Source organism: Lissotriton helveticus, chromosome 10, assembly GCF_964261635.1.
Source record: "Lissotriton helveticus chromosome 10, aLisHel1.1, whole genome shotgun sequence".
NCBI lineage: Eukaryota > Metazoa > Chordata > Amphibia > Caudata > Salamandridae > Lissotriton > Lissotriton helveticus.
In genome coordinates, this window is record NC_136071.1 from 755,525,812 (window position 1) to 755,597,900 (window position 72,089).

The following is a 72,089-nucleotide window of genomic DNA, read 5'->3' on the forward strand; positions in this document are numbered from 1 at the left end:
CACGAGTGATGTAAGGGGATGGACCAGGACCCGAGCACACAGCTGGAGGAGCCTCATGCCTTCATGTCAGAAATCTGTGCCAGTGCATACATACAGCCTGCAGATCCCAAGCTGAGTTCACAGGCTTCACGGCACACGCTTTTGCTGCACTTGCGAACTAATGTTCTGCTATGTGTATTCTTTCGGAAATCGCCTATCGGTGTAACAAATAGTGTTTTGCTGCCTTTGTTGTGGTTAAAAGCCTCTCGGTGCCTGGGATTCGCATGTGTATTCATTACTAGAATTCCTTATGCACACACAGTGAACATGTGTTGCAAAATGGTGGCCCTGCCAAGGCTCTATGTTTCGGCTACCTGTGCTACATCCCTGTAATTCCTGGAATGTTGATGGGTCTTGGAACAAAATGCAGCTGCTAATGTCCCTGGTATCACATGGTTATGCTGTGCTGCGCTTGGATGTTGCTAAACTCCACTGCATAGCAGCGATCTTGTTATATGCTTGTTTGTCTTTCTATTTCAAAATACATCTCTCCTGTACAGCTGCATTACTGTTTACTTTAAGGTCACGCAGCGGTGCACTAGGAAAGGGGGAGCCGCTCGGCCCCCACGCACGCATAGCTGGGCCCGGCCCCCCCATTGCCCCTTCTAGATTGGCTGGTGCCACCCTTGACCCGGAAGCGGTCTAAGTCCTTCCGGGTCAAGGGGCGGGACCAAAAAGGGGGGTTTAAGAGCCTGGGGAGCGCGGGAAGCATCCTCTTTGTGGCCGCGCTTCCCAGGCTCGCTCCTCGCCCCACTGCGGGGCTGTTAATTTTCCCCACCCTCCATCCCTGGTAGCAGAATTCTATTTGGACGTTGGTAGGTATCAACGGTGATGCTTTAGAACATGGTAGTTATAGATGTGATTTTCTTCATTAGGCCTTTTTCCCGTGTGCAGGCAATGTTAATTTGAATGTGCTTGTTATGGTCTGATGCGGATTCACTTGTTTTCTCCTTAGGCCTTTTTTCCCTTCATAGGTTTCTTAGTTGTCGTATTCATTGCATTGGTCAGGCGGTAAGGTCATAATCGGTGAGCAGCGATTTAAGGTCCTTAGGGGGCGGCACCATTATCGAATGGGGTTGCCCAGGGGGAGCGGTCACTGGTCTCTCCTAGAACTTCAGGGGCAGGATATCCGCTTGCTTGGAAGGGTGCGGGGGAGGGAGTCACGCTTTAATTGGGCTGGTAGCCACCCCGCACATACACTGTGAAGTCAGTAAATGGCGCGAGTGTAAGAGCCCTCCTTTTTGGTTAAATGGAGTTCACGGAGCGTACGAGGGTAACCAGAAGAGGGACGAACTCTCCCGGTAACAGGGCCCAAGTCGCGCATGCGCACTCAGGCGTGAGGGCGTAGCTGGAAAAGGATCTGACACCGGTTAACGACCTTGCCATAGGCCCAGAAATATTAAAATGCAAAATTGATATGTAGGATGTTAGATTCGGTTAGGAAACACGCTGTATTAGACATTTGTTAAGGTTAGCCCTTCATACCTGTCTACCTTGCTGTAAATCTAATGTCTGAATTTTGCATTTTATAATTGTGTAAATAATGTTTATTTTAATCATTTCAATTGTTTTCATATTTTAAGAAATACGGCCGGGGGTCGTGAGACCCCCTGCCTTCCAAAGAATTCTCTTGCATGACTGATTACTACGTTGATTGTCATTTCTTGACATGATGAAGGGGGGGTGGTCGGTAGTCCCAGACCAAGATGGTATGGCAGTCTCTTGGTGACCCACACCAGGGTTCAGGCTTGTGACGCTGTGCTGCAGCACGCCACAGAGAGCTGCAGTGTGATTTCACCCACCAACTAAGTGAGGTCAGAGCTTGCAGTAGAACTATACATTTTGTAACTCGTGCTGGAATGAGACGTGTGTTGCTGCTGCTGCTGTTACCCTGATCTGGTAGCCAACAAAGCTAATTTCTTGGTTCCCCAGCTCAGACCTCTGAAGGGGTAATAATGTCAATCCCAAATTTAGGCCTACATCCTTCTGATCGGGTAAGATAGTCTAGTAACTAATGTTTTCAAGCCTGCCGGCTTTTTGAACATGTCTTTGAGAAAGGAACAGTAGTCTTTGTGTTATCCATTCTGCCTCTTCCAGTGCATGAGGTTTGTACTTCTGCCCCATTATATTTGGGATGTGGCATAAGCAGTGTATTCTGGACAAATGCAGCTTCGCTCTGTGGTTCCTGGCTGTGCTGCTCCCTTTGATTTGTGGGTATTTTGGTACATCTGAGACACTTCAAGAATGGGGCAGTTGGGAATAATGTTCCAATGTGAGCTTGGTGCTAGCTGTGTACCGGACTCCATGCTACCTTGGCGGCAACAATTCTGTCGTCACTGGCCCTTTGCTCTGATGCACCTGTGGTCCCCCAAACATCGATACTCCGCATGGTGCGTGGCTCACGGTGCATGGATGTTTGTAAACAACCATTTTCCTAATGCAGGTTGTGCAGCGGCCCTTTACTGCCCCTTCCACAAGCCACATTAGGAAAATGGAAATCTACAACCGCCTCATTGGCAGTCACATCCATATTCATTGGATGGAACTGCCGACTACTAGTCGTCAGTTTCAATTCCGGCATGATGGTGGTTGGACGCTCATCAACTGGCATCGTAATTAGGGCCAATGTCTTTTATTGATGTGTTTTGGTTTGGAGTGTAGTGGATGTATGTGGTGAGAAGTGGAATTATGTGGGTTACATTTGAATTGTTAGTTGTGGGTTTGTGTGGGGTGGAATTGTGTGGTGTGTAGTGGAATTGTGTGACATGGTAAATAGATAGGGGTGAGAGCTGCACAGAATGGATAGAAAGGAAGATAGAGAGAGATAGGTAGTTTGTGCATGAAGTGGTGAAGGAACTCTTGATAGAAGAGCAGAACGAGTGTGTGAGAAAGAGAGAAAGAAGGGGAGAGCAGGCAACAGACTCAATAAAGAGAAAGTGCCTGTGTTCAGAATAGATCTTAAGAAGAGGAGGAGAGCAAGGGTTTGAGGGATGGAAATGTTGAAAGGGCATGGGAAATAAATTGTGCTTGAAGACCTTAAGTGAACTAATATGAGGTGGGTGGGAAGAGTGCGTGAGAGAGCAAAAAAGAGGTGTGTGAGAGAGTACAATAGAGAGAGCGAGAGAGAGAGAGAGAGAGAGAGAGGGACGAGTAGGACGGGCACCCAGAGGTTAGAGGGGGCCAAAGGGGGACTTTTACACAGCATGAGGTGATACAGTATATAGAGGAGACAGGGAGTGTCGACAACAATTCATACTTCAAGCCTTCTACATCCAAAACCTGCCCAGCAAACTAAAACTTTTTGATTGTCAGCAGTGCCATTCCCCAAGCCTGATGTTAAAGGCCTCTATTACCGTGTCTTTCTAGAAAGGTACGCCTTCCCTGATCTCTCGTGAGTGTTCTCGAACAGTAGCCATCATGGGGACGGTGCTATAAATGCCATGCCCAAGCCCCTGAAGCCTTGCTTGGCTTTATCTTCCTCTAAAAGAAGTAATGACATTGAAATCATGCTACCTACCTTCAATTCCCTCTCAGCCTGGACTTCAGAGTAAGCCTCCTTATGCAGCAGGCGTTTACCCAGAGGCACATAAGTATAGGAAGCTCCAAGAAAAGACAGGGAAACAAATATTCACCTTACGAAGGCGGTACGACTAACAGCGTAGTGGCATAACCGCGCTGAAAGCAAAGTAACACAGAAAGACTGAACTGTTAAAGCATGTTGTGCATAAACAACAGGTAATTGGAATTTGTAGATATTGTGGAATTGTTACAGTAAACGAAGCATACTCAGGTTGACGCAGATTCAAGTTGACTTCTCTCAAGTGAGAGATTCAGGACAAGTGGTATAACCCTATGAAGGGTAGTGCACATTTAGTCGTAGGATTCACCGTAGAAAGGCAATCATATTTGTGTATGGTTAGAAAATTGGATCGAATATACAAAAGGAGATGGAATATTGGTTTTTCCAGAACATGGCACATTCAATGGTAGAATCCTTTATAATTTAAGAAATGGAATGAATGAATTAGAACCCAGACCTAGATTAACTCAATATGAAGCACTAGAGGAATGGGAAATGGAGGTATTTGACCGAGACAGAACTAGGAGTATAAGGGGACATAGAGGATTCTGTCCTAAGACACTACATAATAAGCGTGAAGATCAGATGAAACAATGGAGACAGGCAATGATCACAGAAGGATTGGATCCTGTATTAATGTCAGATGAGCAATCAGGAAGCAAATGTACAAGGAAAAGTAAAGATATGACAGATTGTGGTAAGTCTGAAGATGAGTTTATGGAAGATATTTTAACAGAGAATCCTCCGCCATATCAGGAAAGATCCAATAGAAGTATACCAAGTGCACCAACTTTAAACACCTCTTTGGTGCCGCAAGTATTGCATGATTCATTAAATGAAAGAATTTTACAAGAAAAGGAAACGGAAACCATAAATAAGAATAAGGAAAAATTAATAGAGAAAATAACCTAATTGAGTATAAATCCAGAAGCATTACTGATACCAGTGACTATAGGCCCTGTTGTCCTATTGTATGGGGTTAAAAGTAACTATTCAAATTCAGCAGTTGTGACTACTCATGAAAAGGAGCTGAGAAAAGAAAATATAATAATTGAAGATCAAGCTAGTGAATGTGAGTCAGTAATATCATTTATGGACTTACCAATCAGAGAACAGGTAAATGAGACTCCAGAAAGAGTAACCGCAAGTTGTGCAAGAGAAATAAGAGTAGACACCTCCACAGGAACTACAAGTACTACCCTAGTGTCACCAGAAGAATTAGAAAGATGGGCACAGGAAGTAGATAAAAGAGTGCAAGCACCAAAGATTTTGGATATTTATAGATTAAAAATAGAATTAGAAGAAATGAAAGCTGGGAATGTGGGAATAAACAGATTAAATACATATTATGAGGAAGAGTTATAATTTATATGCAGAAGCATAACAAGAAATTTAAAAATATTTCATGAAAAATTAACAGAATTTGCTTCAGAAATGGGAATTGAAATAGGGAAATCGAAGGTACTGTAAAAACCCTACAGAGCAGAGTTCACTGACAAAGATTTAGAAAACATGAACATGTCAGGAAGGAAATTGCAGATTAAAGAATTCATGACAATTTTGCAAAAATGGGGGGAATTAGACAGGTGGAAGGCAAGGCGGACTAAAAAGAAGGAGGAAGCTCAAGCAAACAAAACCGCATCAGAATATGTATTAGGAGAAACTAAAAAGACAGAAAGATTGTGCCCTATGAGAGAAGTACCCAGGGAGAGTATGAACATGTTCCATGGACAAGGCAAGATATTTTATCATTTACCAATTATTTTCCAAAATTAAGAGAGAAGCCTGTTGAATGGTACAGACAAGCTGAAAGGTTTGTGAAAGTTTCAAAGGTTTTGTTGAAAGATCTGGATGGTCTGTTTGACATAGTGGTACCTACTGATTTATGGACAGTGTGTAAAATTACAGTAGATAGTAACTAGTGATGAATATCCAAGCGATGAGAAAACAGGTGCACCTTCAGAAGAGGTAATGTAGAAGTAGAATCAAGTCATTACTTTTTTGAAAGGGAAAATACCACCAAAGGAAACTGATTTGATAAAAATAGATAAAACAACACAGGAGATAAATGAGACTATTCATGCATAATATGAGCATCTTTTGCAAGTATTCAAGCAGTATAGTGGATTTGAAAATATTGGTGATAAAAGTATGGGACATTTTGTATATTGATTTGTATCCGGATTAAGACCAGAGATTTGTCAGATGATTCAAATGCACATGCTATGCTGGCAAATGAAGCCTATAGACCAGGTCTTGAAGTATGCAAAATATTGTGGAGACAATAGACTGAAAAAGTTAGAAGAAAAAGTAATGTGGGTACAAGTAAAACTGGCAGAACAACAAGAATTAAAAATAAATAATGAACAAAATAGAGGATCAGGACAGAAGGAAATTAATTGGGGAAAACCAAGAGGGAAAATGAGTCGAGAAGAAGCAAAGAAAAAGTTTCCTTGTCAAGGGTGCGGAAAATTGGGGCATTGGAAAAACATGTGTAAAAATATACAATTAAAAATGTAAATCCACAGACGTAGAATGAGGTAATATTGAGTAAACCGCAATTGGTTGTAAACCCTCAGAATCAGTTACCACTTGCCCCTATGCCAAATTTTGTGAACAGAGCACAGTACAGTGTGGCGCCGGATTTCAAGGAGAAAGTGGTAAGCCAAATTCTGTACCTTCTCAATTTCTTTTGCAGAATAGTAGTTCATCGGAGGATGAATTATGACGATGCCTGAGGAGGGGGAAAGAGGAATGTGTACTCGGCGCATCCTTGCCGGTAAATTAGTTAGGTCCATATATTGATGGAAAAGTAGAAGTAAAATATATTACCTTTTTTTGGACACTGGTGCTACCCGGTCTACTGTGAGAACAGCAGACATCCCAAACCCGCCACTCTCAGGTGAAGCCATCCAAGTAGTTGGAGTTTCCAACAGACAAATCAGAACCCCAGTTACAGAACCAATGGAAGTGTGTATAGAGAATTTTAAAGAAATGCATAAGTTCGTAGTTTGTGATTCCAGTCCTGTAAATTTGTTAGGAAGGTATTTACTATGTAAAATGTACTGTACTATATATTGTACACCGAGTGGTGTTACAATCCAAACCCTTGATGAAGATAGTATCTATAAATGGATGTTATCAAAACAAGGAACCGAGGTAGATGAGATGTACTCCATGATGATAAAAGATGATCTAATAGACAAGTTAAAATTAACAGTGAATCCAAAAGTATGAGATTTCACTAGAAAAGAAGTAGGATTGATGGCAGATATGGTCCCAGTAAAGGTGACTGTAAAGGAAGGTGCCACTTATCCAAATACAAGACAATATAAAATGAGTCCGGAAATAAAATCAGGTGTCATAGCAGAAATAGAACAAATGATCAAAGAAGGCATTTTAAAAGAAATAATGAACAGCCCTTATATTTTACCCATAATTGGCATTAAGAAACCTAACGGGAAATATAGGATAGTGCAAGACCTTAGAAAAATAAATAAAATAGTGGTACCTTGTTGTCCTGTAGTGCCAAATCCAGCAGTGATTTTGTGCCAGATACCATGCAATGCAGGATGGTTCACAGTAATTGATTTGTGTCATGCATTTTTCTGTATTCCATTCCGTTCAGATAGTCAATACCTCTTTTTATTTAAATTTGAAAATCAAATTTATGTATGGAATCGTGTTCCTCAAGGGTACACTGAAAGTCCCTACATTTTTTATCGGATTCTGAAAAAGTGCCTTGAAACATTGGTAATGCCCAGGAGTTCAGTTTTGTTCCAGCATATAGACGATTTGTTAGTGGCCTCAAAAACACGAGAAGATTGTGTTCTAGATTCTATTGAATTGTTAAACCATCTGGCATATGGAGGGCACAAGGTGTCACCAGAAAAACTACAGTTTTTCAAAACAAGGTAAAATATTTGAGACATCAATTGGAAAGAGGAGCCAGAAGGGTGACACCTGAAAGAATAAAGTTAATAAAACAGATGCAGTTACCCCAGACTCAAAAAGAGATTGGAATGTTTCTTGGTGTTGTAGGACATTGTAGGCAGTGGATTGCAGGGTTTGCCGTACTGGCTAAAACACTGATACAAATGACAAGAAAACAAGCAAAAGATCCTGGAGAATGGGATGATGAAAGCATGGAAGCTTTTGTAAAATTAAGACACTGTCTATGTGAAGCCCCTGCTTTGGGAATGCCAGATTACACAAAATAATTTTCATTATTTTGTTATGAACAAGATAATTGTGCCTTGTCAATTTTGATCCAAAGACATGGTTTGATGAGACATCCAGTAGCATATTTTTCTGCCTCTTTGGACCTGGTAGCCGCTGCATTTCCTGGTTGTTTGAAAGCAGTAGCTGATGCTTGCACAAGTCTGGAACAGAGTGAACCGATTGTGATGGGACATCCTGTTAAGGTATATGTCCCTCATTCAGTTGAAATTCTTTTGACTAGAACTCAAACCCAGTATTTCACACCAAGTCGAATGACAAAATATGAGAGAATTATTTTGGGAGCAGAAAATGTGACTGTAACCAGGTGCACAGTCTTACATCCAGCTACCCTATTACCTGATGTGTACAGAGAAGAACTGAGGGATGAAGCTGATCGTGGTTGCTTAGATGTAACAGAATATTGTACAAAACCTCATGTAGATATTCAAGAAGAACCATTGATCAATTGTGAAAATGAATTGTTTGTAGATGGCTCGTGCCTAAGGCATGAGGAAGGCGGATTCAGTGCTGCTTATGCTATTTGTACATTGGCTGGAATAGTCTAAGCATCCTATTTACCAGGATTCAGGTCTGCACAAGTAGCCAAATTGATTGCTTTAATTAAAGCCTGCAAAATTTGGGAAAATTGGAGAGTAACCATTTAAACTGATAGTCAGTATGGTTACGGGGTTGTGCATGACTTTGGCCAACTTTGGATGCAAAGGGATTTCATGACTTCTTCAGGAACCCCTATCAAAAATGGACAATATGTGAGAGAGCTTTTAGAAGCCCTACAGTTGCCAAAGGAAGTAGCTGTGGTCAAATGTGCTGCCTATCAGTCAGGAAATGACTATATGACGGCTGGTAATCGTCATGCTGACTAAGTTGCTCAATATTGTGCTAAAACAAAAATGGCAGTGAACAAGAAAATTTAAACTACAGGAATACGATGCCAACTCATGCTTATTTCAGCATTAGAAACTTGGGATGAAGTGAGAGATTTACAAGATGAGGTAGGAGTAAGCGAGAAGGAAGAGTGGATCAAAATAGGATGCCAAAGAAGAGAATGAGATGGTGTCTGGATTTATCCAGATTGCAGACAAGTCATGCTAGATTGTTTACTTTCACAATTAGCAAGAATGTATCATGGAGACACACGGATAGATAGGGATGCTATGATCAGACTTTTCAGGCAGGAAAATTCGAAGTTTAGAACTGTTGCAGAGAGCCTTTGCCAGAAATTTTTAATTTGTCAACAAAATATCCCAGGTAGGAAAAAAGTGGTCAGTTGGGGAAGAATTTGAAAAGCAGAAGGACCATTTGTGAGGTTGCAAGTTGATTTCATTCAGTTACACCCATGTAGGGGACTAAAATACATACTAGTCATAGTGTGTCAGTTCTCACAATGGGTGGAAGCATAGCCAACAAGGATAAATGACAGTATAACAGTTGCCAAATTATTATTGAGAGAAATTATTCTGCATTTTGATTTTCCAGTAACAGTGGAATCAGACAGAGAATCTCACTTTAATAATGAAATCATTCGATTGATCTGTGAAGCATTCAAGATTGAACAAAAGTTGCACTGTGCCTATCACCCAGAGGCTTCTGAGGTAGTGGAACAATTGAATGGCACAATAAAATCAAGATTGGCGAAGGTGTGCGCATCCACTTCATTGTATTGGCCAGATGCATTGCCTCTTGTTCTGCTGGGACTCAGAAACATTCCTGACAAGTACCAGGTTGAGTCCCCATGAAGTACTCATGAAGAGAACAATGAGATTAGCTTTCATACCTGGACACAGATTGTTAAACATAACTGATAATCTGGTATTGGATTATTGTAAAAGATTGGCTGACCTAGTGCAATCTGTCTCTCACCAGGTTGTAGAAGACGCAGAGACCAGGCAGCCGGATCAAACACATGATCTAAATCTGGGTGGCTGGGTGGTAGTGAAGAATCACACCCGAGAAACATGTCTCACACCCAGGTAGAGTACCCCAAGACAGGTCATATTGGTTACAACAACCACAGTGAAATGTGCAGGATTGCCTAACTGGATACATGCCAGCCATACAAAGAAAGTAACAGCTCCTGATGAAGGAAGTCCACAACAAGAAATTGAGGTTGAAGGTGCAGAAGGTTGTGCAGCTGAAGAGCCTAGAATACCAAACTCTGAAGTAGCTGATCAAGAGCAACCAAGCACTAGTCAGGGGGATTGGGTACCAGCAATTGACTTACCTGATACAGAGATAAGAACAAGGAGCAGAACAAAACCAGAGAAGCTAGAAGGTATTGAGGATCAGACAGATATAGAAGAGCAAGTTCAGGAAACAGAACATGAAATTGAAAACTCTGAGCAAAAACAAATAAGAATAGAAAAATACACGCAGTCTAATTTTAGACACAATTCTGAAGAAGAAAAATATAAACCAAATCAATAAAGAATAGGGAAACAAGACCAGGGAGAAGAGCAGGTTAGTAGGGAATCAGTATAAGGGTCAGTTAGATAATGCAGAACATGTTCAGGTGACGAGTAGTACTTCAAAAGGTCCTGAATTCGGGCAACTAGAGAGGGTAAGGAAAAGTGTCCTTCTTGTCGGCATCCATTTTGTGTCATGATTCCATTGTTTTTGCATTGCCATTTCGTGTCAAACACCTCTGCACGACCCTCCTGGTCATTTCTGCTGATGTCTGTTGAAATTCTAGCTGTCACGACCACCCTGTCCTTCCTGCTCCTTGTGGTTGAACCAATTTCGAAAAAGGGGAACCAAGAATTGGCCTTACCACCCTCGGACTGAACTCCTGCACATATCCATCCTGTTTCGCAAGACTTGGTCACGCCACCGTCCCAGAAATTGTTTCTTTCACATATCCTGTTGTTCAAGATCTGTCTGTTCTCTCACGTACATATCCTGTTTCGCAAGACCTGTCCGTAATCTTTGTACCATCTGTTGCAGCCCCCGTCCTGCCTGAACAAAGAATGGTGCAACTGCATTTTTGACTCGGGGCGCCAGGCCCCCACCCAAACTGGTTTCTTAAGGTGGGAAATGTGTATATAAGGCCTGTAAGCTGCAGAGTGAAGCAGCAGTCTCCTCTGTCTTGTTTTTAACGAGCTTGGGACTCTGTTCCATAGCCCGGGCTATTCTAATAAAACTTGGTTCCTCCTGCAGACAAAGTCTCCTGTGTCTCCTTTTACTAAATAAGGAGGGTATGGAAGACTTGGCCGGTTCCCCAGCCGCCGAGACCCAGTAAGTGGGTATAAACGTTTCTTCAAATGGAGCCCGAATAGAGACTCCACAAGCACGAAGGTCAGGCCCAGTGGATGTGAAGAGGTGCACGGAGAGACTCCAATGGAAGGTACCCTACCCGAGGGATTCTTGCAGTCCGGTAGCCGAACGACTCGCCCGCTGTTCCTCCCCACCTGGTCTGGGCCACGAGACCGCGTCCTCGTTGGAGTCCCCTAACAAAGTGATTTCTGGAGCAGGATACAGCCCTACGTCTGAAGAAGAGAACTACCCCTGTCATGTAAGGGTGGGCTGATCACCCACCGAGTCTGTATGCTGTTTTTGACTTTTGCAAAAGCCAAGCCAGCGAGGTGAGTTTTTAACCCCGCTGTTGTCTGTTATCTATTTAAAAGCATGCCGGTCAGTAGTAAGTTTAAGAAATTATGTTGTTGTATGTGTGCGCCGGACTCCCAGCTAGAGGCAGCCTGTCCGCTTCCTCTAGAGGGGACCGCTGGTCACACCATGTATACTAAACATGGTCCTTCTGCTATAATGTTTTCCCCTTTTTGGACCAAATACACTAAACAAAGTAACTCAGAATTACAATGGCTGCCTTATGGGTCTTTTGACCCAGAAGTTCTGGCAAATCTAGAGGAACAGCTATTAAAACAGAAGATTCGTCCCTCGATGTTTGAGTCTGTCAGGTTGTGGAGGAAGGAAATTGAGCAGAGAGCAAAGAGGGAAAAGGCACTAGAAAGGAAGCGGGAGCGGATGTCAATGGCTGACCATGCTAGGGAGCACTTACAGGACCGAATGGAAAAAACTGTAGAGATAGCCGATAGGAAACATAGGGTGCGGGTGCAGAAGTGCTACCTGGCCCAGGCAGAGAAAGGAAAAGGCTTTATGGAAGGGGGAGAAGAGGGCGATTCCCTGCTCGATACCATGTTGGAATGTTCTCCTGCTTATACCCCCATGTACCCTGCGCTGACACCCCGTGCCCCGCATGCAGCTGCACCAGCCCTGCTGCACACTCCTGCTCCCACTGCCCCTCCTACTGTTCCCCCGTCACACTGACCCCCCCTATTTTGACGCCTACGACACCAACTGCCCACACCACCCCTGTCCTCACAACGGGAATGACAACGAGTCCCCATCCGCCCAATCCCTTCAGCTTTACCCCGGCCCGCCCCTTCCCTTCTTCCCCATGGTCTACGGTTAGGCAGGATTTATATAGATTATTGAATTCCCCCCGACTGGCTTCTTTGCGCTCTGCAGTCAGCTTTTCGTCCCTTTGAGAAGATGACCTGCAAAAGCAACAGTGTGAATGTTGGACAAATAGTGGGAATATTTATCCATTTAAAGAAATATGGTCCACCTTTTCCCAGTGGACGATTATGGAACAGACCACCTGGGCTGAATGCATGTGTAGCTTGGTTATGCAGAGATTCGAGAATTCATTTATGCGGTGTGCAGGGAGAGGGGATGTTTGGCGCTATGTCTGCTTTGATAGCTTACCGTGATATGACCGCCTTCCCCAAACCCCCTCTACAGACAGCTATGCCAATTAGAGAGCGGCCCCTTTCTTTGTTAACGCACTCACTGATGCCCAAAATAATGGCCAAGGGGCTGTCGAAGCACAATGGTGCAGGATATGGGTTCATATCCCTTGGAAAAGGTCAGAGGTAATGCAGTTAAAAAGGGCAGTTACCAGATACTCAAAAAAATCCGGCTACCTTTTACAAAGAATTAGGCCAGATAATATATTCTGGTACACTTATTCTTGAAGTCATCGACTTGCTCTTTGGTACGGTCCTTCCTACTGAAATTTGGGATAAAAATCGACATACTGACCATGAAATAGAGCTGAGAGGTAAATGGGCTAATCTGGAAGCTATGGAAGATGCAAGGGCAGGGGGGACTAAGCCAGAAGCTGCCATCCTGACTTTGCCCGGTAAAAAAATCACGCTTATGAAAACATTTTTGCCAGAAACAGTCATTAACTGGGATAAGATAGATGTCTGTAGGCAGCGAAAAGATGAAAGTGTGGCTGACTTCTTTACCCGTTTTGAAACAGAATACAAGGGACATAGTGGCTTGGAACCCCAGGTTCCAGGCTGTAGCCCAGTATTTGTCAATAAGTTTGTAAGCAACTTGCTTCTTGAGATTTCCTCCAGGCTCAAGAAAGTTGAGAGTACTTGGTCTGCCCAGACTATGACTGGTATCTTGGCTATGGCCCAGTATCATGAGAATAGGGAGAATGAAGATAGAGAGAAGGAAAGTAAGAAGACTAGGGATCTTAAGACTAAGGTACTTCTGTAGCAATGCCCATGGGAATTTCAGACCACAGCCCCAACCCCCTCCGAGGGCTCGCCAGTCTACCCCCCCAGGCCCTCAACGCACGGTAACCCTCCTAACAGATCAGTGTGCTTATTGTAAGGGGTACGGCCATTGGATAGATGAGTATACCGTATTAGTTGAAAACATCCGAACAGGGAAGACTCGGCCTCGCGCTCCTAGGGAGGGGATGCTGACTAGGGACCATGGCCCGCCCCATCCGCAGGACCAAGAACGTAGGTCCAGGGATGACGCTCCTATCTGACAACGCTCGGCCAATAGGTTTGATGGATACGAAGCAACACGCACTTATTACAATGATGATTATGACGAAGTTGATGAGACAGGGTTCTATCAAGCATAGGACAGCCAGGTAGGGGGTATTACTAGAGTGCAAGTTCCAGTGGATCAAAGGGGCCCGAATGTTAAAATGCCAGTTGTGGGGAATGATAAGAATTTTCTTTTAGATACTGGGGCCACCAGGTCTTCTATTGCACGTCTGTCAGTCCCGGAGGCACCCCTTTCTGGCAAAATGAATGTCTCTGTGGGTTTTGCAGGAACACCCGTGACCAGCCCTGTCTCTGTACCCCTCCCTCTTGATATTGGCCCAGCACATGTTGAAGATAGAGAGAAGGAAAGTAAGAAGACTTGGGATCTTAAGACTAAGGCACTTCTGCAGCAGGCTTATCCTCCCTGAGGTCCCGATGCCCGCGGAAACTTTAGACCGCAATCCCAACCCCCTCTAAGGGCTCGCCAGTCCACACCCTCCAGTCCTCAAGGTACGAAAGCCCTCCAAACCGATCAGTGTGCTTATTGTAAGGGGTACGGCAATTGGATAGATGAGTGTCCTGTATTAGCAGAAAACATAAGAACAGGGAGGACTCGGCCTCGCGCTCCCAGGGAGGGGAGGCCGACTCGGGATCATGACCCGCCCCATCCACAGGATAAAGAACGTAGGCCCAGGGATGACACCCCCATCCGGCAGCGCCCGACCAACAGATTTGATTTGAACGAAGCAACAAGCACTTATTATAATGATGATTATGACGAAGTGGATGAGACAGGATTCTACCAAGCATAGGACAGCCAGGAAAGAGGTCTTACCAGAGGGCAAATTCCAGTGGATCAAAAGGGCCCATATGTTAAAATGCCAGTTGTGGGGAATGATAAGAATTTTCTTTTAGATACTGGGGCCACCAGGTCTTCTATTGCACTTCTGTCAGTCCCGGAGGCACCCCTTTCTGGCTAAAGGAATGTCTCTGAGAGTTTTGCAGGAACACCTGTGACCAGCCCTGTCTCTAAACCCCTCCCTCTCGATATTGGCCCAGGACATGTTGATGCTCTCTTGGTCCTTACTACAGGTTGCAGTAAAACCTTATTAGGCATGGATTTACTGAAAGCTCTGTATGCGACCATATCATGTAGTCCCCAAGGTGCATCCCTAACAATTTCCCCAACCGCAGGCTTCTATATGTATCTGTCCGGTCCTCTCCCACCAGAGTTGCAGTCTTTACCTTCCTCCCTCTGGGCATCATCAGACACTGATGTGGGGTGTCTCAACATACCCCCTCATGTGGTACGCATTCAGCCAGGCGCACTTCTCCCCCACCTTCGACAGTGCCGACTACCCGCGGAAGGAGAAGCGGCCCTTTTAACAATAATATCTGGATTGATGGACAAGGGCGTAGTGGAGGAGACACGTGGTAATATATGTAACAGTCCCATTATTCCAGTTCTTAAAAAGACCAATGAAGATGCTCTCCCCCCTAAAATATACAGATTTGTGATTGACCTGAGAGCCCTTAACAAAATAACGATCTCCCAATACCCTGTTGTCCCCGACATTACAGCCCTCTTGAAGATGGTCCCTTCTGACGCCACACACTTTTCAGTCATAGACCTGAAGAATGCCTTTTTCAGCATTCCTATACATCCTGACAGCAGACTTTTTTTGGTTTCCCCCTTCGTGGGCGGAGATTTAGATTTTGCCGTGCCCCTCAAGGCTTCACTGAGAGCCCCAGTATCTATAGTCAAGCTCTCAAAAGTCAACTAGATTCCTTGGAACTCCCTGATAATTCCACACTGCTGCAGTATGTTGATGACCTCCTCATTACTGCAAATTCCACCACGACATGTAAAGATGATAGTCTCTTTGTTACGCCACCTTGCCCTCCATAACCACATGGTCTCTTTAAAAAAGCTTCAGTTTTGTCAAGAGAAGGCGACCTATTCAGGTCATCTCCTCCCGAAGAACGAAAGGCAGCTCACCACCGATCGTGTAGCTGTTATCAATGCTATGGCGGCCCCACAGACACAAGAGCAGGTGCAAGCCTTTATAGGTCTAACCTCATACCTCAGACAGTGGATTTCCAATCTTTCGGCCATGGTCAAACCTCTTCTTGTCCTCACCACTAAAGACGTATCAGACAGTTCCTTTCCATGGACTAGAGAGCATACGCAGGCCTTCCAGGATTTAAAAAGAGCTCTGTGTACTGCTCCAGTCCTCGGTACTCCTGATTATAACCAACATTTTTTTCTTTTTGTACATGAGATAGACGGCTGTGCATGCCCTGTCTTTATCCAGATATTTGGAGGTCACCATCGGCCATGTGCCTGTTTTTCAGCCACCTTAGATCCTGTTGCGAGGGCTCTCCCAGGATGCTTACGGGCGACAGCTGTGGCCGCACTCATGGTCCGTCTGAGTGCGGGCATCGTCATGAACTCCCTCTTGACTCCAATCCTGTGAATACCGTCCTTAATAACACCAAGACACAGTACCTCACTAGCGCACGACTCACAGGATATGAATTGACACTCTTTTCCAGCCACTTTAACATTAAGAGATGCACTGTACTGAATCCCGCCACATTACTCCCACTGGATACTCAGGATGCCTGTTTAGATCCACATGACTGTATAATGAGGACAGAAGAGGTTGACAAAGGGCCGGGTTGACTTACAGGATACCCCAATAGCAGACCCAGAAGGTACACTGTATGTGGACGGATCATGTCTCAGAGGGCCAGATGGTAACACATCAGCCGCCTACGCCCTCACGACATTAGAGCAAGTAGTAGAAACAGCTCAGATTCCGCAGTGCTCTGCTCAGGCTACAGAATTAGTGGCCCTTACTAGAGCCTGTGAGTTAAGCAAAGGAATAACGGTTAATATCTACACTGACAGCCAGTACGCCTTTGGAGTGGCTCACATCTTTGGGAGACTCTGGAAAGAAAGGAATTTCCTTACTTCACATGGGACAAAAATTCAACATGGCCCCCTAATTCACCGGTTATTAGACTCCCTGACATTTCCCAGAAAGGTAGCTATTATAAAATGTAAAGCGCATAAGAAAGTGACGGATGATGTTGGGAAAGGCAATGCCCTGGCTGGCCAGACAGCCAGACAGACAGCCCTTAAGAAAAAGGAAGGAATGTATGTGGGAGGTCCCGCCAGGTGGGTGGCAGAGGGGGGCATAATTGAGGATATTGTACAGTTTGTGATCAATATTCAGTCCCATGCTACCCTTGAGGAGCTGAGGATGTGGACGGAGCATTTAGCGGTAAAGGAAATAGATGGTTGTTGGGCCCGTATCACTATGGAGAGACAATGGATGTTGCCCGACAGTCATGTGCTACCGGTAGTAATGATGGCCCATGGCCCTGCTCACATTAGTGCGAAAGGGATATGCATGTTGCTGGAACCCACCTGCTATAAGTCAAAGATACCAGCATATGCTGAGAGGATGGTCAAAACATGCATGATTTGCCTTCTGTACAACCCAGAAAAAGGCACAGTAACCCCTGGAGGAGGAGTCTCTCCTCCTACCTTTCCTTTCGAAGCCCTCCAGATGGATCATATCCAGATGGACAGATGTAACAGTTTAAAATATGTTCTGGTGGTGGTCTGTACCTTCAGCCGATGGGTGGAGGCCTACCCTGTCAAACAATGTACCTCTATCACTACCGCCAAAATACTATTGAAAGAATACATCCCACGATTCAGTTTGCCCCATTTGGTCTGGAGTGACAATGGAATACACTTTACGGTTCTAATAATGGAGTATGTCTGTTCAGCACTGGGCATAAAACAAATATTTCATGCAGCTAACCACCCCCAATCAGCAGGTCTAGTGGAAGTGTACAATGGCATCCTAAAGGCTAAAATGGGCAACATTGTAGCCGAGACAGGTGTCACTTGGCTTGATGCTCTGCCCCTGGCCCTGCTGTCTGTCAGGACAACGGCACATACCAGGATAAGCCTATCTCCCCATGAGATTGTGTTCAGGAGGCCTGCCAATGTGTGGGGTGTTCCACGTCCCCAGAAACTGTCTGATGTTGAATACCCTGTGTTGACTGATTATCTGTACAGTTTGACTAACACCTTTTGTACTCTTTACCACCAGGTGCAGGAGGCCATACCTGATAAAAGCGAGGGCCCAGGACACGTTATCCAACCTGGCGACTGGGTCCTGATTCGAAACTTTCAACATACTAAGAGCCTCGAGCCCCGCTGGACACAGCCCCGTCAGGTGTTACTGGCCACCTACACCGCTGTGAAAGTTGAGGGATGGAAGAACTGGAACCATGCCACGCACTGTAGAGGAGTGCCTCTGCCTCTCCCCTATGATCAGTGGGTGAGAGAAGGACAAGGAGACTCAGAGAGAGAAATAGTCCGGACGTGTGTTCCCTTCAATGACGCAAGATTACATTCCACATCTACGGAAGCAGAGAGTGACAGTATACTGAAGGGAAAGAGAAAACACTCCCCTCACTCTGCTCAGCATCAAGAACAATTATTCCACGACCATACTGTTCCTACTTCTACCCGATATAACTTGCATTCCAGAAGGAAGGCTTGCCCTTGACTTTGCTCAGGTGCCTTCATGCTGTAGGGCTTTGATCTCCCGGCTAAGAACTAAGCATGGGCGGATTTTGCGTATCGGCAATCCGCGGATTTGTGGATTTGCGTATTTGCGTATTTGCGTATTTCGAAAATACGCAAAACCGCGGATCCTAGCGTTTTTTTTTTTTTTTGTGTGTTCGCACGGGTTTCTGCACATTCGCAAGGGTTTTATTGTACAAAACGCTCGCGAACGGGCAGAAACCCGTGCGAACACAAATGCATAGGCCTCTATCCAGCATCACAGCTGATTTTCGACGGTAGATTTGGGAAGAAGGCACATCTGCCCAGCCTTGACAACGCTCACGATTGTTTTTGGGCTGATGAATGAGTCACTGAATTTAAGCTTCAACTAGGGCACATGCTTTATTGATATCTGTAAGTGCTTCCTGTTGAGGTTTAATTTTTGTGACAGGACAACCGTGCCAGAATGAACCCTGCCCTTCATATTTATTCAAGAAGACGCCACCGTTTTGTGCCATACCTCTACTCAACTGGAGGACTTTCTACTGGATAATCAGTAAGTGCTACCTCGTTGGGTAAATGTATAGTGCTTTTACTACACTACAGCTGCCTAAAGTGCCAGAGAGTTGTCTACAGCGACCAGGTGTGCGCCGAAGGGCGCAGGGGTCCCTTGAGTGAGCTGTCCATCATAGTGGGTAAATGGCGGGAAGACGGTGCCCACCGCAAGTGTGTGGGCGGGGCCAAACGGGCGGGCTCCCATGCGAGTGCACATGCCTCTTGTGTGTATAAAAGGTCCGAGACCGATCAGACCAGCAGATGAAGATACAGAACCTCCTGGTCACAGGAACAGCACGGGGATTGCGCTCGTGAAAGGCAAGGATGCAAAGGCCTCTATCCAGCATCTCAGCTGATTTTCGATGGTAGATTTGGGAAGAAGGCACATCTGCCCAGCCTCCACGACGCTCACGATTGTTTCTGGGCTGATGAATGAGTCACTGCATTTGAGCTTCAACTAGTTCCAGCGACCATGTGTGTGTTACTATGCAATCGCGCCGAAGGGCGCAGGGGTCACTGTCTATTTTACAATGGCGCCAGCAAGCTGCCAGCGCCGTTGTAAAATAGTTACAAAGTTAGCTTGCACAGGAAGCATTTAGATAAAATAAAGCAGGTGCTGCTTTATTTTATCTAAGTGCTTCCTGTGCAAGCTAACTTTGTAACTATTTTACAACGGCGCTGGCAGCTTGCTGGCGCCATTGTATACACGAGTTTGAACCCGTTACGTCCCGTGGATTTTTCTTTTCGGATTTTGTGGGAAATCCGCAAAATACGCGGATTGCGGATTTCCCAAAAATCCGCAAATCCGCGGGCGTAGCGGATTTTACGCCCACGCTTACTAAGAACGGTGGTTGTATGTCAGACTAAGGTACGCAATAGGGCTCTTGGCACCTGCATCCAGTGAAGCAACTACCAATCACAAACAGCCGCTAGTGGTCCCTGGCTTAGTACAATGGCAGCCCTCCAATACACCCAAATCCAGAAACGATATGTCAGTCTCCTACATAGCAAGTGCTTTGTGGCCCCCGTGGTGACGCTGTTTGTCTCAATCACCTTGTCAATCATCTTTTAGATGTTACTGATCTACTATCCTGTTACCCCACCATCTCCTACCCCGACTCCTGTAGAGCATCAGTATTTCACTTTAGCCGCCCACGAATTGCCCCGCCATGCAGAATTTTTCAATAACACCTTTGTCCAGATGTTACATCATTATCAGCTGATCATAAATACTTCCAACTGTTGGGTATATGGACTGGTGCCGCATGCTATGACACAACCTGTTCCATTCTTTCCTTATCCTTTCTCCATCTCTGGGTCCTGGCTTGCATGGTGGATCTTGATGCAGGAGGCCTATACTGTCAATGGTACTGCCAATTCTGCCCTTGGAACATTTCGAGATGACTTCTAGTGAAACAGGTCTGGCAATACCAATACCCCTTTTTGCCCGACCAGTTCATGCACATTGCTATTACCACCGGATAAACTCGGTGAGAGTATTTAACTCAACTTCTCAACAAACATTTACCAAATTTCGTGCCAGAAGGCTACTACCTGATGTACGAAACACTCTGAATGTTATAAATGTGTGGGACCGTTGTCTGCATCCATGGCTTAGGAACTAAGAAAGTTGATACTAGTATCTGTGACATCACAAAAACATTGAACTCTACGTCTCCTCCAAAGTTAGTGGCGTCCCCCAACACTTACTTTATCTGTGGCACAGCAGCCTAGAATTGGCTCCCCCGTAACTGGTCTGGTACCTGCTATCTTGCCTTCCTCCTTCCACTGACGTATTCTACCCATGGAGATTACCACCTGTCAATGAAGGGCGCTCTGCGCCGCTCATGTAGGGGTGTCATATCGGCTGAGGATAGAGTAGGCCAGGAAGCCGGGGACTTCTTTAAGGGTTTCCTCCCATTCTGGGGCCCTATGACAAACAGTCGAGCTATACGAGGACTGACCAGGGTCCTTGAGGCCACCATCACAGAAACAGCTGGTGCCCTCTCTAACATCACTGTAGAGCTACAGGCAAATCGCCTTGTAACACTTCAAAATCGTATGGGCCTTGACATCATGCTAGCTGATCGTGGTGGTATGTGTAAATTGATTGGCTCCAGCTGCTGTGTGTGCATTCCTGATCACGCACCCACAGTATATGATGCCATCCAACGTCTGCATCACCTTTCCTCTGAAATTCATCTGGATGGAGGCAACTGGCCCCTCACAGGCTGGACCTGGGGCCTCCTTTCCCAATGGGGATGGAGGGTCCTCATCTTCCTTGCCTTGGGAGTGGCTGCCCTAGTCTCCTGATGTTTGTGTATTCAGTGCCTGCCAATGCTATGTGCAGTGTGTGTTCAGGCCCTCAAGCCTCCACCCTCTAACATTCATGACACCAATATGAAGATGACGCTCCAACAAGAAACAGACACTCTTCTGAATATCGACGTCTACCAGAGTATTTGCCACTCAATGGCAAAAGGAGGGTCTGAGGAAAATGGCCTTCTTGTCGGAATCCATTTTGTGTCATGACTCCATTGTTTTTGCATTGCCATTTTGTGTCAAACACTTCTGCACGACCCTCCTAGTAATTTCTGCTGATATCTGTTGAAATTCTAGCTGTCATGACCACCCTGTCCTTCCTGCTCCTTGTGGTTGAGCCAATTTCGAAAAAGGGGAACCAAGAATTGGCCTCACCACCCTCGGACTGAACTCCTGCGCACATCCATCCTGTTTCACAAGACTTGGTCAAACACCGTCCCAGAACTAGTTTCTTTCACATATCCTGTTGTTCAAGATCTGTCTGTTCTCTCACGTACATATCCTGTTTTGCAAGACCTGTCCGGAATCTTTGTACCATCTGTTGCAGCCCCGGTCCTACCTGAACAAAGAATGGTGTAACTTCATTTGACTCGGGGCGCCAGGCCCCCACCAAAACTTTTTTGTTAAGGTGGATAATGTGTATATATAAGGCCTTAAGCTGCAGAGTGAAGCAGCAGCCTCCTCTTTCTTGTTTCTAATGAGCTTGGGACTCTGTTCTATAGCCCGGGCTAGTCGAATAAAACTTGGTTCCTCCTGCAGACGAAGGCTCTTGTGTCTCCTTTTACTTAATAAGGAGGGCATGGAAGACTTGGGCCCCCCCACCACCAAGACCCAGTAAGTGGATATAAAGGGTTCTTCAAGGGATTCAGAAGACGAAGAAAATCAAGTTGTGCCACAACAAAATACAAAAGAATACTTGAAAGTAACGAAGAAAGTGAAAATAAAGTGCAATCTAAAAGAGTCAGAATAGGTGATATTTGGCCCAGATATGTGAAAAGATTGAAGTATCATCTTAAGACCATTGATGAAGAACTTTATCAAGTGAATGAAGTCACAAGTCAATCGGAACAGAATAGTGGGAAACTAAAGCAAAGGAGGTTAGGATGAAGAATATTGAATAATAAGTTCAAAGGACCTGAATGATCTTACATTATTCTTGAAGATCTTGAAAATGTTGATTTAAATGAAGAAAGTGATGAACAAATAATTTCAGATCAAATTAACGAAGGAGAGGCGAGACCTCCTTGAAAAAACAAAATATTAAAATTGTGAATTTTCTGCAAGAAAGAAGAGAAATCTTCTTAAATTATGGCTAAATATAGAGTTACTTAAAAACCAAAACGAAACTGTTTACAGAATTGTTGTAGAATATCTATATGTAGTATTCTATTAGTGATTATAGTATGGTTAGGATTAACAATAGCGATACCATATTTGATGAGTATTGAAAGAAAGGAAAGCTAGCTAACATAAAAGGAAATAGAGAAAAATTAGACGCATCAGATGAGTTAGAGATACATCACACAGTAACAGATAATAACACAGACCAAAATGTCTTTACAAAATGATTATTTGAATGTAGACACTATGGAGATTAATAATCTTTAAGTATGCATGAAATTACCAGCTTCAGTAGCAGAAGGAGTCACTTTTCACCATTTACTGTTAACCTATGACATATGATGCAGTGTATTAACCCCTTTCATGCTGATGACGGCCACCGGCCGTCATGCATCACATAGGGCGTGTGCTGATGACGGCTGGGGGCCGTCATGAACCCGCCCACTCTTCAAAACGGCTGCACAGGTGCAGAATCGCGGCCGCGCCCAAGGGGTTAACAAGTCTGTTCTATAATACAGGAAAATTACAGTATTATTATTCAAATTTAGATGTGATATTTTCAGAAGTTCCTGTTAGAAAGAATATGAATCCAGTACTTGGTAGTCTAGCAGCACAGTACATGCATGAATTTTTTCTAGCTCAACACGCAATAGATATAGCAGAAGCTCTTAAACATAATTTAACATTTTTACTAAAAGAAGAAAAAATGATATTTTTGAATTTAGTTGAAGAAAGGAGACAAGATTTCCAGAAGAAGGCCAATGAAAAGAAACCCAAAATTCCATTGTGGGTGGAGAAAGACATTTTTTATACACCTGGCAAGGCTCAGGCTGCAATGGCACTAGACTTCGAAAAGAAAAGGAAGATTTGTCCCTAAAGGTTAAAAACTGCCTATACAATGTATTTATTGGTTGCTGTGAATGTAACCATAATTTCTTGATTATTGAAGGATGGGGACTAAAAGGAGGGACAGATGCAGTACTTCCTGGAATTTATTATATATGTGGGAACAAAGATTATTTTAAGTTACCTGAAAGGGGGTATGAGAGTTGCTATTTTGGAATAGTATTTCCTAAAGTTTATAGTGTAAAAAGAAACACTGGAAGCAATGAAGACAATAATGAACTAATACGTAGTAAAAGAGCTAGTTTTGCAGAAATTGTAGGAGATATATTTAGTGCATTAATACCTTCAGTGGGAGTAATTCTGAATTTACGAAGAATTTGTCTTGTCCACAGTAGTTGATCGCTTATCGACTGATACTGCTGGAGGGTTTCTAATGATTAATACTGAAATGGTTGCTATCAGGTCTATGGTTTTGCAGAATCGACTTGCCCTGGGAAACATCTTTTACAATGAAACTTTTACAACGCAGTGCTGTTACAACGCAGGTTTTACAACGAAAACCATCACAACGCATTGCGCTGGGGGGCGCTCTAGGATAGGGAATAGATTTAATTTACTATCCAACACCTTCCCTAGTTTCCACGGGGACTGGAGTTGGAATAGTAAATTAAACTATTCACTATCCAGCACCCCAAAGCGCTATGCGTTGTAAAGGTTTGCGTTGTAAAAACTGCGTTGTAACAGCATGCGTGGTAAAAGCATGAGTTGTAATGTCATAGATCCACTTGCCCTTGATATATTATTAGCAAAAGAGGGTGGAGTCTGTAAAATGTTGAACGTGCAACATTGTTGCACTGTTATACCTGAGAAAAGTATAGAAATTGGGAAATATATTAGGAATATTACTAATTTAGAGGAGTTAAAACTACTGGAAGTTGACAGTGTATGGAAAAGACTAACGAATAGTTTAACTTCGATAGGGTCTTGGTTTGCTAGTTTTGGTAAATGATTTGGAGCTCAGATAATACTACCTATACTTGGAATAACTTTGATATGTCTTATATTAATGATTTGGTGCAAATGCATTAAAAGGAGAAGAACATATGAGATAAACAGGGAAAGAAAAGAGAGTATGAAGAAATTAGGCTTGAAGAATTAAAAGCTGAATTATATGAGAAGAAGAAGAACATGGATTGAAAAGAAGAAATAGAAATGGACAAATTAGAAAAGGGAATGGAAATATGCTAAAGTTGGCATTTGATTTGGGTGTGGGTAGTTGAGGGGATTGATGGAGCAAGGATTTGCATGTAAGCAACTTGCTGGATGAATCCTCTCATAAAATCATCATAAAGTACTAATAAATGTTTGTAATATTAATTTACACGAAATTTGTACACATAGGGAAGCTTGCCTATGTGCCTACTAACAAGTAACCAGAGACTAAAATGGCCGCTAAAAAGCGTTGGAATTGAATTGCGCATGCGCCAATTGCATGACATTATAACGCTTGGAGGGAAAGCTTTGCTTCTGTGCAGTAACACCAAACATGTCCGCTTTAGAAATCACATGCTAAGCATCTGCTCTGCTCGAAACTAAACTGTGTTTATACTAAGTACTAATGCATAAATAATTATTTTTATTAAATGGGATTACAGTAGAGATAAGTGGTTCTCTGTTAGTTCATAATTGGGCCTAAATTCAGAAACAAGGCTCAATATCATGTGGTCCATGGACACAGTCGCATTAGAAACAGCTTTGGAGTCGTGATCTCAAGGCTTGGAACACGATCAAGGATGACCTTTTCTCATAGCCAGAAATATGATGGAACATCCTCAAGACTCAATGAACAAATTTATAAATGTTATAGAATGTTTAAAAAGTAATATGAAAATGGGTGGGAATAAAGCTTGGGTGAAACAAATTAAATGGGCGGGAACATAAAACAATGCTCTTAAGAAAAAAGTAATAAACTAGTATGGTGTGATGATCATCCCCTTGGCTAGTCCAATCAAAAACTCACAATTTACACAGTTTGAAACATTTGGGGGTGGAACATGCAAGCAAAAGGTATGATTGGGATAGTTAGCTAAATGAAGTAGCTTGATCACTGCCAGAACAGTGAGAGATAGAGATGCTGTCTGAATGCAGATTAAAATATCTGAAAGCAGACTTAGAATTTCCACAATTATAATTAGGAATGAGACTTGCGGAAGAAACTCGAGGAGGTGAGGGAACTAAGAACGAGATTTGCGGAGGAAACCTGAGGAGGGAAACTAGCATCAGAGAGGGGTTTGACGCTGGTGTTAAATCCAGAAGAGGTAACCTGTCCTGTCTTGAATCATGTCCTGAACCTGTTACCTGTTATTTTCGAGGGGCCCAAACTCTTGGCCAGAGGGGTCTGATCTTGCACCATCCTAGATAAATATAATCTGTGTATTTTGTCAATGTGCCTTTTCTCTCTATCCTCTTTTTCCTGAGGTACTCGGCATTAAAAATATATAATTTAAATAAGGTAACCGAATCTTACCTCTTCAGAATGATGGAGCTAAAACTGTATTTGAATTTGATTCACTAAAAATACATCACATAAAACTTTAATTTGAAACTGAGTCTGTGGTAATGTAATAAATAAACTAGGTGCATAATTTCTGAGACTAAGGGCCAGATGTAGCAAAATCAGAAATACCGACTCTTAATTACCGAATTTTACCGATTCGGTAATTAAGAGTAGGTATTTCTAATATAGGTAACAATTCGGTAAATTTTACCGAATCGCTAAAATTCGGTATTTACCGATTCGGTAAATACCGAAGCGGTATTTGATATTGAATCCTATGGGCCTTGAAGCCCAAAGGATTCAATATCAAATACCGATTCAGTATTTACCGAATCGGTAAATACCGAATTTTGCAAGGGTGCAGGGGGTGTCACTTTGACACCCTCTGGCACCCCTGTTTTAGGCTTGTGTGCCATGTGGCACACATAAATGCCCTTAGGCCCTTAGGGCATGTATGTGTGCCACATGGCACAGGTGTACATGCACAGATGTGCATGTACACCTGAATCGGTATTTTACCATGCAATTGTATTGCATGGTAAAATACCGATTTTCAAAGCCCTGTGTCAATGTTAAACTTGGCACCTACATACCAAAAATGCATTTTCAGTAATTTTACTGACCGGTATATTTACTGAATCGGTAAAATATACAGATTCGGTAATTTAACCGATTCTGTAATTTTACCGAATTGGTAAAATTACCGATTCGGTAAAATTACCGAAAATGTATGTTTTTAATCCCCCTACATCTCCATGGCCATTTACCGCTCGGTAACGGCCGAATTCGGCCGTTACCGGCCGGTAAATGGCCAAACTCTCCCACCTACATCTGGCCCTAATTCCCTATATCTAATCAACTAAAATAGATCAATGTGTAAGGAAGGGCTTTGTAATTAAATAGGTTCAATTTGTTAGTCAAATCAGACATATAGAAAGCCCTAAATTGATCCCAGCAAGGTTTAATCGACCGGATATTGTAAGTGAGAGGGGTTTATGGGCCTGAATGTGTGTATTACTAGTCCGTAGGTTGGTGTCCCGCTGGATCACAACTCTGAAAAGGTTTGTTCTGGGAGACTATTTCATTGCCACGGTCTGCCTGTTGTATGACTGTCCAATGGCCCAGGTCAACTACAGGGGATTTCTATCAGACCCCTTCCACATTGGGAGGGGCATGTGCCAGAGTTGTCCGCTCTCACCCTTCCTGTTCCTCCTGGCAATGGAGCCCCTGGCAGCTACCATGCACAAATCGCCTCACATTATAGGAATACCCCTTACGGACGTGGTGTCCATGATCTACCTATACGCAGATGACATCTTACTCACCCGGATGGACCTACGTCACTCCTAACCAGCCCTGCTGGAGGTTATCGATGGCTAAATGGCTCTGTCAGATTACCCAGTAAACTTGGACAAGAGTGAGGCCCTACTGCTCTTGACCTGTACCACAAAAGCAGCTATTCATGGTTATCCCCTCTGTTGGAGGTCCCCACACCTAGAAATACTTGGGGATCCTGATAAACCGGGGACTGAATAGGAGGATCACAGACAACTTAGACCCTATATCGGTTCAAATGAAGTTGAATTTTGAGAAATGGTCCAATTTGGGGCTCTTCATGTGGGGCAGGGTACAGGCAGTGAGGATGGTTACACTACCATGTTTCACTTATACGTTGGGTATGCTACCTTTAAAGATGCCTCTGCCCGCTCTACGCTTCATAGATTCCCAAATTCATACCTTTGTATGGGGCTCCTCATGATCCTGACTGATGGCTTAAAAACTCCTGACATGGCACTCCTGGGGGGCTTGGGCCTCCCATAGGTGGAACAATATGCTGTGGTTCTCCACCTGTTGCAACTAGCGTATCAGCTTCCCATCACTCCGGACCCACCACAATGGGTCCAAACGGAACACCTATTACTATCCAGAAGTAAGTAAGTGTTTTATAAAGAGCTCGATTGCCAAGGCGTCTTGGCGCTGAAGAGAACATAGGAATGAAGTGGAGCCCAAAAAGGTGAGATTGTTGCTAAGTGGGAATGAGCCAGGTTTTCAACAGGCCTCAGAATTTTGACTGAACCTGTTGGGATCTGATGAGCAGGGACAGCATGTTCCAGAGTTTGGGAGCTAGATAAGAGAGGCATCTACCTCCCCATTTAGCCTTCTTGATAATCGGTACATTAACCAGTGCCTGATTAGCTGATCTTAGTGAGCGTCCAGGGCTGTACCATTGGATTAGTTTGCGGTATTCCATTGGACCACCTCCATACAAGGTTTTATGAACCAGACACAGTGCCTTGAATTCTACCCGCTCCTTGACTGGGAGCCAGTGGAGGTTTCTGATGGCTCCCGATATGTGATTGAATTTAGGGATGTTCAGTTGGTTTCGAGCTGTGGCGTTTGTAGTTAGGTTAACTGCTGTTTGTCAGCCCCTAGGTAAATGGCATTGCAGTAGTCAATCCGGGATAGCATGAGAGCTACCATAACAGTTTTCCTCAGTTCCACTGGAAGAAATGGTAGAATATTCGGCAGTATCTTTAGGGTCAAGTAGCAGGCGGAAGTGACCTAGTTGATCTGTCCTGAGAAGCTGAGCTGTGTGTCACAGACAACACCCAGGTTTCTCATTTTGGCCACTGGTGTTGAACAGACTCCTGCCCCTGCCAGCCACCACTCAGTGTTAGAAATGGGAGAGCCATTACCGAATTCCACACTTCCGTCTTCTGAGTATTTAGTTTTAAGTAATTAAGGTGCATCCATTGTATGATGTGGTCGAGACAGCTGTGGAACCTAGGTGATGGCGCGTCTTTCATGGAAGATATGGAGATTATGATCTGCATATTTTCAGCATATGACACAAGCGAGAAGCTGTGGTCTTTGACTAGTTTTGACAGTGGAGTCACGTAAATGTTGAATAGTGTGGGGTAAGGCCCGACCCCTGTGCGACTCCACAAGGGAGGTGAAATGTGTCTGATTTAAGTTTATCCCAGCAGACCATGTGTTCTCTGCCTGTCAAGAAAGAGATGGGGAAGGCCAATGCGCTTGCTTGTACTCAGTTAGTATCTTATTGTAGTTATTTTTAGCATCAGTGTTATAGTCCACCCTCAATTCATTTTTATAGGCGCCTATACTTGGATTTTAAAGTGTTTAGCTCTGCGGAATACCAAGGAGCAGTGAGTTTGTGCCTATGTTGGGGAACCGATCTTAAAGGAGCCAGTTGGTCTATGGCTGATCTTACCCAGTTATCATATTGGTCTGCATCAGTGTTGGCAGTCAGGGCCTCTTTACAGAGGACACCACTCCCAGTCTTTCCCTAACCCCCCTGTGCTGCAGGCCTCATAAAAGGCCTGACAATGTGCACACTTCCTCTTTGGTGTGGACCCCTACCTGCATGAAAAGGAGCCCCAATGGGGCAATGACAGTCTACGCATCAATGGAAGGACCCTCCACTGGGGACAGTGGAAAGAAGCAGGCATACACAGCCTGGACCAGGTCCTGGAAAACAGTGACCTTAAACCATTTGTGCGCCTGAGGGAGGAACTTGACCTCCAGCCGTAACAGGCCTGTCGTCATCTACAGCTGAAACACTGCATGAGCGCTGCCTGAGGCCAGGTCCATGGTCTTGACAGACCTTGCCTGTGATGTCCTATCTCACCACCTGGGGTCGTCTTATTGGAGTGATGTCGGGACTCTACAGCACACTCACATGCCTCCTTTCTCACAGCCCCTCCTCCATAGTGTCCATGTCAAATGGCAGACCAGCCTAAAGATGGCACTCGAGGAGGATGCCTGGGCTGATATCCTGGAAGTCCTGGATAAAGGCACTTGTGAGGCACACATAAAGTTTTGCCTCTTTAAGACGCTCCATTATTGGCTTTGGACCCCAGCAAGACTGATCAGAGTGAGGCTACTACCTCAAGTGAAGTCTTGGAGATGCCCAGACACTCAATGTGATCTTACCCGCATACTCTACAAATGCCCCTTGATCCAACCCTTTTGGATGGCCGTCGGGAATACCCTGTGGGCATCCATGACAGTTACTCCCCCTCCCTTTGCCCTTGATTTCCCTCCACAACGTAGGGAAGTCATTAGAGCTCTCCTGCCCACACCACCAGCTTCTACACACAGCGCTGGCAACAGCCAAATTATGCATCCAATGGTGGTCTACCACACCTCCATCACAAGAGGAGTGGACAGGGCGTTGAGACAGACAGCGCCACACAAACGCATAATCTACTACCTGCAAGATCAAACAGAGTTGTTCAGGAAGACGTAGGCTCCTCCTCAGTGAGATGATCCCTAAATGTATCACCAACGCACACCTAAAACTGCAAACGACGGGTCCGCATGTCCGTAGACCACAACGGTCCTTCTCGGCAGCTTACTGGAAATCCTTTGCTCTATGTCCTCATCCTGTCATTCCCTCCCCCTCTCCGCACCTCTTTTCTTCCATGCCCCCTCCCTTCTCACAGTCCCCCCTCCCCTCTACTTGTCATCTAGCTCCAGCCCTTGTCTCTCCCTCAGACCCCTCTCTCCCCTCTCCACAACTGTGCCATGCTCTCCCTGCTCTTTCTTCTTTTCTGCCTCTGGTTTTCTCCCTCTCAGATCTCTGCTCTTTCCTTCAGACACTCATTGACCCCTTCATATGCTATGGGCCTCTGCCACCTTCCACCTCAGTTTATGCATGTTGGCATGGGCTTCACCCGCATGCCCTGTGGGGTGCAATAGGCTGGTGGCATGGGACACCTCTCGCTCTTTGCCTCTGCCCTTTTTCTTTACTTCTTCACTCACCCCACTCCACTTTCCGGGGTACCTTCCCTACCCTTGCGGAGGGTTGACCATGTTCTCTTCCCCACTGGGGATGTCGGACCACCAACATATGATGATGGAAGACGTACAATTTATAGTTGTTGTCCACATTACTTGTACTGAGCGATCGCCCTACTCCGCCTCCCTCCCTACGCATTTCAATGTGTACTCTGTTCCGTATTGTACATCTGCAACATGGTTTTGTTTCAATAAAGAATTACAAGACAAAACAAACAGTGTTAACAATGAAATTGCTTAACTAGCATGGGTAGTTCCTGGATCATTAAACGTTGAATCGGAACCGATTTTAAGACAAATTTCAGTTTGTTAACAAGGTCATCAGCCACATTAGAACACATTCCTGAAGGTTGTCTTATTTCTTTAAAAAACTCCTGAATAGATTTACACCACAGCAATCTCGAAAATAAGTTACACAAAATACTGTTTCAGCTTTGTAGATGCAGGTTAGCTTACAGTGGTTTGCTGTGTGCGTGAGCTAATATTCCCGTGGGAGTTTTATTTGAAATTAATCCCATAAATGCTTTTCGGCTTCCTTTAGGAAAAGAAAAGCCTTCATCAAATGGATATAAAAGGAAAATAAAGATATTTCCTAGCAAGTCCTCCGATTTTTTCTTGTTAAAGATCTCACATTTTAAAATATTTGTTTCTATCAGCTAAGTTTCTGAGAGCAAAAGCAGGTTCTCTGAGAAATCGGAATATAAGTCTTAGGCAGAACATTCAGACGAGATATCGTTTTCGGAACGGGATACAAAAGACAATTGATATCAGTGAACAGTGCAGAGTTTTACAAGTGAGGAGAAAACTCTACTTTCAACTTGTAAAAACCGAGACCAGTAAGATATATGCCTTAAGTGCCAGAAACACACTGCTTTCTGTTGTTGCCTTCCTATCAGCTCACTGGTGTGGGTGATGTCTCCCGGGCACAAGGTTAGTCCTTACAGAAAGGTTTCCTCATTTAAATAATGAATGATTTTTTTGGTTCAAATGCTTTTTAATGTTGTGTTTTTCATCACACGTAGTATTAACGAAGAACTTCAATTCCCACAATGCATCATTCCTGGTGCTTAGCTAAACATCTGTCAAACTTTTTTTTCCCAATGCATTTCGGTCGGTGGCCTTCATCAAGGGGATTATCTGTAAGTGGATGACCATGGAGGAACTCACCCAAACATTGGCGGACATCAACACACAATTGGCAAAACATACACAAGAAGTTAATGAACGTAAGATCCGCAAATTTCACAGAGACACTATTGATTATAAATTGGGAGAGGTTTACTCGTGGGCCGACATTTATGCTAAACGCAGGCAGAATAAGCCATACACCCAAAATACAGACACCTCTTCATCAGATAGTGACAGCACAAATCTTCCAAGGAACATGGAAAAACCTTCTACATCAGCCACAACAACAGAAACACTTTCAACCCTTGCAGTGCCTTTTTTAGAATCAGACCCAGGAGGGGTAAAAGAAAAAGACAAAGAACATCCGCAGACTCGCACAGTAATGGCGAAAAAGGGCATGGGCAAGAAGGGCCCTCAGATAACCTAGTGATTAATATATCTGATTATCACTTCAGTCAAATCTAATTAAAGACCTTACAAAAGGGAACCTCTTTTGTACCGACTACAAAAACAGACGGTTTGGAATTCAACATCAGCTTTTACAAATTAATGAGAAAACTAAGATTGCAACACTTTTTTTGAGAACGTTAATGACAATGCCCCAGAGAAACAAGAGGTTCCAATAAAAGGACTTAAAGTAAGAAGCACATGTATGGCACCGGTGAGCCATAAGAGCCTTGACATATTCGAACTACTAGTCAAGCAAGACATCTCCAAAATAAATTTCCAAAAACAGCCTAAATTGCTCAGAAAACAGAAATTACATGTCAGAAAGCAGACAAGGGGGGAGCCCTAGTCATTATGAATACCAGCTACTACAACACCCAGGTGGAATCACACTTTGAGGACATGGAAACCTATATGTAACTTGATGGAAACCCCACTACACAATTCATAGAAGGTCTACTGAGAATAGTCAACAAAGCATACGATGAAGGAACAATTACCAACAAAAACCAGAAGGTACCTGTTGCAAACCAATCCTAGGAGCCCCACACTGTACATGGTACCCAAAGTACCTTAACACCCCACAAAAACACCATGTAGACCAATAGTGTCCACACGCGGAAGCCTGCACGAACCCATAGATAAATGTCTAGATCGATACCTACAACCGAGTGTTACGTCAATGAGTTCTTAAGTAAAGGACACCACCGACTTTCTGGGAAAACTCAGCCGGGTCCACTTAACAGATCAAGAAAACATACTTTTATGTACAATAGATGTGAAATCGCTGTACAAGTCTATACCACACCAGCTGGGGATAGAAGCATCCACTGCTTCTATCCCCAGATGGTGTGGTATAGACTTGTACAGCGATTGTTGAACACAGAACATGATGAAAACATGAAGATTTTTCTTATGGAACTTTTGGAATTTACATTATTCCACAGTTATTTCAAATGGCAATATGCGGGGTATCAACAAATGACTGGCACATCCATGGGCAATAGTGCAGCGCCCTCCTATGCAAATATCTCCATGAACCGATACGAAGAGGAAAACATCTTGTCAAAAGAAGTATGGAAAACACATCTAGTATTGTTCCTACGATTTACTAATGATGTATTCATAATATGGAGAGGTGCAGCATTGGATTTACAGTAACAAATTGACATACTGAACCAGATTGATCAACGCATACAATTTACGTTTGAAATTCAGGACGAATCTATCACATTTTTGGATGTAAAAATCACAAAAACAGATCAGGGATTCGATACCAACTTGTACAGAAAAACTACGAACAGGAACAACATACTGTTTTTTGATAGCTTTCATCCTCAACCGGTAAAACAACATCTTCCATATTCCCAGTTACTAAGGGTGAAGAGAATCGTTAACAACCCTGAGAACATGGAAATACAAACAGTTGACATGATTAAAAGATTCAGGACACGTGGATACCCAGACCATATACTGACTAAAGCCTAGGAACGCAGTTCATTGAAAACAAGAGAGGAACTGTTAATAGCCAGCCCTAAAGCAGCAAAGGAACGAATTACTGTAGTTTCCAAATATTCCACCATGAGCTCTACATACAAGAAAATTATAAAAAAACATTGGCCAATCTTGCGTCTCGAAACAGACTTCAACAAAATCTTTGAAGATGAACCAACTTTTGCATACAGCAGAAGTAAAAATGTGGGAGAAATATTGAAACACACTCACCCAAGTACCGTACTTACCACAAACAAAGGAAATACACTGTGTTGGAACTGCCCAATTGGCAGTTCGGGCTGGACTGTTTCCATGAGGCACAGGGTCAGACTGATTTGCATATATCCATGTCTGAACTGGGGTGGCAGAGTGGGCTAAAGAACGGTGATGGATTAAACGCAGATCTTTTGGCTGGGTGTGAGTGGCTGATTGGTTCGGATGCTCGGTCCATCACCACCCCCTTTTGTACCGCTTTTGGCCCCCATAAGTGTGGCAGGGTATGCTCAGACTTGAGTCCCTTGCTCACTTTGCCACTGGATTCAAGCAAGTCGGGCTGAAGACGGCTGTAATGCCAGAAACCGGTCCTCGGTAGCTTGTTTCCGGTCCAGGGAAGGCATGGCTTGGCAGTTCGGGCTGGACTGTTCCCATGAGGCACAGGGTCAGACTGATTTGCATATAGCCATGTCTGAACTGGGGTGGCAGAGTGGGCTAAAGAACGGTGATGGATTAAACCCAGATCTTTTGACTGGGTGTGAGTGTTTGATTGGTTCGGATGCTCCGTCCATCACCACCCCCTTTTGTACCGCTTTTGGCCGCCATAAGCGTGGCAGGGTATGCTCAGACGTGAGTCCCTTGCTCACTTTGCCACTGGATTCAAGCAAGCCGGGCTTAAGACGGCTGTAATGCCAGAAACCGGTCCTTGGTAGCTTGTTTCCGGTCCAGGGAAGGCATGGCTTGGCAGTTCGGGCTGGACTGTTTCGCATGAGGCACAGGGTCAGACTGATTTGCATATAGCCATGTCTGAACTGGGGTGGCAGAGTGGGCTAAAGAACGGTGATGGATTAAACCCAGATCTTTTGACTGGGTGTGAGTGTTTGATTGGTTCGGATGCTCCGTCCATCACCACCCCCTTTTGTACCGCTTTTAGCCGCCATAAGTGTGGCAGGGTATGCTCAGACGTGAGTCCCTTGCTCACTTTGCCACTGGATTCAAGCAAGCCGGGCTGAAGACGGCTGTAATGCCAGAAACCAGTCCTCGGTAGCTTGTTTCCGGTCCAGGGAAGGCATGGCTTGGCAGTTCGGGCTGGACTGTTCCCATGAGGCACAGGGTCAGACTGATTTGCATATAGCCATGTCTGAACTGGGGTGGCAGAGTGGGCTAAAGAACGGTGATGGATTAAACCCAGATCTTTTGACTGGGTGTGAGTGTTTGATTGGTTTGGATGCTCCGTCCATCACCACCCCCTTTTGCACCGGAACTGCAACAACTATAATAAACTAATAAAGGGAGGATGCATTACCCACCCAATGAAAGGACACAAGATCAAATTAAAAATAAACGCAACATGTGAGACTTCAAATGTGGTGCATATGCTAAAATGCCCATGTGGGAAACAATATGTTAGACAAACCAAAAGAAAAGTCAAAACCAGAATAAACTAACACAAAAGCAACATAAGAGTCAAACAAGTCAAATCCACGGTAGCTCAACATTTTATCGAAGCTGGACACAACATCAGTGAGCTAAAATTTTGCATGTTAGAGGTTGTCGAAGAGCAGGAAGAAAGAGATAACCATAACCACCTTTTGAGACACGAGAACTATTGGATAGATCTTCTAAGTTCCTTGAAACCCAATGGAATGAATTAACGTTTAGAATGTTATTGTTATCTGTAGATATAGCTGGCTGAGTTTAAGCAAGCATACTGTTTCTTTATCTAGTAATTTTTATTATTATTCATCCATATTTCATCACTAAGTATTATGTATTCATTGTACTTTAAAAATTATATTTCACACTGATATATCTTCGTGTCACATTGCCATTACATTATGCACCGAGAAGTTGCGATCATGCACAGTCTGTTTTCACCTGTTATTAGCCGAGTTAGTCAGTTTTCACTCTCCACACACCGTACTGGCATGAGATTTTAAACAGAGCACTCGTTAAACAAACATCAAACGCCTCCATTGATGAGGATGCGATAGGTACACGCTGAACTTGAGATACAACACTTGGACGATAAGCACCCAACCGGCGATATTATTTAATAGCGAAGTGGGCAAAGCATGTTTTTTGTTTACACAGAAGGTCACCGACCGTTGTAGATGCAACACATACATGAGCGTGTGTACGGCACAAAAAAGAGATCTTCACGTTATATCCCATGCATGCACCACTAGATTGTTTTTTTTTTTTTAAAACACTTCGGATCTACTTTGCTTTGCGTAAATCATAGACCGCTTAAGGCTTTGTCACAAAAACAGACTTAACATCGTACGCACGTTATGTTAAAATCGTTACTAAAATACTTTGCGCTTGTTTTTTCTTTACATAATTTAAGTACTCATGAGGGCCTGTCATGATATAGACTGGCACACAACATGTTCAACGCTCGAGAACGTGGTCACAACATAGTCACCTCGTGATTTTTAGGTTGAAGCCTGGCGTTCACTGCGCAAGCAGTGTCGCGCAGGCGAGATTTTTTGATATCCAGTATGGGGCTTTAACCCGCCTGTCTCTTCCATTGGCTAGCTCCATAAATGGAGGCTAGCCATTGTAAGAGAGATGTGGCAATCATTCTCGGAGCAGATTCGTGGGCGTTCCTGTCTTTTTTTTAAGCCCTGCCCCTTTTTCCAGTCACGAAGTTGTGGGCGTTTACTTTTTTTTTTTACACCGATGTTTTTCTTCATTGTTAACCTCGTCCCTGTCCCGCGTGGTTGTATCCTGACCACCTTCCCGCTGTCCGTCCCCCCTCCTGCTGTCCTTGTCTTTGTTCCCCCCCTCGCAGATCACTACAGTTGTCGCTTGGGCAAGAGGTGTCTTTATTCCCGCCCCCCCTCGTTCCCGCCCCCCTCGCGGATCACCACAGTCGCTGCTTCGGGCAAGAGGTGCTTTTAACATAACCGTGCGGGGAAAGCGGGGGGGGGCTTGTTCTCATTACGGCTTCCAGATTCCGGGCACCATCTGCAGCGTCGCGCGGATACTGAACCCAGGCGAAGGGGCTTCGCCTGGTACCGGCGCTCTGCTGCCTACACGTGTTTCCGTAATCAAACAACACAATTGCCAGTGCTGAAAACCTAAATTGCAAGCTCTTAATCTGAAAAAATGGTTATTATGAATGTAACATAAACACCTGCTTTTAGAATTGCAACAAGTACATTTGTATTGCTTCTTTTTCAAATATTATTCAATTTTTAACACATACTTATTTTGTGCATGGAAATACAAACAGACTATATACATTTATATACAAAATGAAAAGTTAGTTTAACCAAACAATTACACACGCTAACAAATTCATACATTCACACCAAATTACTCATACATACACATCCTAGTCCCGGTGTCAACAATACTGTGAAAAAACATAAATAAACCCCGTTTTTATCCAATGTACAGTTCTTTTTGGAGTTCAAAGATAGAGAAAAAATCCTCTTGCTATTAACAAACACAGTTGTAAATCAAATGTTTTTAAGTGACCCGGGACCGGGTCGGTCGACACGTTTCAAACCCCGCCAAGTACCAGGGTTCTCCTCAGGACCAATATTTTCACTAAAAAAACAGAAAAACATCACTTTAAGATTCTATTCTGAAATAAGAGACTCATGCCACACCCTGTCCAACATCTTGCTACCCTCTTTCTACCTCAGTTCTTGGGTCAAGGCTCCAAATCCGAATGTCAAAGAGGTTGTATTTCTAAACATAGACCGGGGAGGAGCTAGAGAGAGACACATACATACACTGCTTTTAGACCCAAAATTCATCGACTATTAGTTCCTCAAACACTCGCTCTTACATCCTACACTGTTGTTGAACTGTTGTTGCACTTACCCGCTCCTTACGCGGGTTCCTATATATTTGAATCGGTTTCCATCCATCTACTGTCCGACTATCTTCGTGGCCGATGCCGGTAAAACGCCAGCGCCTGGGTCTATTTTATTCGCTGTTGGCCAAAAACGGAGTGTGTCAAAGACTCGTTTTCAGGACAATACCTTCATGTTGCCTACTCCAAGCTTAAATGTTCCCCTCTTACCGCTGCTATCCGCGGTTACGCTCCCCACAGTGGACTCGGTGCAACTCCTTCGGTAACTTGATTGTTGTGGTTTGCGCGTGAACTGCTTCCTGTAAATTTACCGGTTCACCCTAGGTGATTCTGGGAAGTGTAGTTTCGAATTCGTCCTGTGTGTTACTTGACCAAATTATAGGTGTTCCGCACTTAGTCGTCCGAGTGCAGATGCCATTGAGAGCCCCAAGTTTTATGTGAAAGCTTCCACATCATAGAGGAGTGAAAAAATGAATAAATATAGGTGTTCAGTAAGTATTCTCAAAGGTGCGGGATCCATTAACAAGCTCACATTTGTGTGAAAAAAAGCTGCCAGATTAATCCAGGGTTCCTACGTACTAGGTTTATATATTTCTGAAATCTCATTCAGTCCCCTTATTGCAGTATTGAATTTCATTATTAGCAGCGCCTCTCACTGACTTAATCGTGCATCCAAATCACCTCCTCGTGGGTCCCTGTCAATTTTGGATAAAACTGTCCATTTAAGATCGGTTTGGTCATGATTTTTGCCCATCCAATGATTAACTAAGGGGGCATTTTCAACTCCTCTCCGAATTCTCGATTTATGCTGTGTTATTCTCTGTCTAACTTCTTGGGTTGTTTTCCCTATGTATAACATAGGACAAGGGCAGACAATGGCATACACAACATTTCTGGTCTTACAGTTGGTAAAGGTTTCATGTTTCCAATTAATGTTTTCGAAAGTAAAGACTGAATTTTCGATTGTTTCATCACAACATGTACAGGTGCCACACTTATGATGTCCTGTTATTGGAGGTAATCCAAACAGACTTCTCAATGTAGGGGCTTTTTCAATTGGAAGGGCTGCCCTGACAATGTGGTTAGCCACACTTTTCTCTTTCTTGTAGGCAAATAAAGGAGCGGCTGTAAAATCTTCATGCAGATCTTTAAGTAAGTGCCAGTTAGACGTTATTAATTTTATGTGTTGATGTGCTGCTGGGCAGAAGGTTGTAACACATACCAATCTTTTCAATTCAGGTTTGACTTTCCTCTCCAACAATCTCTCATGTGGTGTCCACCATGCTCTTTTGAGAGAATTTTTTAGAAGTCTTTTTGGGTATCCTCTTCGAATGAGGCGGTCCTTAAGTTGACCGGCATGTTCAAAGTATTCCTCCTTCCCCGAGCAATTCCTTCGAATCCTTAGAAATTGCCCAAACGGTAGGTTCTGTCTCCGTGGGTGGTTACTCGTGTAGTGCAGGGCTTTATTTCTGTCTGTGGTTTTACAGAATAAGGTGGTACTTAGGCCCCCTTCGTGAGGCTCAACTTTGACATCCAAAAATGTGATGGATTTATTTGATGCAGTGCAACTGAACTTTATGTCATTTGTCCTCGAATTAAGCCATCCAACGAAATCGTTGAGATCTTCATGTCCTCCCGTCCAAATTAGGAACACATCGTCTATATATCGCATATAGCTAGATATACAACCAATGTAGGGATTATCATTATACAAGAATTTTTCTTCGTATAATCCCATGAACAGGACAGCCAATTCAGGTGCAAAGGGACACCCCATTGCTACTCCCTTCGTTTGATAGAAAAACTCAGAATCAAAGGTGAAAATGTTTTTTTGCAAAGCAAATGTAGCCAATCCGAGGATGAAATCAGAAGTTACTCTCATCGGTATTTCTCTTGTTTCCAGAAAAACTGCCAATGTTTCAAGAGCCTGTTCTTGAGGGATCTGGGTATAGAGAGAAACAACATCTAGTGTGACCAAAAGTTTTGTTTCCATCAAACTGTATCATCGCTACTTTGTTTAAAAATGCTGTGGTGTCTTTGAGATGTGCTGGAATTGTCTCTATAAATGGTTTTAAAAAGAAATCAATGTACTTAGCCACTGGTTCGATCAAGGACTCGCAGCCTGACACTATAGGCCGGCCTGGCGGATTGGTTTCATTTTTGTGCATTTTAGGCAGCACATAAAATACAGGAGTTCTAGGATTCCTGTTCTGTAAGAATGCCAGTTCTTTTGGGCCTACAAAGCCTTGGTCAAAACCTTTTTGGATCATATCAGAGAGTTGGTTTTGTAATTCATTGGTGGGATTTTTTCCAATGCGTCTGTAACAATTGATATCATTTAATTGTCGGTGGACTTCAGTTTTGTATCTATTGATATCCCAAATAACAACTGCTCCTCCTTTGTCCGCCTGTTTGACGACAACTGATTTATCGTTCTTTTTAGTGAATAAAGCATCCTTTTCTGCTTTTGGTAGATTGTACTTAACGTAACTTTTCTTTTTTTCAATAGCAGATATCCCTGATAAAACAGTACGTTCAAACGTGATCACTTCTTTCGGGATTTTAGAACCTGCAGGACAAAACGTTGATTTCTTCCTGAACCCAGTTACTTCTTACTGTTGTTCCACCGGGGCTTCATTAAAAAATGTTTTCAACCGAATTTTGCGACAAAACTCCAGTGTCTCCAACTTCATTTTAACAAAGTCTGTTGGTCTTGATGGAACAAAATTGAGGCCTTTAGTCAGTATAGATGTTTCCGCTAATGTCAAAATCCTGTCAGATAAATTGAAAATTGGTGATTGGTCTAATTCTTGTAATGTTGACGACGAGTCGTCATCTCCCATGGCTGGGCGGAGCGTGTCCGACCCCTGCCTCTCTGTTGACCTCGCTCTAAATAAGGCATCTGGTTTTGTTGTTGTTGCTGCTGATCTTGTTGATTGCCCTTTCTGTTCTGATAGGACCTGGCAGCAGTGTCTGATTCACTACCCGATGATGACGATGTATCAGAAAACGTCAATAATTTTCGGCGTGAACGACCTTGGTTATCTTGTAAAAATCGTCGTGAGTCAGAACGTGTGTAAAAATCTTTATTCAAGTAAGGATAGACGGACTCCAAGGAAAAGTTTTTTTGTCAAGGTCAAACTTGTTGTTTTTTTGTGTAACCGTGAAATCTTTAAATTCCAAAATTTCCTTTTCAACTTTTTCCAATAGTGTTTTCGCATCCGTGATGAATTGATTGTTTTGGATCTCTCTCTCCAGATTTGCGATCTCATCCAATTCCTTTAATGATATCCTATGTGCTGTCTCGATGGTAAGAACCATCAGATCTCTACTACATTTAGTTTTGATTCCGCTGAATCGTTTTTTGTAATCCGGGTCGTCTGTGAAAACTACTGGAATATTGCGAATTTGGAGTCCTGTTGGAATGGTACCTGCTCGTAAGTGTTGTAATAAAAAGTGCCCATGAAGGTCTGTCCTTATTTGTTTTTTACGTAATCGAATAAGTTTCTCCGACTCGTTTTGAGTGTTGGCTGTGAGGCTGAGGGTTGCAGATGCCAACACAGGGGGCGCTCTTATCAGATTCTGAATATGTTCCTCACTATAAGCAAGCGTGTCTTTCTCAGCCATAGCCCAACTGCACAAACTGTAAGCAACTTTGCACACACTGATACAAAACAAAGGAAAAAGAGAAAAGAGTAAAGCAACTAACTAAACACCATACACGACTGCCCATGCCATGGGACAGCTCCTTAACACCAAATTTCACCCTGTGGCAGCTGATCCTCTGCCCAACAGGACCTCGCGAGCAAACTGCCCGCTCAAAAGTAAGACAACTCTAAGGGTCTTGACTCTTAACTTCAGCAAGGCTGAGCCAAACTTCAATAATCAAACAACACAATTGCCAGTGCTGAAAACCTAAAATGCAAGCTCTTAATCTGAAAAAATGGTTATTATGAATGTAACATAAACACCTGCTTTTAGAATTGCAATTACGTGTTTCCGTGCACAAGTCAGTGCCCGGATTGCTTTGAACATGTGTGTGTTTGTTTGTATAGAGAAAACCTGGCTAGGGAGCAAGGAGGCACTGGAATAGTCCTAATGTTTAGTGTCTTTGGGCCTGTACAGCGCTCCGCTGCCTCTGGGCGCTATAAAAGGCGCATGCATCAGAGAGCGGGTGTCCTGTGAAGAGAAGGGTGTTCCGATCCGTTCTGGGCGGCGGGCGAGTGAAAGGGCTCTGGTGCTGGTTCGGATTAGGTTTCCGAACTTGTTTTTAATGACAGATTCTAGTTTGCAGTCCAGCGACGCTGTGCTTTCGTGTGTGGCGTCGATAGCCACAGGCCGTGTTAATGGTGTGTACACACAACACACCACCAGGGCTCACTGCTCCACACAGATACACCTTTAGTGTTACACTCTTTTCAGGAATACGATACCCATCAAATCAGTGCTCTGCTGCTCCTGAGTCCTGCAGGGGTTTGAACAGGCAAGCACACACAGACACGCACACACAGACACGCACACACACGCCCACACACACAGACACGCGCACACACACACGCACACACAGACACGCACACACAGACACGCACACACACGCACATCCACCGTCTTGTAGCTGCCGCTCTGCTACACACATTCTTGTACGTGAAACTACAAGTTACAATGTTCACATTCGAAGTGTTGACTTTCTCGATTACTACAGATAACTGCTTCGAAGCGCTAACAACGTGCGTGCAGCTTTAAATACAAACAGTAGGTTTAAATGACATAACTAAACGTCCCACATTGCGTGAAACAGTGCCCCCCCCTCATTTCTCTAGTCGGTGCCCCCCCTGCTGACACTCCCAACCCACCCCTCCCCCTTGAGATCTCGGGCCGGGGGTGCGACAGGTTCACCACTGTCTCCCCTCTCCAGCCTCCCTGTCACCCACACGTCACTGCTCACCTTTGACCTCTCCTTCAATACCTAAAAAGCCCTCACTCGTCTTACCTTCTGTCACTCACACTGAACCCCTCCTTCTCGCCCATAACTACCTTAACCCTGCCCTCTCCCCACACCCGGCAGCTCCCCCTCTCTCACCGGCACACATGGACACTTCTTGAATTGGAAGACCCCCCCCTCCAGTCTGGAGCCGGGGGCAAACCCCCTATCACTCTCTCCTCTCACACTCCCTTGCCCCACCGGCAAAAGTTAACACTTCATGGAAGCCCCTGTGGACTCTCCCTCCTGAACCTCCCACCCCTCCAGCCTGGAGCCAGGGGTGAACCCCCCCTCAGCTCCCCCCTCTCAGACTCCCTTGCCCCATCGGCATAAGTTGACACTTCATGGAAGACCCATCCCTCCAGCCAGGGGCCGGGGTGCAGCCCCCCACACACTCCCTCACCCCACCGGCATAAGTTGACACTTCATGGAAGTGCCTGTGCCCTTCTCCTTGTGGATAGCTTTTTTTGTAGGTGGCTCTATGTGTGGGTGGCTCTGTCTGTGTGAGGGTGGCTCTGAGTAGGTGGCTCTGTGTGCATGAGGGTGGCTCTGTGTAGGTGGCTCTGTGTGTGTGGGTGGCTCTATGTGAATGCCTCTGTGTGGGTGGCTCTGTGTGTGTGTGTGTGGCTCTGTCTGTGTGGCTCTGTCTGTGTGTGTGGCTTTGTGTGTGTGTGTGCAAATGCAATAGGTCTCGCATTTGTGAGAGATTAAGCTATTGACATTGTAAATGACAATGCCATTTATTTATCTGTTTTCAAAACCAACACATAAATACAAAATTTGTCATTTACAATGCCAATAGCTCTAACTTTTACAAAGGCGAGACCGTTGCAATGTAAATGCTTGTTTAGTCAGGCACAGCACGGCATGACTAATAACCAGATGCTCTCCCATCGTATTAGACACTGAAAGTTTCAATTTATCAATTTACAGATAATCCCCTTAATAAAGGTCACCGGCCGAAATGCATTGGGGAAAAAAAGTTTGACAAATGTTTAACTAAGCACCAGGAATGATGCATTGTGGGAATTGAAGTTCTTCGTCAAAACTACGTGTAATGAAAAACACAATATTAAAAAGCATTTAAACTAAAAAACTCATTCATTATTTAAATGCTGAAACCTTTCTGTAAGGACTAACCCTGTGCCCAGGGGACATCACCCACGCCAGTGGGGGATGCGAAAGGAACATTAGTATTTACACCCTGTTCAGAGGGTGATACTCTGGAGCACGGAACAACTATACAAACAAGCTAAACATAGTGGTGCACAAGCTGACCCATATAATTATTCCTGTCAGCTCACCCAGCAATGTCGATGCTGAACACTAGCTTTTTTCTCTTAACTGCCTAAGTCACATCTTTACAATATTCCTGCCCCTTTCCCTGAATCTTCAGCCCTGCTTTGGCATTCCTGTCAAAACTTAAATAATGTTAGTAGGACCAATTGATGCACAGTGTACTCAAACATGCGTTTCTTTACGGTAGCTAAAACGACTCTATATAAAACTTAACAAAATATGTCCTGGAATATATTAGCAGAATGAAAAACGACACAAAATAAAATATTAAACGCCACTGCTATAAAATTGCACAGGCTGTTCTTGAAATCGGCTTTCTTGAATTACATTTAGTTCGACACAAAGGATTAAACTCGATACATATCCTCTATGTCAACATTTGATCAAGTGCGTAATTGAAAGAATTGAAAACATGGCTTTTGGAAAAACAAGTTCACACAAACAGACAGGCTCTTTAAGGGATTTGCCCTTCCAGGAACCCTCCGGGGAGACTGCTGGCAATTGGCGAGACTCTGATTAAGTGTGCAGGATTCTTGTTTGCGCACGTTTCTTTTTTTTAAAGAAATGAGCGAATACCCCGAGGTGGCTTGCAGTTGCAGATGGCGATTTGTAACAGATCCAGCTTTCTCTTTAAAAATAACATGTATGTTTAGCGTTGAGAAATACTGCTTTCAAAAGCGCTCTCCTGTTTGGACAGGTCCGGGCTGAAGAGAGCCAATGAAATTCCAAAGCATTTCTGAGCTATTTCCATGCAGTATTTTACAGACTCTATTTAGCACAAATTGAAATTCCGTTGAGTCATCAAGTAAGAGAATGCTCGTCTATCAAAGTTCAAAATACCGCCAATAATTAAGGGATCATATACCAGCCTGAAATACAATGAGATGAATTGCTACCATGTGAAGTAGTTCTACACAGCCCAGGCAGGAGCACTGTGGGCCATATTACCAAGAACGGCGATAACATTATCGCCGCTTTAGCGGCAGGAAACTGCTGTTACAGCGTCGATAAGGGGCTTGATAATATGCCCTTGTGAATTCTCATAGACGCCCAGGTTCACACTAGAACCTAGGCTTCTATGGGTATTCACAAGGGCATATTATCAAGCCCCTTATCGCCGCTTTAGCAGCAGTTTCCTACCGCTATAGCGGCGATAATGTTATCGCCGTTCTTGATAATATGGCCCTTTATATTCAGATAAAACCCTCGATTTCCATAACAAACAATTTTTGAGTGGAGAAAATGGTCAATTATTGCCATTATAGCCAGATCGTCTATTAAGAACCAGGATATCCATGAATATGTGAATGTAAGAATGGATGGTTAAACAAATTAACACTTGAATGAAACATCACATAAATTAATAGCTGACTTTCCATACCACATTACAGCAATACAAGTCAGTTATGCAGGTTTCTTGATGAAAAGGTTCAGTCATGTTGGTTAGCTGATGTATGTTCAACATTTCTTTATATGAGATTGTATTTGTGATTCATTGTAAGTTAAAGCACTTAATAGAGTTAAACAGCTTTGCCTTCATTGAGGTGCAACAGTTCATACCACAACCGTGGTGGTGGGAGGTGCTGACAATGTATCCAATGCTGACATTAAAGGTTGTACTTAGTCAATAAAGCTGGTAAGCTTTACATCTCACATGATAGTCTGTCTTGCTACAAATGGTAGTTTTATGAACGTAAGTCATCTTGAAGTGCCTTGAGAGTTTTGCAACAGAACCTTTGTTTGGAGCTACTGAGTATAGGGGAATTTAAGGATCTCCATGCTTTGTTGACAAGTAAGATCCTATAGCTGAATGTGCTTGTTCATTATACACTGCTAGTGTTATGTGTTATCCCTGTAAGGGGTGTGTGGTTGCAGATGACAGTATGTATGAATGTATTGTATGAATGTATGTATGTGGTATTTATGTAGCAAGAACTTGACCAAAAAGCAGAAGGATTCTGTACAAGGTCAACACAGTTAACATATGTGAGGAGACTTAGCTGGTTTGTGGACAGTTATTGCATTGTGCTGGAGTGTTCCTTAGAGAGAGGGTCTTTAATTATTTCATCAATTGGAGCAGATTTGGTGCAATCCAGATAGACATTGTAATATCATTGCACACCCTTGGTGCATAGATGGAGAAGACCTGTTGTCTTGTTAGTTTACATCTTTTCATCCCTGGTTTGATGGTGTCCTAGATGCAGTTGTGCTGAGAGCCACTGCAGACAGGGAGCTGAGCGGCCAGGTATGCAGGGGTGGAGAGGAGGGCAGGCAGGATGACAATGGAAGCCAGTGGAGTCCCATCGGGGGGGGGGGGGGTTGTGGCCACATTTCTTCTGGCCCTTAAGCATGTAGGATGCACTTAATCCGTGAGGAGATTGGTATGGAGTCTGGTAGGCATGGAGCAGGAAATTAGGACATCCAAATGTGAGTACAAGGACTTGAACAGCAGTTACCTTCTGAAATGTATGGTTTACATTTTTTTAAGTAGCGAGAGCTGGTACCGGTTAATTTTGTTTGTTTTTTTGCAGGCTTATATAGTGTAAAGTCGACCGTAGGTATCAGAGCACTTTACATGAGCACCAGTTGCTTCACAGATGGACACATTCTTTTTTTTATGCATGGGGGATTACGTGATTTGCCCACAATCACAGGAAATTTGAGCCTCCACCAGACTCAAACCTGGTCCCCCAGCTTGATAGTCGGCCGCTCTAGCCGTTGCTTTACTGTGTTCCTAAATGGTGGGATTGATGCACGGAGTGAATCTAATCAATGTGCTAAATTTTCCTGTGAGGAGAAGACACAGGCAGATATTGCATATTGTTGTGTATCACAGAGTATGTCGCTGGGAGGGGTTGAACAGAAAACAAATAGCTCAGGGGAGTGTGCAATATGACACTGTTGCAATTTAAAAAATACACCCAAGCATGATATTTTCACCATCTATGCACTGGTAATCACAGTGTTCAAAAGGCGTACACCTTTAGTGTTAGTAGTCTTCAGGGCATTGTCGTAAAGCATAATTATGGAAGCTTCTGTTTCTTGTCTGAGACAAAAGCTGAAGTGTTGAGTTGAACACATGGTATTTGTACAGAGAAATCTGTCGTTGGAATTCTTCTTCTTTTGGACTTTTTAAATGATAAAGAATGTGGATGTTCTAAACATTAGATTGACAGTGCAATCTTTCAAGATCTTAAGAGCGAGGACTAAAGCCTAGGTTAATGTTTCGGAGGTGTTTCATGAAGCTGGGATTAGTGTAGGTATGAAACCTTTTTGCTCATGGTGTGACTGGTGCTGGAAGGAACTGTGAGAGAGTTAGAATGTGGAACATGGAAGATAATTGGTCTGTGAGTGTTAATCAGCATGAGTTGAATGCTTGTTCTGTAGTTTGAGGGGGTGTGGCAGTTAGTGGGGTGTTATGAGTTGGTGCCATGTGGGGTGAGTTTGCTGTGCAATTAATAGTGTTGTGTAGGAAGGGGGGGTGCTGGATGAGACATATAATCATATCTTACCAGCGGAAGAGGAGTTCTGACCCAAGGACCTTCCTGGCACAAACAGATAAAGTCTTGTCTGTGTCTGACTTTTGCTGGGACATCCAGGTGGATGGAAACTAACTAAAATAAGGAGACCACAGGAAGTGACGTCACTTCCTGTACAGCTGGATGCTAGAGAATGAAGTTTGCTGCCTGGCTTCGTGCATGTTTTTGGAGTGAAATGCAGTGATGTCACTTTCTATAAAAAGTGGATGAAGGAGAATAAAGTCATTGTGGGAAAACAGTGATTCTACTACATGATTGGTAAAATGGATACATGTATAGATGGATGTTGCTTAATGCAGTGAAGACACTTCCTGTAGAGATAGATGGTTGGTTGATAAACAGTGCCCCACCTGACAATATCGGTGATTTTGAGTACTTTTACAACAAATTTGAATACCAATTCCAGAAACAATTACGACTAATGTTGGATGCACAAATTAGATGTCAAACTAATAGAAATGTTGATATGTTGATAAATACCTACAGACATTAAGGTTTTGTGAGTGTTCACATTAGCCATAATATGCCACTCACCACGCCTTTCCTGTGGGAACAACTGTGGTCTAAACCCTAAAGTGAATTGCAGAAAATGCTCTATTACTGTGAATTTTTTACTGCTGTTCTGCAGTTTAAAGACATTTTCGGAAAATGAAATGTAAACTTTCCGCCAATAAGGGTTTAGGCATTCTGAAAAATATACTCAAAATGCTCAAAACTATTTTTGGGTCATATCTAATGTGTTTTTCAAACGGCATCAAATGACTAAGCTGCAGAGGCAGGTCTTTGCTTTTGACAGAACTTTCTGTTACATACAAGAAAACGGTGTATTTATTTTCATCAAGTCTAATAGGACCAGATCAAAAATAACAGTCAGAAGACAGTTTACAAAAGAATCATAGACTTCTCTCAAGCTTTCTGGGGCAGGTTTCTTCTGGAATAAAAACAAAAGAACTAATGGGTGCTTTGCTAGTAAGAGTAGGATAATAGCAAGCTAGAGATGCGGCTACCAAAACTGTAGGTTTTTCCGGTGGTGTTTGTAAATCCTATAATGGGACATTGCAAGATAAACTAAAGCAACACAAGCTTCATGTTACAGACATTGTAGAACAACAACTAGTGTAAGAAAATCATTCTGAAGGCTCATGTAAAATATGCACTAGTCGTATTGTGCTGTGCAGGACTGTTGTTTTTTCGTCAGAGGCTGCTTGGCCCCCTGGAAGACCATATGTCTCCTTAAATATAAATTGTTATATTAGAATCAATATTTGGGGTGTGCATGTTGTTAAGTAGGACACAATCCTTGTGGCCTATTGATAACAAAAAAGGATGTAGAATAATAAATCTAGATATGTCCATGTCCATTATTGCCTTATCCCGCAGCTTACTGCGAGATGGGCATGTAATGAGGGTAATGTAGGGAATGATGATTTGGTTAGATGCGAACAGTGTAGTACTGGCGCCAAAGAGGATGAAGCGCATCTATTATTCTTCTGCTCTGCGTACACACACCCTATGAAAAAGTGGATAAAACCTATTCTTGGGATTCAGACGTTTCTGTGAGGCGGAAAGAATTTTTAGAACTGAAACAACTCAATCCACTGTCTTCAGTGTAAGCAGATATCTCTTTTCTGTGGCGATAGTATGAAGGAGAGGGTGTCTTAAGCTCTAGTGACACTTGATTAGACTTTCAACAACGCAATTACTAGACGTGGGATGGGGAACCACCGGTTTGTGTCAGTAATGCCTGTAATTATCTCCTTTTTTAAGTAATTGGTCCTTCTTTATGTTAATTAGGAAAAAGGAGTAATAACATTCATGCAAAGTATGTTTTAATGAAATATTAATTGTAATGCTGTGATTCTAACATCTTTGATGAATGGTTTATGGTTTTAGATTCAGAAAGCTATTTATTGTTTTATAATCGCAAGTCCTTCTGATTGGTCTTCAATTGGTATAAATGAACTGTGGGTAAAGTGGTCGGAATGGAAAATTGCTTCTGTTTTAAAATTATATGTACATCTTTTATGGTTTATGTTTTAATCGAAATAATGATTTTGACTTGACTTGACTTGACTTATCCCGCAGCTCTTTTTAGGTCTGCTCGAGAGACGGCATTAGCTCAAAGCAATCAAAAAAGTTCATAAATAAGCAATACAACATATGGACATACTTAGAGGGGTTTTGGGACATTTCTTTTTATCTTATGGTGTGTTCTGCCTTCATTCATGGTTGTGTTCTTCCTATTACAGCATACATCATTGGGCAATGGGCCAGATGACTTCATCCTTTGGCTGTCTTGCAGTGCGATTGATCGCATTTTCCTAATCACCTGTGCACATCCATCTAAAAAATGAAATGTACTTTAGGGCAGGGACTGGTGGGCCAGTATTTTAGGGTTTCTTTTTATTTCCATTCTCTATCCATTTTATTGTTTAAGTCATCCTCATATGTTAAACATTGTATTGAACAGTTACTCAAAGACGTTTCCTTGCATCGATAAGCATCAGCTTTTCCTGTGATGTGCATTAAAACTTAAAGGTTTTCTATACCTGGTGTAAGTGAATCTACCTATAAGGAATCTCCTGTACAGTTCTATTAAAATTCTGATTGATGCCTAAATAATTTCTCAATTTAAAAAACTCCACTGCAAGCACGTGAATGCCATTTGTTGGTGGTGGCATGTTTTGTTTTACATTGACTGCAAAGAAATTTCCAATAATAAAAAAAATGTGTGGACAGTGAACTAATTGGCAGATGATAAATTAACAAGTAAAACGAGCATTGGGTGTGGAAGATTAGAACCAGTTGCACCTTTTTTCTCAGGACCTATTGGCATATTGCTCAACAAGCTACACATCTACTTAGTATTCTGCGGAACATAAATCAATCATTGTATTTCTTGTAAATCAGACTCCCATACCAGTCAATGTGTTCTTGGAGCATTAGCTAAACAGATAGGTTCCATCACGCCATCCAGATAGATAAACAATTATGAGTTAAAGAATGTGCACATTTATGAAGTTTCTTTAGAAAATACATTTCTTGTACACTGTGTTCATTAATATTCTGTTTGGGCATTCACTAGCAGGCCTTTATCCACGAAGCCAAAGTAAAATTCCCATTAAAAATGGAGCTTCTTTTTAGAAGTGGGTGGAAATTTGAAATCTGCCAATCCCTAGTGGATGAAATAAAGCCACCATTATTAGGATATCTGTCAGTGTGATAAAACCACAATATTGCAGTATAATAATGGTCATCTCATTAGCAATAATTCAGCCCATGGACATCCCAGATTTACCTTATATGCAAATATTCCATTATCACAAAGCCCTAAATCACAAAATTACTCTTCTGTTACGTATGTGATTGCACGAGAAAGTAAAACAATGAAAATTACCAATCTCCTAATTTTTTATATTACAAATTATAATGTTAACTGATGATTTATGCTCATGAGTGTGATAGGAATCTCCCTTTCTCCGTTCACAAATTCTGTTAATCTAGCAATACAGGACTCTGAAGTAGAAGAATGTATCATAGGTGGATCAAATTACAAAAACACTCATGTTCATACCTATGCATGCTCTTCAAGAACACAATTGTTGATGATTCATCCAGATTTGGTAAACATGCCTTCTACATCCTTCTGTGTCATCCATCATCTGCGAAAGGCTACTAATGTAAACTTTGGCGATGACATGATTATCATAGGTGATGTGATGTGAGGCTTCGTGGTGCAGAGAGGAGGCAAGACTAGATTACAAGGGCACCAGATACTGAACTCAGAAACCTGAAGCTATGCAACGATACCCACGCTGTCTGGTTGCAGAGATTCGCATGTTGGGTACCGGTTTTATTTGAAAAAGCGTTAGAGAAGTGATTGGTAGAACTTTTGCCCTATGTTTTAGAGTTTTCTTTTACAGAAAGGTAAATAAATTATAATGTTTGTCTCACTAATTTGACAGTTTATGGGGATTCTGGGTAATACAATCGGCTGGGGTTTATGCAAACAACTAAATATTAGAGTCTCCTGTACCTCCCATTTCCCGCAATGTTTGAGTTAGTAGATTCCATTGGGGCTTACCGACCATGTGCGCAAATGCTGCAGACATCCCCCATCGATTCTGACTCATCAAAAACATTCCTTCGCGTTTTGCATCCCTGCTCAAACCCATAGAAAACACAAAATGGCTGATAACCCCCACACACAAAGATCCAGATGAACATAGATTTAGGACGTCTTGTCAGTAATATGTTCTTGTGTGAGGAAGACTGAAGAAAAGTATCACATTTTGGGAAACATGCTGAAAATCAGACAAACATTATGTGCAGCGCATTGTCCTGGCCAGCCAATCAGGGATGGGATAGTCTGACACCTAGTGATAGGAACCTTATACTGTATAGATGATGAAAATATATGACTGTGATCGATTTTCACATAGCTCAGGGTTGTGACCTGTAACCAAAACACAGTTAGCCTAATCCATCAGTTTGCTTGAAGTTGCATTCCAGATTTAAAAAATGTATTGCAATTAGTTTATCGTTTTAGGCCATACATAACCCATACATGTCTGGCAGCTGCACACCCAAAAGACCCAGTGGAACAAGGCTTGGAGGGAATTAACATGTTAAGTAAAAAAAAATGGGGAAACACGAACAGATATCATTTTCAACATATTCTATCAGCCAGCCAGTCAGTACAAAGGAGGTCTGACTTTAACCAATAGATTCCTTATGTACTACTTAATTAGAACATTTTGTATGATATAGATGTTAATATCCATCATCAAATGAACAGTAAACTAAAACAGCGATTCTGGCCAATTTTGTGATCTGCACTAATATTAAATGACTCATTGTGCAGACTGCATTCCATAGGAAAACCAATTCATCTTTGGTATTGTCAGGCTCCAAATAATTAGGGCAACATTTCCTTGGTTAGTGCTCTAAAATGTATGTTTGCCCATTTGAGAAATTTAACAAAATATTGAGATATCAGAGCCCTCCTGGACTGTGGAGAAACTGTAGCTCTCATCTTCCTGGACCTGTCTGCTGCATTTGACACCTTCTTCCACCACATCCTGATCAACAGACTCCACCACATCCGGATATAGGAAGATGCCCTCACATGGATCACCTCGAAATTTATAGGCAGAACACAAAGGATCTGTCTCCGACCGTTCACCTCAGAGCTCAAGAAATCATCTGTGGGGTCCCCCAAGGATCAAACCTCAGCCCTACCCTATTACCCACCTACATGACCCCCAGGCTGACATTGTCAGATCGGATGGACTCAACATCTCCTACACCAATGACACCCAGCTCATCCTCTCCACTATCCGAAGACCCCTCCACCACCAAAGCCAACTTCCACAAATGCATGATGAATGTCACGGGCTGGAAGAAGGTCAACTGGCTCAAACTCAACATGGCAAGATGAAAGTCCTCATCTTTGGGAACTACAGCTCGTCATGGAATGAAGCATTGTGGTCTGCAGACGTCGGCTCACCCCCTGCACCGACAGACCATGCCCGCAACTTTGGCATCATCCTGGACGGCAAGTTATTCATGAAGAAACAAGTCAATGCAGTCTAATCTGCCTGATTCCACACCATCCACATTCTTCTCTAGATGCTCAGGTGGCTCCAAGCCAACATCAGAAGGACCGTCACACAGGCCCTCATCACCAGCAAACTGGACTATGGAAACACACGCTATGTAGGAATCACTGCATACCTCCTGAAGAGACTCCAGACAATAAAAAACTCAGCAGCAAGACTCAGCCTTGACCTCCCCAGAAGAACTCACATCACAACACCCAGCTCAATAAACTACACTGGCTCCCAATTCAGAAGTAATGCCAATTCAAGATTTGACCCACACACACTGTTGTTGATGATGCATTCAGATTTGGTAAACATGCCTTCTACACCCTTCTGTGTCATCCATCATCTGTGAAAGGCTACTAATGTAAAAGTTGGCATTGGCATGATTATCAAAGGTGAAGTGATGTGAGGCAGTGAGGTGCAGAGAGGAGGCAAGACTAGATTATAAGGGCAAAAGATACTGAACTCAGAAACCTGAAGCTATGCAAAGATACCCACGCTGTCTGGTTGCAGAGACTCGCATGTTGGGTACTGGTTTTATTGGAAAAAGCGTTAGAGAAGTGATTGGTAGAACTTTTGCCCTATGTTTTAGAGTTTTCTTTCACAGAAAGGTAAAGAATTGATGATGTTTGTCTCCCTACTTTGACAGTTTATGGGTGTCACATAGATCAACAAATGCCTGACTTTTGACCAACCGACCAGACACCTTCAATCCACTTCTCTCTCCCTCGCAGACACCCCAGGGATCCACCAAATTAACAGTGGATGATGCTCCTTCTTACACCTGGCAGCCAAGGCATGCAACAATCTTCCCCTAAACCTCACGACTGTACCGTTGCTCCAGCAATTCAGGAAAGAACTCAAAACCTGGTTGTTCGAACAATCAAATCACTACACTGCAGCCAACATCTCCAGTGCTTCAAGACCCTCGTAGGTGATTTACCACGCTTTATAAATGACTCATTGTGCCGGATTGATTGATTGATTTTTTTTAGAAAAAAATGAAAATATATCCACATTTGTCCTTATGTGTTCAGGCTCCAATGAAATTCGTAGCGCGCACAGCATTGCTTTTTGCCATGCAGTGCGCGCTACGAATTTCGTTTTATTAATTAAATTGTGTACTTACCTGCAATGATCCATATGCCTGTTTTTAGCACCCTCCACCCTGCCCCTCCCCCTCCCCGCCTCCCTGCCCCACCGTAACTCCCTCCACAGCCCGCGGCTGCTTCCGTCACACAAAAAGGCCCTGACTCACACAGTTAAACTTAGACCTGAACTCAGTTCAGTTCAAGAAATGTTATTCGGTATGTAAAAAACAACCATAAAAGTACTCAGGAGAAGAGAAGAGCCAAATCACAATAGCACATGATTATTTTGGAAAGTTAAAAAAAAAAAACGATACCCAAAGGAAAATCATAATATCACATTTAATCATGTCAAAGGCAAATGTTAAAATTATTATAAAAAAAAGAAAAATTTGATTTCCATCAAAAAATCTATAAATCATCATGGTGTCGGTACAACAATACTTTTGCGTATATTAATTGCATTTGTAATAAAAAAGTGCAGCCTTAAATGGCACCTAAAACTTAAATATAAGTCGCAAAACAGTATAAAGTGCATGGAGCTTTGCTTACTCTTGTCATCACATTGGCAAGGGGTCATATCTGAGGGGCAAGTTTTCATGGTGGGAAAGGCAAGTAAATGATGAGCGATTCCCAGTCTAAACCTATCTAATACAAAACGATGCATTAAGTTAGAGGTATAATTTAAATAGTTTTGGCAGCCCTCCTTTAAACTGAAGTCTAAATTTAGACCTGAAGTCTAACTTTAGACCTAAAGTCTAACTTTAGACCTAAAGTGTAAGTTTAGACCTAAATTGTAAGTTTAGATCTAAAGTCTAACTTTGTGTTCAAATGTTTTATTGGTATTTAACATAAAACATACATTTATAATATAATGCAATACAAGAAATCATTATGAAATAAATATTAGTTTAAAATCGAAAAATAACATTCTAAAAGAAAAATAGATTTCATATTAAGAGTTAATGAGCTGGGATAAAAGTCATTATGAACATAATATTCAGTCAAGAAAGAACAAAATGTATAAATAGCAAATATTATATGTTATAAATTGAAAGAGATAATAGTACAAAACCCAGACAGATGGATTAAACAAAATCACCAGCTTAAATATCATGCTGAGAGCAAAAGTCAAACGTATTGCTTAGTAAATAGGAATATATAACAAACAAAGCAAAGAAGAAAAAGAAAAGACAGAAAAGAGTAAAGGAAGGAAAAAGAAGAAAAGAAGAGGAGGGGGCATCTGCTGCAGTACAGAAAATAACTTAAAACGTAGAGTCAAAAGGAAACTGAGCTACCAATCCCTGTGCGCACAGATTCATATAATTGTCCAGTGATCACAAAACATTGCTAGAAATGGCAGGCGAATAATGTTTCTCTTCAACAAAAGTATGACCTCCACGAAGATATAATACACAAGCCTACCAAGTATGATAAGAAAGAAGATGAAAAGACTTCCATTCCGTTAATACAACTTTAACAGCAATGGATATAAGTAAATCCAATAGGACCATATCTAAATTGTCAAGAGGTAACAGAATAACTGTAGACTATGGGCCTAACAAGATCGGAGGTAAAGAAAGTTGTAAAGATATATTAAAAATTACTGATAAGTGTTTCCTTATCGACCCCCAAAAGGACTGCTATAACGTACACTCAAAAAACAGATGTTACTGAGTACCTGGTTCTAAGTTACAATTCCAACAAAGAGAGTTATTCCGCAGTTTCAATTTCTGTAAGCGAGCAGGAGCCCAATGAAGGAGATTTAATGTAAAGAATTTAGACTGAATAAGAGAAGGAGCAATCTTATTGTGCAGGGATAGCTTTCTAATTAATTGCCAGGTCTATTGTGGGATATGTTTATAACAATCATTTTCAAAATGATGAGACCATTTATCATATGTGATTGTAGACTGTGAAGGAAGTGAAGCAGATAAAAATCTATACATTTTTGATGCAGTGAGAGGGACCACATTGAAAGAAGTGAAACAATAGTCGAATCTGTAGAAAAGGAAACTTTAGAAAGTGCAACCCTTATTTTCAAAAAAGAGTAAAAATCCATGTTATTAAGATTATATTCCCTAGCTAAAATAGAGAATGGAAGGGGATTGTGATTAGAATCATAAAGATCCTTTACCAATCTAATACCTCTCGCAGCCCACGAAGAAACCATAGCAGGATCAATATCAGTAACAATTTTGGGATTGTATCATAAAAAGAACCACCTTGATTTATGAATAGGTTTAGACACTCTTTTGTCAATATATTTCAGTGCATTAATCGTATCCAATAGAATATAATGGGAATGACCAAAAATGAGCTTAGAAGCAGTGAGAAAGGAGGGAGGAGAAAAAGGAGTACACAACTCTCGCTCAATAGAAATCCAGGGGGGTATGCTGGGAATCCGGTGAGAACCTTGAGATTGTAAAAATGCGATTTGGTACAATTTCCAATCCGGGAGATTACAACCACCCAGGACAAGGGGTTTTCCATGGTATTTATAAGCAATTCTGGGTCTGTTATCATTCCACAAAATTTTGGAAGTGACTGAGTCAATCTCATGGAAGAAAAAAGGGAAAGCTTTGTAGGTAGCATGATAGGTAAGAAATTCACAATCGGGGTAATCATCATCCTTAGAGTTTGTAATCTTCCCCACCAGGAGATATATTTAGGAGACTAGGAGGACAAAAGATCCTTCACTTTAGCTATGATATGGGATTTGTTATAAGAAAAAGTATATGACAGGTTCTTACAAAACCAAATTCCTAAGTATTTAATACGAATCGATTGCCATTAAAATCCAGAGTCGCCCATGTGAGAAGGGATACACATCGAATTGAGGGGAAACATTTCTGTTTTTTCTTTATTCGGAGTATATCCAGAAACAATTGAAAATTCTCTAATAATGTTAGAAATAACAGGAATTGCAGTAGCAATGTCTTCTGAAATGATAATAACGTCATCCGCATAGGCTGCTGTTTTAAGTGTATGCGAACCGAATTGAAAACCTTTGATGCTCTGGTTAAGGTTGAATAGACGAAGGAGTGGATCAATAGATAATAGAAAGAGGAGGGGTGATAAGGGACAACCTTGTCTAGTGCCCTGATGAAGATTAAAAAGGGTAGACGTAGCCCCATTAACTCTGATGTTAGTCTTTGGCTGTGAATAGAGAGACATTACCATGTTAATAAAGTAATCACGGAGTCTATGAGATTGTAACACTGCTCGTAAAAAAGGCCAAGAGACTTTATCGAAAGCCTTTTCAGCATCAAGAGCGATCGCCGCTGAAGGAAATTCAGAAAGTTTTGCTTTTTCTAAAATGTGACAAAAAGTTTGGATATTAGCTCTAGCGAGTCTCCCTTTAATTAAACCAGTTTGGGACTTATGAATAAGACTAGGAATATGAGCTTCTAGGGGCTTAGCCAAAGTCTTTACAAAAATGTTAGCTTCCATATTTAACAGGCAGATTAGACGGAAATGTTTAGGGTCAGAATCATCTGTTTCGGAATCACGACAATAGTAGCCTCAGCAGCTGAACCAGAAACCTTGCCAGAGGAGACAAAATGATCAAAACCTTCCTTAAGATATTTGATTTTTGAGGAAGAAACTGTTTTATAAAAAGCAATAAGGAGCCCATCTGGCCCTGAAGCCTTCCCTGACTGAGTAGCCTTAATAGCTTGAATTATCTCGTCAGACTCAATAGATTCCCCAATTCAAGCTTATCAGAATGCGAAATAGTATTAGTAGGAATCGAACTCAAAAACTGCTGGCAACTAGATATGTTACATTGATCTTTAGGAGTGTATAATTTTTCATAAAAATCCCTGAAGACATCAAATATTTCTTTAATATGGAATTTCTATGAACCATTTTTATTGTTAATATGAGAGATCTGAGTAGCTCTAATATTCGAATTTTTATATTTTAAGGTGGTAGCCAATAATTTACCAGCTCTATTTCTTAATAGCAAATGCAGCGACTTCTGAGCATGAACATCGATATAAGCTCTTTTAGTAACAATAGAATTGAAAGAATATTTTAAATGCTTGATATCCTGTAAAAGAGACTTATCATTAGAGCGTCTATATAGCACCTCTTTAGTTTTGATCTCATCTCCCAGAGACTGCAACAACTTTCTGAAGTCCCTGTTTCTTTTTGATATTTTTTTAATAATATGACCTCGAATAGTGCATTTAAAAGCATCCCAAAGAACTACTGGGGAGTTCACCGAAGACTCATTTTCTTTGAAAAAATTATTAATCTCCTCATTAAGCTCTTTAACTTCATCTGTATTGTCCAGAATTTCTGTTCTCAGGACACCCCCGCGCCGCAGGGCCCCCCAGCTGTGTGTGTGCCCCTTGCTGCTGCTCACTGTCACGGTCTGCTGTTTTTGCCTGTTGTCCCTAGCTTGTTTTGCTGGTACTGCCTCACTGTTTTCCCCTGCTGTATCATTGTAATTTTTGTGCATTGTATCCTGTATTGCCTGTTTCCCCTGGTTAGCCCCGCTCCCCGCCGCCGTGATCTCGCGGCCCCGCCCCCTTTTTCTCCGTGTCCTCCCCACTCCCGCCTCCCACCTGCTCCTCCCTCCCACTTGTCCTTAAATGGAGACCGCGCGGCGCAGGTGAGTGTGACCTGTTCTCAGGACACCCCCGCGCCGCACGGCCCCCCAGCTGTGTGTGTGCCCCTCGCTGCTGCTCACTGTCACGATCTGCCGTTTTTGCCTGTTTTCCCTAGGTCGTTTTGCTGGTACTGCCTCACTGTTTTGCCCTGCTGTATCATTGTAATTTATGTGCATTGTATCCTGCATTGCCTGTTTCCACTGGTTAGCCCCGCTCCCCGCTTCCCGCCGCCGTGATCTCGCGGCCCCGCCCCCTTTTTCTCCGTGTCCTCCCCGTTCCCGCCTCCCAGCTGCTCCTCCCTCCCACTTGTCCTTAAATGGAGACCGCGCTGCGCAGGTGAGTGTGACCTGTTCTCAGGACACCCTCGCGCCGCACGGCCCCCCAGCTGTGTGTGTGCCCCTGGCTGCTGTTCACTGTCACGATCTGCATTTTTGCCTGTTTTCCTTAGCTCGTTTTGCTGGTACTGACTCACTGTTTTCCCCTGCTTTATCATTGTAATTGTTGTGCATTGTATCCTGTATTGCCTGTTTCCCCTGGTTAGCCCCGCTCCCCGCTTCCCGCCGCCATGATCTCGCGGCCCGCCCCTTTTTCTCTGTGTCCTCCCCGCTCCCGCCTCCCAGCTGCTCCTCCCTCCCACTTCGCCTTAAATGGAGACCGCGCGGATGCGCAGCCGTCACGCGCAGCGGGCACGCCGATTGTGCGCCGAAGGCGCACCAAAGGCAAGCCCGTCTGCGCCCGTCCGTGCCTGGACCACGCCCAGCACCAGGACCCCTGGCCCCCGAAGATGCCAGCCCACACGACGGACTTACGACTCCACCACCCTCAACGCACTCAACGTCGGCCGAAACCCCGCCTGTTACCGAGCCACCCCGAAACGCACCCACGGACCCTTCACCTGCATGCCTGCAAATTCTCCTGCCTCCGGAACTGCACCGCTCCCACCAAACCGAGCCCCAGCAACAACCACCTGAAGTGCATCCTGCTCAACACCCGCTCCGTCCACAGGCACGCCGTCGAACTCTGGAACCTGCTCGGCACCACATCTCCAGACGTCGCCTTCCTCAGGGAAACCTGGATGAACGCCTCCTCAGCACCCGACATCGCCATCGCCATCCCGGACGGATACAAGATCACCCGGAGGGACCGCGTCAACCAGACGGGAGGAGGCATCGCCATCGTACACAAAAACACCATCCGCATCTCGACCAACTCCGACAACACCTTCACCGCCGCCGAACACCTCCACTTCCAGATACACACCGACCCTAAGACGACCCTCAGAGGCACTCTCATCTACAGACCCCCGGGACCTCACACGCAATTCAGCGAAGACATCGCAGACTTCATCAGCCCGCACGCCCTCCCCTCCGCTGACTACATCCTCCTAGGGGACCTCAACTTCCACCTGGAGAACAACAATGACAACAACACCACCACCCTGCTGGACAACCTCGCCAACCTCGGACTCAAGCAACTGGTGAACACCCCAACCCACTACGCCGGCCACACGCTGGACCCCGTCTTCTCATCCAGCAAGCACATCTCCTTCAGCCACTCCACCAGACTTCATTGGACTGACCACAGCTGCGTCCACTTCAGCATCAGAAGAACGACGACCCACCACCACCCGCAACAGGTTCCTCGCCAGAGCTGGAGCAAGATCACCACCGAGCAGCTCACCGCCTCCCTCGACCAGAACCCTCCCACCAGCACAACGGACCCCAACGAAGCAGCCAGCAACCTCACACAGTGGCTGACTGCCTGCGCCGATGACCTCGCACCACTAAAGAACCCTCCCAGCAGACCCGGCTGCAAGAAAACCCCCTGGTTCACCAACGAACTCAAGGACTCCAAGAAGAACTGCCGTACCCTCGAGAAGGCCTGGCGCCACAACCAGACCACAGACAACAGGACCGCCCTCAAGCACGCCACCCGCAAGCACCAACAGCTGATCCGCGCCACCAAGAAGAAAGCACTCGAAGAACGACTGGACAACAACGCCCACGACAGCAAGGAACTCTTCAGCATCGTCAAAGAGTTCTCCAACCCCAGCGCCGGAAACAACGACATCACCCCCTCGCAAGACCTCTGCGACTCACTCGCCGCCTTCTTCCACCGCAAGATCGCCGACATACACAACAGCTTCGGCGCACAGACCACGCACCCAACCACCGAAGCAACGCAGGCCACCACCACCCTCTGAAACTGGACCCCGGTCAGCACCGAAGACACCACCCGCACGATGAACTCCATCCACTCCGGATCCCCCACCGACCCCTGCCCCCATCACGTCTTCAACAAGGCTGACGCCACCATCGCACCCCATTTCCGGGACATCATCAACGCCTCCTTCCTCACCGCCACCTTCCCGGAGAGCTGGAAGCACGCCGAGCTCAGCGCCCTCTTGAAGAAACCCACAGCGGACCCCACCGACCTCAAGAACTTCCGCCCCATCTCGCTCCTCCTTTTCCTGCCAAAGTCATCGAGAAGACCGTCAACAGACAGCTCGCCGCCTTCCTCGAGACGAACGGATCCCTCCACCCCTCACAGTCCGGTCTCCGAGCCAACTACAGCACCGAGACCGCCCTGATCGCAGCCACCGATGACATCAGATCCCTGCTCGACAACGGGGAAACAGCGGCCCTCATCCTCCTGGACCTCTCCGCAGCGTTCAACACTGTCTTTCACCGCACCCTAGTGCAACGCCTCAGCAACATCGGAATCCAAGAGAAGGCACTGGAGTGGATCATCTCATTCCTCGCCGGAAGAACCCAGAGAGTCCGCCTCCCCCCGTTCAGATCCGAAGCCACCGAAGTCATCTGCGGCGTACCACAAGGATCATCACTCAGCCCAACCCTCTTCAACGTCTACATGAGCCCCCTCGCAGACATCGCACGCCAACACAACCTCAACATCATCTCCTACGCCGACGATACCCAGCTGATCCTCTCCCTCACCAACGACCCCGACACCGCCAGAGCTAGTCTACACGAGGGGATGAAAGACGTCGCCGAGTGGATGAAGAACAGCCGCCTGAAACTGAACTCAGACAAGACGGAAGTCCTCATCCTGGGATCATCGCCCTCCGCCTGGGACGATTCCTGGTGGCCCCCTGCCCTGGGCACCACTCCCATACCAACGGACCATGCACGCAACCTCAGCTTCATCCTGGACTCCTCCCTCTCGATGACCAGACAAGTCAACGCCGTCTCCTCATCATGCTTCAACACCCTGCGCATGCTCCGCAAGATCTTCCGATGGATCCCACCGAAACCAGGAAGACCGTCACCCAGGCACTCGTCACCAGCCGACTGGACTACGGGAACACCCTCTACGCCGGAACCACAGCCAAACTTCAAAAAAGACTCCAACGCATCCAGAACCCCTCTGCACGACTCATCCTGGACATCCCACGACACAGCCACATCTCCGGCCACCTGAAAGGCCTGCACTGGCTCCCCATCAGCAAGAGAATCACGTTCAGGCTCCTTACCCACGCACACAAGGCTCTCCACGACCTGGGCCCAAAGTACCTCAACGACCGCCTGACCTTCTACACGCCCACCCGCCAGCTACGATCAACCAGCCACGCCCTCGCCTCCGTACCACGCATCCGCCGAGCCACCGCTGGAGGAAGATCCTTCTCCTACCTTGCAGCCAAGACTTGGAACTCCCTCCCCATCCACCTTCGGCTGACCCAGGACCACCTATCCTTCAGGAAGCAGCTCAAGACCTGGCTGGTTGAACAGTGACGTAACCCTCTCCCCCAGCGCCTTGAGACCCTCCCGGGTGAGTAGCGCGCTATACAAATGCATTGATTGATTGATTGATTGATTGAGTATTAAGACGCCAACTACGGGGGCATCTCGCATCCGTGAGATTAAGGATATTCAAAGAATCCACTGCATGATCTGAGACAACAATTAGATGGATCATAACATAAATAGTATGTTTTAGAAGAGTGGCATCCACTAAAAGATAATCGATACGAGAGAATCTAGAATGAGAAGAGAAAAACGTGAAATCACTACCTGTAGGATTATGCAATCTCCAAGCATCGACAAGCTGGTGAGTTGAACACATATTGAGCATGTGCTTATGTGACCTAGGGGGAAGAAATGTAAAAGCAGAATGTCTATCCAAAATAGGATCCAATTGTAAATTAAAGTCCCCACCAATAATTGCTCTAGCATTCTGAGGAATATCAGAAAGTTTTCTATACATAAAACGCCAAAAAAGAAGATCATCGATGTTAGGAGCATATACATTCATAATATATAAGTCATTTGAACCATTAGGCAACCCAGTGAGTAGCCTTCTGCCATTGGTATCAAGCTCAGCAGTAATATTAGAGAAACCAGAGTTTGGGGATATCAGAGTCACCACCCCATTACTTTTACCAGAGGCTTCAGAGCAAGCAACATCAAGAACCCACTCCTTCCTCAAAAGAAGATCTTCTTTAAAAGCAATCTTAGTCTCCTGATGTAGAACAACGTCGCCAGATAAACTTTTGCAATAGTCTAAAATCTTGGCTCTTTTAACAAGGTGATTCTGCCCATCAACATTAAGTGAGATTACATTTAAACCAGACATAGATAAATGTAAAACAACATAAATAAAAATAGCTGATCAAGAAGACAAGGGGAAAACCAAAAGAATATCATGTATAAGGGTAAAAGTAAAGCAACGAAATAGATAAAATATACCGAAGCAAATGTCCCAAGAATAGGAGAGATAGGATGGAAGGACGAAAAGACTAGAAAGAAGAAAAGAAATAACAAAAGAACTCCAAAAAAAGAGGAAGCAGTAAAAAAGATAATCCCCACCAGGGGATGTCTGTAACAGACAATTTGCATGGGGGAAAAAGAAAACGTGGAAGAGCAACAATAGAGGCCATCAAACACGATTCAGACAGCTCAACAATAAGCAATTTCATTAAGCAACGGAAGAAGTGCATAAGTATCAATGTGTTCTATACTGTCAATAATCCATCAATACAAATGAATAACACAAGATCCATAAAATATATAACATATTAGCTCATAAATAAACCTATTATTATATCTTAAATAGAAAAATGAGAAAATAAAATCTGAAATATATCCAGTAGGGAATTAAGCATAACAATCTAAGACAATATAAATACCAGTCTAAAACATAATAAATAGTAATATATTTTATAATAAATATCAATCTGTGGCAATATAAATATCAGTATCAAACATCAAAAGATCAATTTAAAACATTATAAACGAATCCATTAGGTTTATAGAATATATAACAACCGGCATAAAGAGAACAATTACTAGACACTACAGCATTGATAACACTCAGGAATGAAATGACAAATTAAAGTAGTTTGAGAGTTTAAGAAGTAGATAGTGTATTCTACAGTACGAGTAATTCATAACTTGGTAAACATATATAATGAAAGAAAATGAATGAAATTAACAAACAGGTACATAGATAAAAAATGTAAACATACAGACCAAAATGTATATCACAGCTTAAAAATGCATTCGTGGACAGAAGTACAAATGGATGGAAAATACACACCTTAACACCAACAGAAAAGAGAAGCATAGAGTCAAACAGAAAACACAATAAACAAGCAATGTAGAAAGGACATGTATAAAAAGTGATCAAGTTAAGAATAAAAAATGGAAGAGCGAGGTAAACAAAGAGATACTCAATTCATCCTAAAGGTAGTGAGCAAGAAAAGCTAAGAAAAAAACCAAATAACTAGAATGATAGTAAAAAAACAGAAAAGAAAAGGACTTCAACAACATGAGTTAAGATAAATGCCCACCGAAACAAGGAGGAGCAAGCAGGAAATAGGTACAAAATTGGAGTAAGTCAGAAAAGTAAAACAATACGACAGGAAGGATGGGTAGAAGGAGGAAAATAAGGACACATAAACCGACTATACTTAACGAAATAGCGCCAAGATAAACCATGCAATAAGCAAAAAGAACCTGTAACAGGAAAATTAGTTAATAAAGAACAGCAATTAAACAGTAACCATCGTAAAATGCTTAGTTACCATTCAAAGAAGAATCTAAAAAAGCAATATTAATTACACACAATAAGGCCACTCACGAAAAGCAGGGTACCATCTTGTCAGAAAATGAAGATTATTAAAGACAAGAAGTACGAGGGATAGAGTGAGAATCCAACTGTGATTCAGATTGATTGTCCCAAAATGTTAAAAGCTCAGAAGGTTAATAAAAAATCTGGGAACGACCTTTGAAAGTTATTCTGAACCTTGAAGGACCTGCAAATAAAAATGGAATATTCATATATATGAGTCTTCTGCTTAGATTCAGAAAACCTTTACGATGAATGACGGTATCTCTGGAAAAGTCTTGTGATATTGATATTCTGCGACCTTCCCATTGTATTGTTTTAATTTTCCTCATTTGAGCCAACATTTGCTCAGTATGTTGATGTCACTGAGGTTTAAAAATAAACGGTCTTGGACAAGACAGTGTTTTAGGCTGAAAAGTCGGAACTCGATGAGCACGTTCTATTTCAAAACCTTTGTGGAATGAAATATTCACTGAAGGAACAGATTTCTCACAGTCTTCCGGTAACTCATAAATACGCAGGTTACTTCTGCGATTTCTGTCTTCCTGTTCAGTTTCGGTCTCTTATTAATGAGGCCATGGAATGCTCCAAACTTTGAACGTGTTTAGCTTGCTTCTTTATAAAGTCCTCCATATTACTTATTCATACTTCGGCATTGGAGACACGCAAAGAAAGATTCTTGAGGTCATTCCGAATTGCCGCCACCTCAACTTGAAGCAAATCTGTGTTTGGTTTGGTACTTTGTGCTATATCATGCACAGAATTGTGTTTGAGTAGAATAGTATCTAAGGTTGAGGCACAATCGATATTATCCTTAGCTGGTAAATCCGGGGTGGGTGAGTTTTGTTTAGACCTCTTCAGATTTCCCTTAGAATCTCTATCTTTGCATGTGACCCCAATGCCTTCTGCCACTGGAAACAAATACAGTAGTCACACAAACAGACTGCAAGTGTGTGGATGTTGTGTAAATCAAAAGAGCACAGCGTAATGTAAAAAATTACTGAGGAGACAAGAGAGTATTAATGCTTGAGAAGCCGAAGACCAAAACGACTCTAAAATACGTGCCAGTTCAACAAGAATGGAGGAAGGTTCCTTTTGCAAACAGAACAAAAAAATGTAATAATAAATTGTGGACCCAGGAATGTGAGAGCCTTACACAGCCCACATGCCCGAGACAATCCTTTAACAGGCAGGTGATACGGCCAACGTTTAATTCTAGAGAGCAAGATTGAGTAGACACTGTACAGCCAGTAAAAATCAGGACAGGCTCCGAAAGCTTAAAATAAAACAAAAGTCATGTTGTTTATATAATATTATAGCACCAGTGAAGCACAGCCAGTTGAGTAATAAGGTACTAATGAGGTACTGAAACTTTCAGAAGATTCCTGTCAGCGGCCGCCATGTTGTGAGAATGCTGGCGAAATATAATATTGACCCTCCAGAAGCCCCCGGACTGGATAAATAGAGGTATAAAATAGGACATAACAATACCTCATACAGTGCAGAGGAAATGAGCCTGAGGTCCAAGCAGGTAGGCCAAATGGTTTTATATCCCTAGTCCCTGTAATCACGACACCTCTGTGCCGACCGACATTTTGCGGTCGTGACGTGAAGAAAAAATCGCCGATCACCGCTTCACGCAGGGAAGCTCCCTAAGTCTTCTGCAAGCTCTCCCAAATGCTCCCTAGATGTTCCGCCGCACAATGCTGTAAGTTGGTGAATAAAAATCACCCGAATAGCAATGTAATCAAAGCGTCTGCAACTGTGGTCCGACGGAGCTGACTGACTGAGTGATGGTATTTGTAAAGCACTACTGCTGAGTAGTCTTGGGACTGGGGTAAGGTGACTGAGAAATAACCACTAACACATTAAAGTTGGGAGAAAAGCCATGTCTTGATTTCTTTCCTAAAAACCGATCTATTAGGTAATCTTCTCAAATGTACTGGTAGAGTGTTCCAGAGTTTGGATGCTAGAGAGGAAAACGGTTTTCCTCCACATCGTACTCTTTTTATCTTGGGAAGTTGTACTAGGCCAAGGGCAGATGACCTTAAATGCCGCAGAGGAAGGTAATGTGAGAAAAAACCTTGCACATCCTCAGCCCCACCACCAAACAGAGCTTTGTGCACCAGGCAAAGCGTCTTGAAATCAATACATCATCGTACTGGAAGCCAGTGAAGCTGTTTTATAGCTTTTGACGTAGGATGGTGTTTAGGTAACCCAAGCAGAATTCTGGCTGCCGTGTTCTGAATAGATTGAAATTTAGCAAGTTGGGCAGCGCCTGCTCCCAAATAAAGGGCGTTGCAGTAATCGATTCTGGATAAAATGGTGGCTACTACCACTGTTTTCCTCAAGGAGCTCACGAAAGCGCGGCCATCTTGATTGCACGCTAAGCCACATTCCCCAATAAGGCACTCTAAAGTCTAACTTTGAACCTGTAGTCTAACTTTAGACCTGAAGTCTTAGTTAAACTTCAGGTCTAAAGTTAGTTCAGGTCTAAAGATAGACTTTAGATCTAAATTTAGACTTGAGGTGTAAACTTAGACTTTAGGTCTAAACTTAGAGTTCAGTTTACCTTTGTGAATCGGGTCCAAGGTTTGCACACATATTTCGGTTCCATAACAAGCAATGAGACATAGCAACTCCTATATATCTTAATGGTTTCCTTTACTGTCAACACATACATTTCAGGGCCAGACTGACAGTTTATTCCATCGAGTGTCATCTTTAGAAGGCACAAAGAGGCATCAATAGTGGAAGGGGGATGGAGAGAGCACGAGAGGAGAGAAGGAGAGAGAGAGAATGGATGGATGGAGATAGGGACATAGGGAGATATGGCAAGGGACTAGAGGAGGATTGTGTATTTCTGCCAGGGCTGCTTTTAATTCCAAAGTCCGGTCCTGTCTAATCTCCAATAGAAGCACTGCGTGTTTTATGTCAGTTGTATTTGCACGTGCGTGTAGCAGGCTAGAAACATTCTTCGCGGTTGCCTACTTTAGTGACTAAGGGATCCTAGTTAGTTTGGCCCACCCTACATGCATTGTTTTTCACGGCATATAAAAAACTACACATATTCGCACATGCACGTTTAACTTTCACATCTACGGATGTTTCAACTCTGTAGATTTGTGCATTTGTACTGCGAACAATTACAGGACTTATGCTGTGAATCAGACACAAGTCAGACAAAACCAAAAGGAAATATTGTCAGGAAGGATCGCCATAAACACCATAGATCCAAATGGACTACTTTTGAGAATGTACAATTTATTGAACAGACTCATCCGCCAATCTTTATTTGCACTAACGCAAGCTTACCTATTTATATCAGCATGTTTCATAAGAATGTCGGGACTGCTAGAGCTGTTTAGAACGATAAAAATGCAATAACCAATTTTGATGCATCTCCTCTGACAGCTAGGAAGAGCAGAGTGAGTATTCTGTCAGTGAACACACATTTAGTGGATAAACATTATTAATAAATTACACTGCACACGTGAGCCTCCCTGGACAACACTTCCTCGCTGCAAAAGGCAGGATTCACTTCATGGTTGCATGCATCGAAAAAACACCGAAATATCAGTGTGCTGCTGGCCTGAAGAAAAACATTGCAGCAGATGGTTGAAAAGCAGCATACCTCCCGTCATTGCTCATAATTTCGAAGCCGTTTGACGTAAATGTGAAGCAAGAGACACTGACGTGTTCGCCCCCAAGTTGTGAATCTATCTGTGAACGAATGTAGGACAGATCTCATTCAGCGGTAGCAACTACTACCCTGGGTTGGCCATTGGTACCAGAGCGCTGCTCTTGCTACCAGTGGCCTCAAGAGCAGTAGCGTATCAAGGATGCCATGGGCACTGATGCCAGGAAGGAAAACTGCCCATTTCACTGCTGCTAGGATAGTAAACTAGAACACGGTCAGGGTTCATTGGGCCACTCAGTGCTCTGGGTCCAGGTACCACTGCACCTGCTGCATCAATGGTACCTACGCAAGGGCTCAGGTCACACAAGAGCCCCTTGCCTTCGATGAACCCGAATGTGCCAACCAGGGACGTAGCTTTCATGGGTGCAGCAGGTGCAGTGGCACCGGGCCCAGGAGGCCTAAGGGGGAAGGGGATCTGAAGCCTGCTTATTGCTGCGTTTTCTAGTTTAGACAGCAGCCAGGGTGCCCACTTCCTTCCTTGTGCGCAGGACATGCTGGCTACGCTACTGTGGTCAACCCCGTGATGTCCTCAGCAGTTTAGCCGTGCCTGATGTCACATCCGCCACTCGATACTTTGAGGACTCGAGGGCCGTGGAAAGTAGGAAGCATCCAGACATACATCTTTGAACAATTCTTATATGGGAATAGCTGTCAGTTGGGAATATAAATCACCGGAAGGATGAAAAGGATGTGAATATCAACAACGAGGCCATATTCTAAGTGAGAAGGCAGGCAAAACCGCAATTGTCGAACGGAGGGATGCCCAATAAATCTGGAAGCAGAGAAACATCCTGGCAGCAAGACTGAAATCACATAACTTGCTTTTCGATCATAGAAGTGTCTTATTTTCTAGCAGACGGGCATTAGTGCCATCTGTGAAGATTCATTTATTTTTTCTGCGCACAGGGCAACATCTCCTGGCTGTAGATTGAATGATGACTTGTCTAAACTTTTTACATGATGTAAAGTTTGTTTGTTTTCATGATTAATTTACAGGAATAATCTAAAAGTATGTACTTCCAGAAACTCGCAAGTGATAACATCGGCATTATTTGAACAACTATATATTAGCAAAGTTGCTCATGTCCCCAGATTACATTGTTTTCAGTTCTCTTTTGTGCGAAGATGACGTTTGCATTGGAGCTCTTTGCCCTCACTTTATAAAATTGGCAACATTTACAGGGGGTCACTGAGCACTGTAAGTGCTTTCTCAAGTTGCAACTGCTGTCCACCCACTCACTGCTCACCAAGGCACGTTATGTGTCCTTGTATCGAACATGTTACATCAGGTGTACTTGTTTGTTTGAATGCTGGTCAGACCTGGCTGATACAAAATCGTTATGTCCTATAATTGACGGCAAGTCATAATACGTCGTTACTTACACATGGTACTAAAGTTACCCCAGACTGAAGTTTTCAGTTACAACGCTTTGCAGATTAATCTGACAATGAAATTCCAGAGGAGGGGCCAAGGGGTGTTTGGTGGGTGTTTAGTCCACAATATAACTGACAGGCCCACAAAAGCAAACTCAGCAAATCACATTGCGATCTTTTGAGTTCATCAGTGCATTTTGAGGTATATTCACAAGAGCGTGTGATAACTATCGCAAGAGTTGCGTAATGCACTTTCTACATCGCAGAATGCAAAAAAACATGCAATGAGGCCAACCACGGTACAAAAAGTAGGGACCACCAGCCACAGGCCTGCAAATCCCACGCGTCTGGCGGGACAATGCACTATAAAAACTACAGAAAAAATACACCAAAAACAAACCAAACTGCGTAGTAACATGGATGCACCCTGACCCAGCCCAGAGGCCAACTCCAACCCCACAAGCCCCACAGATTACCAGTAAGAAACAACGGGGTTGGGGAAGGCCAAGGAGAAGAGAGAGAGGAAGACGGGGTGCAGACCGCAGAAAAACAAGACCAGCGTCACAGAGGTGACAGAATACTACCACCAACTGACCCACTAGCAGACCACGTGGATTGCAGTCGGAGTGCAGAGGAGGCCAATCCAGGAGGCCAATAGGCACCAGCATGACGTGACAACCCAAACCAGCCACCAAAACGCTGCCAATAGGAAGGCAGTCCAGCACCACCAGAGGAGCAGGAGGAAACCCAGGCCACAGTCATCAGTGTGGAGACAGTGCAAGGAGTAGGGAGCACGGACAGAGCTGCAGAGAACCTGACACAACATCAACAGGGAGCGCAACGTGGGGGGACGGGGGAGAAGGGCACAATAGCATACACGAGGTGTAGCACACTGCGAATGTACGACATTACAGCGCATGCTTTTACATCGCATGCTTTTACAACGCGAGTTTTACAACGCACACCATTACAACGCATAGTGCTTTGGGGCGCTGGATAGTGAAATATTTAATTTACTATTCCAACTCCAGTCCCCGTGGATAGTAGGGAAGGTGTTGGATAGTAAATTAAATATATTCCCTATCCTAGAGCGCCCCCCAGCGCAATGCGTTGTAATGGTTTGCGTTGTAAAAGCTGCGATGTAAAAGCACTGCGTGGTAAAAGTTGCGTTGTAAGTGATGTTCCCCGCACACTGCACACCCACAAGTACCCAGGATCATGTCCCAGATCCCCTTGGCATACTGCAGCACACACACATAGCAAGAACAGCACACACACATTGACGACAACGTGGTACAATGCGCATAGGTGACACAGCAGGACAGAGGACACGACTGGCTCCACACATGCACAGAAACATGCCTACTACATCTGACAGAGCCAGAAACTGTTAAATGGAAATGTAAGCGTACCACCTCACATCCGTCATGTAGACCAAATGTACACTGTCCCGCAGAAGAATCCAGCACCCCTCAAACAGTAACAATGTACATTGCTATATAGTCTGCATGCGAACCTGCATAATCCCCCAACATATATGGCAACACAAAGTCAATACGCACCTCCCCTTCACATCACAGAGGGGCCCACAACACCTTCAGCAGAGCACAGAATAAAACACATCCGTGATGCCGGAGAGGACCACCACACCGTCGACACCAACGCCCTACAACAGCACATGGATATCCCATGCAACCCCCCACCAGGACCCGACAGCCAACCCCGAGCCTTCAACAAACCACACAGCAGGAAGCACCCCCAAGCACAGCTGGCACACAAGACATCACCTACCCACACATGGCACCCCAATGCCATGTGTTAGCACGCCAAAAGGAGGTGGCCCAACAGGTGTGGGTAGGGGCCAAACCCATGGAATACGAACTAGAACACATACGTAGGTGTCCATCACCCTTCAGGGACCTCCCACACACCACTAAGGAGACCCACACTGCCATTGAGACACATGCAGATGCAC